At 46.5% G+C, this 68,710-nt stretch overlaps 4 protein-coding genes, 5 non-coding genes and 1 pseudogene across 27 annotated transcripts in view; 1 reads left to right on the top strand and 9 right to left on the bottom strand.

The window, feature by feature from the left end:
* The window catches only part of Arl4d (ADP-ribosylation factor like GTPase 4D), a 10,804-nt gene extending 2,880 nt beyond the window's left edge, over positions 1–7,924 (bottom strand). For 3 of the 18 annotated variants that reach the window (XM_063269142.1, XM_063269146.1, XM_063269147.1), the window contains exons 1-5: positions 4,186–4,325; positions 4,017–4,082; positions 2,233–2,360; positions 471–581; positions 1–62 (exon numbers count right to left, since the gene is read on the bottom strand). The exon at positions 1–62 is cut by the window's left edge and continues 45 nt beyond it. The gene's annotated coding sequence lies outside the window, so the exon portion shown is untranslated. Of the gene's footprint in view, positions 63–470; positions 582–728; positions 966–2,232; positions 2,361–4,016; positions 4,326–7,224 lie in introns of those variants that run through there. The other 15 variants (XM_039086100.2, XM_039086103.2, XM_063269145.1 and 12 more) reach the window with 14 other exon arrangements.
* On the bottom strand, positions 6,989–7,179 carry LOC120095480 (U2 spliceosomal RNA). Its single transcript, XR_005490943.1, has one exon. It is a non-coding gene; the product is annotated as a U2 spliceosomal RNA (small nuclear RNA).
* Positions 7,925–15,246: 7,322 nt separating the features above from the next.
* On the top strand, positions 15,247–15,437 carry LOC120095479 (U2 spliceosomal RNA). Its single transcript, XR_005490942.1, has one exon. It is a non-coding gene; the product is annotated as a U2 spliceosomal RNA (small nuclear RNA).
* Positions 15,438–18,990: 3,553 nt separating this feature from the next.
* On the bottom strand, positions 18,991–19,181 carry LOC120095478 (U2 spliceosomal RNA). The gene has a single exon (XR_005490941.1). It is a non-coding gene; the product is annotated as a U2 spliceosomal RNA (small nuclear RNA).
* Positions 19,182–26,926: 7,745 nt separating this feature from the next.
* Rdm1 (RAD52 motif containing 1) lies at positions 26,927–37,878 on the bottom strand. 2 transcript variants are annotated; one of them, NM_001105842.1, is made up of 7 exons: positions 36,959–37,090; positions 36,540–36,719; positions 35,327–35,449; positions 34,738–34,897; positions 32,184–32,282; positions 31,186–31,271; positions 26,927–27,270 (listed from the first exon to the last, which is right to left on the bottom strand). In NM_001105842.1, the coding sequence occupies exons 1-7, from the start codon at positions 37,052–37,054 to the stop codon at positions 27,169–27,171; spliced, it is 846 nt and encodes a 281-aa protein (NP_001099312.1). In that variant the 5' UTR covers positions 37,055–37,090; the 3' UTR covers positions 26,927–27,168. The 2 variants fall into 2 exon arrangements, with proteins under 2 accessions (NP_001099312.1, XP_063124815.1); XM_063268745.1 differs by having other exon boundaries at positions 26,935–27,270; positions 36,540–36,703; positions 36,823–37,878.
* LOC120095477 (U2 spliceosomal RNA) lies at positions 37,668–37,858 on the bottom strand. The gene has a single exon (XR_005490940.1). It is a non-coding gene; the product is annotated as a U2 spliceosomal RNA (small nuclear RNA).
* A 12,305-nt stretch (positions 37,879–50,183) lies between the features above and the next one.
* Positions 50,184–66,112, bottom strand: LOC134480735 (uncharacterized; annotated as a pseudogene).
* LOC108352174 (leucine-rich repeat-containing protein 37A3-like) lies at positions 54,187–57,462 on the bottom strand. The gene is made up of 3 exons (XM_017597782.1): positions 57,411–57,462; positions 55,118–56,443; positions 54,187–54,573 (listed from the first exon to the last, which is right to left on the bottom strand). The coding sequence occupies exons 1-3, from the start codon at positions 57,460–57,462 to the stop codon at positions 54,542–54,544; spliced, it is 1,410 nt and encodes a 469-aa protein (XP_017453271.1). The 3' UTR covers positions 54,187–54,541.
* Positions 65,540–65,730, bottom strand: LOC120095476 (U2 spliceosomal RNA). The gene has a single exon (XR_005490939.1). It is a non-coding gene; the product is annotated as a U2 spliceosomal RNA (small nuclear RNA).
* A 777-nt stretch (positions 66,113–66,889) lies between the features above and the next one.
* LOC681314 (similar to BAX protein, cytoplasmic) lies at positions 66,890–67,712 on the bottom strand. The gene has a single exon (XM_039087749.2). It carries the CDS (start codon positions 67,672–67,674, stop codon positions 67,096–67,098), a length of 579 nt encoding a protein of 192 aa, XP_038943677.1. The 5' UTR covers positions 67,675–67,712; the 3' UTR covers positions 66,890–67,095.
* Positions 67,713–68,710: the final 998 nt, after the last annotated feature.

Here is a 68,710-nt window from a genome sequence, read left to right as displayed (position 1 = left end):
AGAGGGCGTCAGATCCCCTGGAACTGGAGTTACAGGTATTTGGGAGCTGCAGAACACGGGTGCTGGGAACCGAATTTGGAACCACTGCAGGAGCAGCAAGTCCTCCTAACCACTAAACCGTCTCTGTAGTCGCTTTTTTTTCCCCCTTTGGAGCCACTTGACTTTTTAAAATTGATTTATTTAATAATTATGAGTACGCTGCCGCTGACACACCAGAAGAGGGCATCAGATCCCATTTCAGATGGTTGTGAGCCACCATGTGGTTGCTGGGAATTGAACTCAGGACCTCTGGAAGAACAGTCAGAGTGCTCTTAACCACTGAGCCATCTCTCCAGCCCTGTAGCTGCTATTTTTATTAGTGCTTTTAAATTTATCTTTTTTTTTTTCTTTTCTATTTTTCGGAGCTGGGGACCGAACCCAGGGCCCACTGTGCTAAATCCCCAACCCCTTTTAAATTTATCTTTACTTACGTGTATACGTGTGTGTCAGTATATGCCCATGTTATCAGTAGAAGGTGTCAGATTCCCTGGAGCCAGAATTTGAGACTGGTGACTGCCTCACATGGGTGCTGGAAACTGATCCTGGAAGAGTAGTAAATGGCTCTTAACCACTGAGCCATTGCTTCAAGCATTTTGGGGGTGGGGGATGTCTTTCTGTTTGGTTGGTTTTTGTTTTTGTTTTTTTGAGACAGGGTCATTCTATATGGCCCTAGATATCCTGGAACTCACTATGTAGACTAGGCTGGCCTGGCACGCAAAAATCCACCTGCCTCTGTTTTTAAGATGAAAGGCATGAGCCACCATACCCAGCTCTGCTTGCTTGCTTGTTTGTCTTTTGAGATGGGAATCTCATTATGTAGCCCAGGCTAGCCTGGACACCCTAGCGATCTCTGGGCCTCGGCTTCCTGCATGATGAGTGCTGAGAACCCCATTACCTCACAATAGCATGCTACGGACTGTTGTCTCTCTCTTACAAGTAGAGAAAGCTGCAGAGGGTTAAAAGACTTATGATCACATTTAGGTTGTATGTGACTGAGCGAGATCTGTCTGAGTTCAGTGCCAGGATGCTCACCACTTGGCTGTACCTCTTCTCACGGGGGAAACTGTGGGGCTAGACAGCTTTGGTGGAAGTTCCTCCTCCATCAAGCCTGCTCAGACCAACAGCAGAGCTCCCAGGGCCTGTCTTGTTTAGATAGCTTCTAAAAGGCTAGGCACGGGGCTGGAGAGATGGCTCAGTGGTTAAGAGCACTGAATGCTCTTCCAGAAGTTCTGAGTTCAAATCCCAGCAACCACATGGTGGCTCACAACCTGTAATGAGATCTGTTTCCCTTTTCTGGTGTGTCTGAAGACAGCTACAGTGTACTTAATAAATAAATAAATCTTAAAAAAAAAAAAAGGGGGGGGGGGGCTGGGGATTTAGCTCAGTGGTAGAGTGCTTACCTAGGAAGCGCAAGGCCCTGGGTTCGGTCCCCAGCTCTGAAAAAAAAAGAACCAAAAAAAAAAAAAAAAAAAAAAAAAAAGGCTAGGCACAATGGCACATACCTAATCCTAGCACTCCTTACAGAAGCAGGGGGATGTCTGTTCTTTTTTTTTTTTTTTTTTTCCGGAGCTGGGGACCGAACCCAGGGCCTTGCGCTTCCTAGGCAAGCAAGCGCTCTACCACTGAGCTAAATCCCCAGCCCCGCAGGGGGATGTCTGAATTCAAGGCCAGCCTACTGTACCTAGTGAGTTCCATGACAGCCAGCTTTACACAGTGACAGCCAGTGTTACACTGTGTAAGAAGACACAATAAAATGGACTTTAAAAAAACAAAAGTTGGGTTGGAGAGATGGCTCAGCGGTTAAGAGCACTGATTGCTTTTCCAGAGGTCCTGAGTTCGATTCCCAGAAACCACATGGTGGCTCACGGCCATCTGTGATGGGGTCTGATGCCCTCTTCTGGTGTGTCTGAAGAGAGTGACAGTGGACTCATATACATAAAATCAATAAATCTTTAAAAAAAAAAAAGTTCAACCGGGCATAACCACAGAATGTAATCAATCCCAGGTACTCTGGACGAGGAGGCAGGAGACACTAAGTTCATAACCTCCCTAGGCTATATCCCTAGGCTGGTTCAAGTCCAGCGTGGGCACCCTAACATGACCCTATTTCAAAAATACAGGTGAACCAGGCAGGATGATGCAGCAGCAGAGCGTCTGCCCAGTGAGTTAGTAAACTGATCAACTAGAGCTCACCTGTCTGCACGAGCCAGAGTTCAGTGCTACAGCGGCCTCCAGCCTCAAAGGTCGCAGTCCGTAAGGAATGGCAGGCAGTGGCAGCTCAGGAAAATGCAGTGAGCTTTTTACAAATCATCAAATGGGGACTTCAGAGGGAAAGAATGTGTCAGTTAGAAGCTTCTGGAAAGGCTTCGAGAAATGTAGCACTTAGGCGTGGGGGGAGGGGGGGCGCATCGGGTTTAGCCCTTGCAGTTCCGGTTGTCCGTATGGGAGGAGATGTTACAAAAGGCAAGACGACCAAAAGAGCAACAGGATCACCCTTAGGAAAAGCTACGTGTAAAGAAGATTGGAGGGGTTGGGGATTTAGCTCAGCGGTAGAGCGCTTGCCTAGCGAGCGCAAGGCCCTGGGTTCGGTCCCCAGCTCCGGAAAAAAAAAAAAAAGAAGAGAAAAAAGAAAGGGCCAAGACCCCTGTCCAAGGCAGAAGGAAGGTGGTCATGTTACCCTAACGGAAGAAGATTGGAAAAGGAGGAGGGGAAGCCATTGCGGGACTGCAAGAGCCCAGCCCTTTCCTGCAGGGCACCTCCAACCAGCAAATGCTGATAAAGAAGCTTCCCCATGTTTCAGCATGCCACTTCTTTGTCCCCTCCCTACCACAAAATCAGTCACCTGGCTTGCCTAGCAGTCCAGGGAGCCTCCAAATCCCTAGAGAGCTTCTGAGATTAGTCTAGGACTGAGACCTTAGTAACTTTTTTACATCCCCGAAATGGGGATGATGGGACAGACTGGAATGGTGGCTAAGGCCCAGAGTTGGAGAAGAGCATAGTGAAGCTGGGAGAGGGGGTAGGCCAAAGACATAAGGAATATCACCCTGAGGAGTACCCTGCATGTTGGGCTCTAGTCTAAGAGCTTAACACGGTTTTCTTTCCTTTCTTTTTGTTTTTGTTTGTTTTTGTTTTCAAGACAGGGTTTCTCTGGGCTGAAGAGATGACTCAGGGATTAATAGCACTGACTGCTCTTCCTAGAGGTCATGAGTTCAAATCCCAGTAACCATGTGGGTGGCTCACAACCATCTGTAATGAGATCTGATGCCCTCTTCTGGTGTGTCTAAGATAGCAACAATGTATTCATATTCACTAAATAAGTAAATAAATCTTTAAAGAAGAAAAAAAAAAAAAAAGACCCTGGTTGTCATAGAACTCACTCTGTAGACCAGACTCAGAGATCTGCCTGCTTCTGCACAATTTTTTCTTTAAACTTCATAACTGAATCAGGCACAGTGGTGCCACCCTGTGGTCCCAGCACTGGGAGGTAACAAGTTCTAGGTCAGCCCAGTCTACTTGGTGAATTTCAGGGCAGTCAGTGTTACACAGTCAACGTTCTTTCAAAATGCAAAAGTAAAGAGTTTGTGGTGGTCCACACCTCTAATCTCAGCACTTGAGAAAGGGAGGCAAGAGAATCATTCATTTAATCAGGGCCATCCTCTGCTACATAGTAAGCTTGAGATGAACCTGAGCAAGTCTAAAACCGACACCAAATCACAAAGCCCATGACTGTAAGAGCAGTCAGTGCTCTTAACCACTGAGTCATCTCTTTGAAGACCCTGTGTCAAAAAGCAAGCAAACAAACAAACTAATAAGTAAGGATGAGAGGGAGGGCTGGAGAGAAAGGGGAGTTAGGCAGAAGTCACCAGCAGACTTAAACAAGAAACAAACAAAACACAACCAACCAAGATCTGGGTGAATTTTGTCTAAAAAGAATTTGAAGCACAGGAAGGCTACACGACTTATCCAAGGTCACTCACCCCGCCTCCAACTAGGAACTGGGCAAACATCCCTGGCTTTGAACAAAGGTTCTAAGGACTGTGAAACTGAAAAACAAACAAACAAAAGGCCCACAAGTTGTTAGGTGTCAGGTCATGTTTTTAACACTCCCTCCCCCATGGGATTCACACCCAAGATGGAAACTGTCACCTCTCTGATAAAGGAAATGAAACGGACTTTCTCACTCCACACCTCATCTTACATGTTTGCAGGGAAGGTGCAAATGGACAAACGGAAAGGAGACAAAGGCGGCAAAGGAGGGCCGGTGTTGGTATTCTGTTTAAGCTCCACCCCCACAGCTACCTAGCAGCAGCCAGGAATGCTCCGCCCCACAGTCGCCTGGCAACAGCCAGCTGTGCCTGACACTATAAAAGGGGCTGCTTGCCCTCTCCTCCTCCTCTTACTCTCTCTTACCCCTCTTGTTCTTTGTTCTTCTCTGTTCTTGCCCTCATTTCCCCCTCCACGTGCCCATGGCACGTTCTACTCTTCTCTCATTAAACCTCTCCACGTGGAATCATGGTGACTTAGTATCTTCTGTCCAGGAACAGACTGAGATTCGAAATCCTAACAGCCCGGTAGAATTTTTTTTTTTTCTTTTTGAGGGGTGTTTGTTTTTAGTTTGAGGGTGATGATAGTGCTCACGAAGGTTTTTTGAAAGAAGGGGCTTTGAAACAATATTTAAGTGACCAGTGTTAGGTAAGTGTCCCCACAGTAGGACAGATGAAACTAGGAGCCGCTGCTCTCCCTTTTCTGACTTCCCACTTGACTCGCATCAGAGTCCAGCTGTGTGGGCAGCACCCTGAAGTCCGGAGGGTGGGAGCCTGCTCTTCTCATCTGCAGCTACACTGAGCACAGCACTGTGTCTGGCTTCCTCTCTGACAGAAATCCTGTGAGGTGGAGTGGTTAAACACGCCGAGGGGAGCCCCTGACCACGGAGGCACACCTTTCTTATAAGTTCACCAGTCAGAAGGTCCTTAGACCTCGGTGCTTCCGTTCGTAATGGACTGTCCAAGACTGGACTTGAAATTCTGCATTTCATAGGCTTGAAGCCAGTCTGGGCTACATGATATCCTGACTAAAATATTGAAGGGAGGGGTGGGTATCAATGCGGTTTATTAGGTAAAGGCTCTGGCTCCACAGGTCTGACAACCTGAGTTCCATCCCCATAACCCACATAAAGGTGAAAGGAGAGAACAGACTCCAGACTCCACAAAGTTGTCTTCTGACCTCCACACTGTTGGAACACTCACACACACATTCACACATCGTTGTGCACACACATAAAAATGCATATAAAATAAGTAGGGTCAGACAGCTGGCTCAGTGGTTAAGAGTACCTGATGCTATTGCAAAATTGAGATTCAGTTTCCAGCACCTACACGGTGGCTCAATTTATAACAATTTATAACGCCAGTTCCAGGGGCCATGATGCTCTCTTCTGACCTCCTTGGCACACAAGGGGCAGAGACATACATTCAGGACAGATGAGATCATATGCATAAAGTAAAATAAACAGATCTTTATAAACATGAGTAAATAAAATATCGAGAGGGTTTTTTTTTTTTTTTTTTTTTTAATCTTGGGATTGGGGATTTGGCTCAGTGGTAGAGAATTTGCCTAGCAAGTGCAAGGCCCTGGGTTCGATCCCCAGCTCCGAAAAAAAAAATCTTTTAGTTATTCTCAGACAATTTCATATATACACTTTTTTTTTTTGGTTCTTTTTTTCAGAGCTGGGGACCGAACCCAGGGCCTTGCGCTTCCTAGGCAAGCGCTCTACCACTGAGCTAAATCCCCAACCCTCATATATGCACTTTTAAGAAAAGTTTTGCTTTTACTTTCTGAGTGTTGTCTGCATGTATGACTGTGTATCATGTGGGAGCCTGGAGGACAGAAGATCCCTAGAATTGGAGCTACAGATGGTTGTGGGCCACCATGTGGGCGCTGGGAATTGAATCTGGATCCTCTGGAAGAACAGCCAGAGTGCTCTGAAACTGTTAAACTGTCCTTCCATCCCTGAGTGTGGACTTTTGGGGGACAAGACAGAGGCCAGTAATGAGTTAATACCTTATACTACCTCAACACCCCAAAGTCTGTGTCTCAGAATGGGTGCTGGAGCAAAGCATTGAAAGGGCTCCTTTCTCCTACTAGGATACATCATCTATCTCTAAACCCCAACGAAGACCAGAGCCTAGAGTTGGAAATGAGCAGGTGCTGCCTCCTGGTGGACATATTTGTCACTGCTTGATTTTTCCTAAGAAGCGAAGATGATTTGGGTCCCTTTGATTCCTGCATTTTTCTGACAATATTTGTAGGGCTTCAGGTTGGGGCTGTACAATGTCTTCACTTTATTTTTCTTCCATTCTTCCTTTTTCTTTTTTGAGGAAAACGAGATTTAAATTAGAGCGTGGTACTGCACGCCTTTAAGCCCCAGTACTCCGGAGGAAGGAGCAGGCGGATCTAAGTTGAAGGGGGAGTAAGTTACAACCTAGCAAATTCCAGAAACAGCCAGGGGTACTCAGAAAACCTCGTCTCGAAAAGCCGAAAAGATATTAAAATGCCTATCTTGGAATTTGCTGTGAGGACCAGGCTAGACTCGATTCATTTCCCCTTTGGCTCTTGAGTACTGGAAACTAGGTGGCCTTTTAAGCGTGGTGTCTGGGGAAGTAGAAAAACCTGTCAAAAGTCACAAACCAGGCTGGAGAGAACAGCACAGCTCTTTCAGAGGTCCTGAATTCAAATCCCAACATTCACATGATGTCTATCTCACGACGATCTGTAACTAACGTGACCTCTTCTAATGTACCAAAATCAAAAAGAAGATAGCTAACACACAAAGCTAATGATAAGTCACGATACACACGTACTTAACAAAAACCAAGAGAATGAGAAAACAGCCAGTGAAGAAAGGAGCTAGCTCCAGTCTAATTTTAAAACTTTAGTTTTGAGTCCCCCGAGGGGGTGCACCGTTCCTGGAGGTACTGCAATACCAGGTCGATGCGTGGAGTGGACGGAGCAAGCTCCTATTCCAACTCCTAGTTCCAAAAATCCATTTAATATATTGTCCTCGGATAGAGGACGTATCAGATATTAAACTGATAAGAACAGATACTACACTTGATCTTAGCCAAAAGGCCGAGAAGCGATACCTGATCGGCCACACGCGCCCGCGACACTCACCAGCGCGCACACCTTCAACTCACGGTCACCGACGTTCGCGCGCCCGCAGACATGCGCCCGACACCTACACTCCTCTTCTACCCTCTCCACCAGTTTACGCCGGGAAAAGCCTGAGCGATCCAAGTAGGCCGACAAAGTTTTGTTGAGCTTTTCGCTCCCAGAGTTCCGCGGAGACCCGGCCGCGTCTTCATTTGCATGCTCCGCCCAGCGCACGCCAGCGACAGGAACGGCTTCGAGCCAGAGCAGCGAGCGCTTGGATTCTTCACAATACTTCAGATGAAAAATTGAGACCCACAAGGGGTCCTCACCCTCTTCCATTTTCCCTCCCTTTTTTTCTCTTTCTCAACCTTTTTAGCCGGGCCTAGGAGCCTTTATAAAGAGGTGAGAGAAACAGTCAATTTGGAGGGTTCCAGTGGCCACAACACAGTTCCCCGGTTGTGCAAGCGCTGATCAGGTCAAGGGGTGCACAGACCCTTGAAACTCTACCTTACTGTATTTGTTACGTATTCCTTTCTTTGGCTGTTAATTGTTGGCTTGAGATTGGGTCTCTTACTGTAGCCCAGGCTAGACTTGAACTTACTACAACCCCGTCTGTCTCCTTAGTACTAGGGTGACTTGTGACAGCCACGGCACAGTTTCGATCTCTCTGTGGTCCGCTGTTAAATCCTAGGAACCTGTAAGATCGAGCAGGAAGGCCAGGCCGGATTCCCACATCCAGGAAGAGCATCAACGATATTCATAGGAGGCTGCAGGGAGAAGGGGTTAAAAGCTGGAGATAAATCCTGAGTGTACAGTTGTGACATTTTCCAAGGAGATATGACAAAGGTCTAGTCGTATCACCCCCGAAAAGGCACCGATAACCAACAAAAGGGAGGATACCACAATCACTCCATTAGAGGACCAGTGAGCTTACCAGGTTACTTATAGCTAAAAAGAAGTGGGTTACTCCTGGGACCTTGGAAAATCCATAGGCAGTTGTCTTAGCAGAACATGTGTGAAGACTCGTGAAAGCAGTATGGGTCTGGAGTTATTCAGAGACTTGCCAGTCAGACCATGAATAAATTTTAGAACGTGGCTTTTATTTAGGTATGGGGGACCATGGCTACACCCTGTGAATGGACTCTGGGCAGCTCCAGTGTGGCGGGCATGGCTGTGGCAGGCCTTGCCTTTCTCCCTGATTCCCTCCGCCATGCTAAACCATTAAATTATGTCCCTATAGCTACCCACCAAAGTCTGTTCCCTTATTTGGCCACTTCCTCCTCCTGAGGCTGACCCCCAAGGTCCAGATATCAAAGTATTGAGCCCCAGCAATCAAAAGCCCCCTCTGGCTCACCTAATTAACACGCCCAATTAAAATTAAATACTTCATGCTAACATGGCGTTTCCCCTGCACCTTTATATAAACCACTATTTTCCTATGAGCCACGTGTGTCTCCTCTCTATCCAGAGGCAGGGACAAAAAAACCCTTCCTGTTCCCTTGTCCCCTTCTCCCTCACCTTCAATCTCGTCTTTGTTTTTTATTCCCGGCGGTTTGGCCCTGGGATTAAATAAGTCTCCTCTGTATGGAGAACTTGGACTTGGGGGTCCGGAGCGGATACAAATACACCTTGAACTGGAGAGCAGCCTGGAGTCAGGTTTACGTAGTCAAAGAACAAAGTTACATTCTGTCTGCTGCCAAATGGAAAGTTACCATCTTACCATCTTATCTTTTTTTTTTTTTCCGGAGCTGGGGACCGAACCCAGGGCCTTGCGCTTGCTAGGCAAGTGCTCTACCGCTGAGCTAAATCCCCAACCCCGGAAGGTTACCATCTTTTCTGCAAAGTCTTGGCTCTCTTCAGGAAAACAGGCTTTTGTCCCGAGTGACCTTTTATCTTTCATAAACAAGTTTTATTAAAACAAGACCAAGCAGTAACTAAACCAACCAAAAGCCCTTAATATTTGGACTTTCAGAGGCTGGAGAGGTGGCTCAGTGGTTAAGAGCACTGACTGCTCTTCCAGAGGTCCTGAGTTCAATTCCCAGCAACCACATGGTGGCTCACAACCATCTGTAATGGGATCTGATGCCCTCTTCTGCTGTACCTGAAGACAGCTACAGTGTGCTCACATATATAACATAAATATATCTTTTAAAAAAAAGTTTGGTTTTAAGGCATTTATTGTAACGGCAGAAAGTGGATGAATAAAATCGTACCCCCGCTTCTCAGGGTGGCCCTGAGATTCAATACCTTTTGCCAGGACGAGTGCCTGAGAAGGAAAGCTTGTTGGCTAAGCCTTCAGACCTCTATGTGCCTCATTATAATGGAGCTCTGTCTTGAGTCTATGTGATCTGTGGTCATGTCCTCTATACGTGAAGGGGCTTGGGACGTTGCCCTTACTTGACTGATGGCCACAAATCTATGAAGGGCTGCGGCTAGTGACAGGGCCTGTTCTCCTGGGAGTCAGGCAAAACGCCTGCCTACCGTCCCTTTCAGGGTCACCGGGATTTCAAGCCTTTCCTCAGCGGGAACCAGGGTGTCTTTCAGGGTACCATAGTCATGGGGATTGAGAGATGGTTTAGCAGATTAAGAGCACTCACTGACTGCTCTTCCAGAGGTTCTGAGTTCAATTCTCAGCAACCACATGGTGGCTCACAACCATCTGTAATGGGGTCTGATGCCCTCTTCTGGTGTGTCTGAAGAGAGCAACACTGTACTCATATACATAAAATAAATATATCTAAAAAGAAAAAAATTTTAAAAAAAGAACGTGTTTCGGATGTTTTAATCAACCCCATCAGTGGCAGAAAAAAATAAAATCAAGGAAGATGTCTCCCATTATCAGATCTGAAGATAGATCTTTTATGTTCACTTTTTTATTTAAAACTACACCATTCCTATCTGAGAAATAAACGGGGCTTGGTGGGACCCGTGATGGCAAATGTGGATATCTCAGTTGTCCTGACATTCCGACAGCCAAGTCATGCTGCGCTCAATGGAGCAGGTGCAGCTCAGCCTGAGTTTTGAGAGAAGGAAACTGGATGAAGGCTGTGAGATGGAGATTCACCAAGGCAGGGGGGTGAGGATGGAAGTCTGTGGGTGGGAGGCGTGTGGGAGGAGCCGGATTCAGGACAATGGAAAGCAGCAGCAGAGGTAGGAGAGGAGGCAGGGAGCTGAGGGCAGAGCAGGAACTAGATGGCAATGCCAGTAGGTGTGGAGTTCAGGTCTAGGTCTGAGCAAAGGGCTAGCTGGGGTAGGGTTAAGATCAGAGAGACGAGGGGCTGGAGAGATGGCTCAGGGGTTAAGAGCACCCGACTACTCTTCCAGAGGTCCTGAGTTCAATTCCCAGCAACCACATGGTGGCTCACAACCATCTGTAATGGGATCTGATGCCCTCTTCTGGTGTGTCTGAAGACAGCTACAGTGTACTTATATATAATAAATAAATCTTTAAAAAAAACATTTGGACTTCCAACTTTGGTCTGTAGATCTCTTGAGCACAGTAATTTCTTTTTTCTTTTTTTCTTTTTTTTTTTTTTTGGAGCTGGGGACCGAACCCAGGGCCTTGTGCTTGCTAGGCAAGCGCTCTACCACTGAGCTAAATCCCCAACCCCAGTAATTTCTTAAAGATATATCTATTTATGTTATGTATATGAATGCTCTGTCTGCATACACGCCTGCAGGCCAGAAGAGGGCATCAGATCCCATAGCAGATGGTTGTGAGCCACCTTGTGGTTGTAGGAATTGAACTCAGGTCCTCTGGAAGCACAGCCAGTGTCCTCTGAACTGCTGAGCCACTTCTCCAGTTCCAAGCACAGTAAACGTTAAGCTTTAAATGCTATTGGTGGCACACCTCTTTAATCCCAGGACTGGAGAGATAGAAGCAGGTGAATTTTTGTGAGTCCAAAGCCAGACCTACAAAGAGGATTCCAGGACAGTCAGGCTATACAGAGAAATCCTGTCCCTGAAAACCAAACCAACCAACCAAATGCTCCCACAAAACCTATAAAGTTAGCTCTCAATGTAACATATCATATATCTTCTGTGCTAACAGAAGAGCCTTTTCTGGCCAGAATTGTTACTGTTTATTTAAGAGTGTGTGTGTGTGGGGGGGGATGTGTATGTTTCAGAAATTTCCTGGGCCTTGCAAGTTTTACTTACTTCCTCACAATTAACAGGTTTCCATCCTGTCTCCAGGTGGTAGTGTTTCTGTTGAGAAGAAACCCCTACACCAAAGGGTTCTAGAGCAAGAAGACCAGATCCGGAAACCTTAGTAGAGACGTCATAAAGCCTCCTGGAAGTCACAAGAGGCTATGCAAGGCAAGACATTAAGAAACTGCTGGTTAGGGGCTGGAGAGATGGCTCAGCGGTTAAGAGCACTGACTTTTTTCCAGAGGTCCTGAGTTCAATTCCCAGCAACCACATGGTGGCTCACAACCATCTGTAATGGGATCCGATGCCCTCTTCTGGTGTGTCTGAAGACAGCGACAGTGTACCCACATACATGAAATAAATAAATAAATCTTTCAAAAAGGAAAAAGAAGTGCAGAGCAAGCAGCGTTCAAATCTATTAAAAATGATACAGACTTACCCTCTTTCTGGATGTCAGCCATCCAAGGGGTTCCCCTGGGGTTGGTGGGACTTCCATCCTCAGCCGCCAGGCCCAGAAGACCAACGAGACTGTTCTGTGAAGTGGGAACTTTGAAGGACTGGCGTACTTTGTCTAGGCAAAGCATGTCAGTCAAGTTCCCAGTGTCCTGTCTGTCCAGTTTGGGCAGTGTGCCCAGCGGCCAGCTTTGTCACATCTGAAGCAAACTCCAGGTAGAGGTCCTTCTGGGCCCATCGTTTCTTTGGAGGAAAGGTGCCACCTGGAGCCAATGTGTCCATTAGGAAAAGCTTTTTATTAGGTATTCTAAATGCCATACTCTGTAGATCTCTGCGGTGTCTGAGGAGCAGCTGTTTAAAGCTGATGTGTCCATTTAGGAAAAGCTTTTTGTTAAGTATTCTAAATGCCATACTCTGTAGATCTCTGCGGTGTCTGAGGAGCAGCTGTTTAAAGTCTGTCTAAATGGACAAATGTTTGCTTTTAGCTATTTCTTTAATTGTGAAAACGTATGAGGCTCAGAAAACCTTATTTTCGTCATTGATCATGACTGTAAGTAGAGTTAGGAACATGTTAAAGAATACGATTAATTATGAGGTAATTGATGATTAACATGTATGTTTTACTTATGTTCAACCGTCTATAAGTGTTTGCATGACAGGTTTAAGCTGAAGGCAGAGTCAGGACAGGAAGTGTTGAGGTGGGAAAATGGCAAGGACCTTGGATGAGGGAGCCGTTACCAGAAGGTCATTGTCTTAGTCAGGGTCTTACTGCTGTGAACAGACACCATGACCAATGCAAGTCTCATAAAGGACAACATTTAGTTGGGGCTGGCTTACAGGTTCAGAGGTTCAGTCCATTATCATCAAGGCGGGAGCACGGCAGCATCCAGGCAGGCATGGTGCAGGAGGGGCTGAGTTCTACATCTTCACCCGAAGGAAGCCAGGAACGGACTGAGCATTCTCAGACAGCTAGGAGAAGGGTCTCCAAGCCCACCACCACAGTGACACACTCCCTCCAATAAGGCCACACCTTCTAATGGTGCCACTCCCTGGCCAAGCATATGCAAACCATCATAAGTGCTGTTGTCCCTCACGAGGGTGGGGGAGGCATTACTAGGAAAAGGAGGTGGGGGCTGCTGGAACCTTGCCAGAGCTCAGGCAAATTGAAAAGAAGTGGGTGGGGGCGCAAGAATCAGAACTGTGGAGGACACCAGGAGCTAAAAATTGAATTCCAGGATTTGGAATAAGATCTGCAGACAAGTGATTCACACATACCCTGGGAGGGTCAGATTAACAGCTGGGTTTGGAGCAGCCATTGTGGCTGGAATAGGTGAGTAAGTCACAAAGAAGAGAGGAGCAGGCGGGGTTAAAGCAAGGACTGGGACTAGTGTTTGAGTTTTTGGAAGTAAGTAGGTCTGCCCACATAACCATCCCCGCTAATGGGGCCTGAGCTGTAGAATGTTGGGTACAGAGGGAGGGACGAGAGCGTGGTTCTAAAAAATCTGGACTTAAGGAAGTTCAAACCCCTTGCCCATATGCCAACAGAAGCTTCGAGAACTGAGAAGGCTAGGCTGATTCCATGACAGCCTTCTAATTGGTAGTTGAGGAGACTATGCCTAAGAACTGGGCAAGTCCAGTCAAACTCAGGGAAGTCACTGATTAGAAGAAACCCCAGGCTTCAGGCAGCCTGTCAGAAACTGCGTTGCTATCAGAAGCTGCCCCTCATTGACCTGAGGTAAGGACAATGGGTCAGCAGCAGTCTCTCCAGCCTATGTCTGCTTTTTGTTTGTTTTTTTGAGATAGTCTCATTAGGTGGCCCTAGGCTGGCCTACAACTAAGTATACAAGAATATGGGGGGGGGTTGGGGATTTAGCTCAGTGGTAGAGCGCTTGCCTAGGAAGCGCAAGGCCCTGGGTTCGGTCCCCAGCTCCGAAAAAAAGAACCAAAAAAAAAAAAAAAAAAAGAATATGGGTTACTCTGGCTTTAAACTTATAAGTTTCACCTGCCTCTGCCTCCTTAATACTGGCTTTTACAGGCTTGAGCCAACCCCTCAGCCCAGAGAGATTATTCTGTTTGGTTTTACATTTTTTAAAAATATTTATTTATTTATTTTATTTATATGACTACGCTGTAGCTGTCTTCAGACACACTTTAGAAGAGGGCCTCGGATCCCATTACAGATGGTTGTGAGACACCATGTGGTTGCTGGGAATTGAACTCAGGACCTCTGGAACAGCAGTCAATGCTTTTCCGCTGAGCCATCCCTCCAGCCTTTAAGTTTTTTTAATGTAAAGACTTATTTATTTATTATGTATATAGCATTCTGCCTGCATGTATGCCTACAGGCCAGAAGATCTCATTCGTTATAGATGGTTGTGAGCCACCATATATTTGCTGAGAACTGAACTGAGGACCTCTGGAAGAGTAGCCAGTGCTCTTAACCTCTGAGCCATCTCTCCAGCCCCATTTTTTTTTTTTCCCACGTGGAGAGGTTTAATGAGTGAAGAAGAGTAGAAGAGGGGAAGAACAAAGGCCGGCCCTGAGCACGTGGAAGGAAGGGGTGGGGAGAGAAGGGCCCCCTTTTTTTTTAATCTTTACTTTATTTCGATTTATTATTTTGTTTTGTTTTCGAAACAGGGTTTTCCCATGTATCCTTGGCTGTTCAGAAACTCGCTCTGTTGACTAGATTGGACTGGAACTCAAGAGTTCCTCCTCCAACGGTGTGCCTGCTTTTGCCTCCCCCGTGGTGCGATTGAAGAGATGCCCCACTAAGGCCCGGTTTACTGGCTTTTGGGTCAGGCTGAGGCAGGAGGATCACCGGCAATCGCACGTCAGTCAGTCTGGGCTTCCTGGGCGAGCGACTCCCAGGTGAAAACCGGAGGGACGAGGAAAAGAAAGAACGAAGGAGAAGGTCCGGGGGAGGACAAAAATCCCAGAGCATTTAACAGTTCTAGCAAAGGAGCTGCAATTCCAGAGGGCCCATCTCCCAAGGCTCGGTCCGCCTCTTCCCCGGGGCCTCGCCTCCTTCCTGGATCTCATCTCAGGAGAGACGCGAGGCCACTAGATGAAAGAGGGTGGCGGTGGTGTGTGGCGGGTGTTGTCAGTTCTGTGTCTGAAAGACTGTGAAGAAGAACGGAGCGGAACCGCGGGCCTCGGTCGGTCCAGCGTGGCTCTGGCGGGGCGGAGCAGCAGAGAGTCGGAGGGCGCGCTGGGCGGGGCATGCAGATGAGGACACGGCCAGGGCTCCGCGGAACTCTGGGAACGAAAAGCGCAACAAAACCTTCTCGGGCCCCTGGATGCCTCAGGCTTTCCCCGGTGTACAAATAGTCAGTGGGGAGGGGAGGAGAGGAGGCTCGGTGTCGGGCGCGTGTCTGCGGGCGCGCGAACGTCGGTGACCGTGAGTTAAAGGTGTGCGCGCTGGTGAGTGTCGCGGGCGCGTGTGGCCGATCAGGTATCGCTTCTCGGCCTTTTGGCTAAGATCAAGTGTAGTATCTGTTCTTATCAGTTTAATATCTGATACGTCCTCTATCCGAGGACAATATATTAAATGGATTTTTGGAACTAGGAGTTGGAATAGGAGCTTGCTCCGTCCACTCCACGCATCGACCTGGTATTGCAGTACCTCCAGGAACGGTGCACCCCCTCGGGGGACTTACACTGCTTGTCTGAAGAATAGACCTTCTTGAGTGATTTACTTCTCTTGTCTTTGCTCTCTTTAACTTCTCTACTTCAAGCAGCTCTGCTACACCTGTGATTCCGGGTTCTTCTATACAGCTCTTTTGGGGCTTTTCTTCTTCTAAGCTTCAGATATGTACTTTTAAGTTGTTAGTCCTTATGTAAGTTAGGACTTTGACCTTCATATAGTACACGGTCCACTCTGGTCAAGTTTAAGAACTTTAAAGTTTTTTTTTTTTTTTTTTTTCCTTTTTTCTTTTTTTCGGAGCTGGGGACCGAACCCAGGGCCTTGCGCTTGGTAGGCAAGTGCTGTACAGCTGAGCTAAATCCCCAACCCCTAAAGTTTTTTTGTAAAACAGTTTTTTGCTGGGCAATCAAAGCTCTTGTATGCAGATTCTCTTGTATAAGTTCTTGTTGGCAAGTTTTGTATTTTCTCTTAGGTGATGTCTGTCTTCCAGAAGTGTCTCCACCAGTAGGTTTTCGCGAGCCTGGACTTTGTTTGAAAGGCCTGCTCCAGCACTGTCTGCCTCATTTCTTGAGTTCTTTGTCTTTAACCCTCTGTAATAAACATTTTTCTCTCATTCTGCTTAACTGAGCCTTTTCTTTTTTTAAAAAAGATTTATTTATTTATTATATATATAAGTACACTGTAGCTGTCTTCAGATACACCAGAAGAGGGCATCGGATCATCTGTAAAGATGGTTGTGAGCCACCATGTGGTTGCTGGGAATTGAACTCATGACCTCTGAAAGAGCAGTCGGGTGCTCTTAACTGCTGAGCCATCTCTCCAGCCCCCGAGCCTTTTCTTTTATGATACAGCTATCTTTTTTTTTTTAAGATTTATTAATTTATTACATGAGTACACTGTAGCTGTCTTCAGATACACCAGAAGAGGGCATCGGATCTCTTTACAGATGGTTGTGAGCCACCATGTGGTTGCTGGGAATTGAACTCAGGACCTCTGAAAGAGCAGTCGAGTGCTCTTAACTGCTGAGCCATCTCTCCAGCCCCCGAGCCTTTTCTTTTATGATACAGCTATCTTTTTTTTTTTAAGATTTATTAATTTATTATATGAGTACACTGTAGCTGTCTTCAGATACACCAGAAGAGGGCATCGGATCTCTTTACAGATGGTTGTGAGCCACCATGTGGTTGCTGGGAATTGAACTCAGGACCTCTGGAAGAGCAGTCGGGTGCTCTTAACCACTGAGCCATCTCTCCAACCCGATACAGCTATCTTTTTAATCCTAGTTTTCCATTACTGGTTTTATTTCATGAACGATTAGACTCCTGTTCATAAAGTCTTTATGCCTCTATTTTGAGATGTTTACTTTTTTTCCTAGACAACCTCAGTTTTACGTCTTAACTTGAGGTAATTTGCAGGTCACTTTTGTGTAGGGTAAGAGGTAAGAAGCTACTTTCATTTTACATGGGGATAATCCCATTTTTCCATTTCTCCAATATACCTTTTTGGTACCTTTATCAGGTGGCTACAATTGGTGTGGCCTTTGTATCGTGCTCAATTATTGGACTCATTGGTGTACTTTTTTTCTGTTTTGTGGCTATGCCATAAAACTGCCTGTATGGGGCTGGAGGGATGGCTCAGTGGTTAAGAGCACCGACTGCTCTTCCAGAGGTCCTGAGTTCAAATCCCAGCAACCACATGGTGGCTCACAACCATCTGTAATGAGATCTGATTCCTCTTCTGGTGTGTCAGAAGACAGCTACAGTGTACTCATATACAAAATAAATAAATAAATCTTTAAAAAAAAAAAAACTGCCTGTATGGATAGTGGTAGAGCGCTTGCCTAGCAATCGCAAGGCCCTGGGTTCGGTCCCCAGCTCCGAAAAAAACAAAACAAACAAACAAACAAAAAAAAAACTGAAAAAACTGCCTGTAAGTTGAAATCATGTATGACTGTAACTTTAGCAATATTCTTTCTGATCAGGATTGCTTTTCTTTCCTGGATCTTTTAAGACAGACTTAAATTTCACCCTCCTATCGTATCTGTGAGGAGAGTCACTAGAATTTCCATTGGGATTGCATTGAATCTGTAAATTGCTCTGGGTAAGATGGTCGTTTTCTCAACGTTATTCTTTTGAGCTAGGTGACAGGCAGTCAGAAAATTTCTATCTTCTAGTGTCTTCCTCAATTTCTTTAATGAGTTTTTGTTTTGTTTTATGAGTCAGGGGCTATGTGTCTCTGGCTGTTCTAGAATGAACTACGTAAACCAGCCTGGCTTGGAACTCAGAGATCTGTCTGCTTTCCTAGAGCAGGTAAAGGTTAAAGGCTTAAATTTTCTTCTTTCAAAGGCATTTTAATTCTAAGAGCATTTTTGTTCTGTTTTGGCTTATGTAGATGGGATCGCGCCTGTTTTGTTTTTGTGTGTCCTGTTTGGCTTTTTTTGTTTCGAGACAGGGTTTTTCTGTTTAGTTCTGGATGTCTTGTAACTCCTCACTCCATAGACCAGGCCTGCCCACAAATCAGAGAGTCCTGCCTGTCTCTGCCTCCGTTGCTGGACTTAAAAGTGTCACCACCGCCCAGCTATTGTTAAGTTTTTATTCTGCCGGGCTGTTGAAACTGTTTTGAGTTCTTAAGTTTTGACAGACTGTAGAATTGTCATGGAGCCCTTATTATGTTGAAAGACCTATTTCTTCTATTTCCTGAATTTTAAAATCTCTCTCTCTCTCTCTCTCTCTCTCTCTCTCTCTCTCTCTCTCTCTCTCTCTCTGTGTGTGTGTGTGTGTGTGTGTGTGTGTGTGTGTGTGTGTAGTTTGTATGTATTACACACCTGAGAATAAATTTGCAATATGAGTGCTGGCAGACTCCAGTCTCTAGAATACTAGAATAAAGTCAATTTCTTGATGGTAAGGTTTTGGTTTTAGTTGGTTAAGAGTCTGTCTTACTACTGCTGGAAACCAGCTCCAGCAGGAGCAGGTCAGGGGATCAGAGGAGGACTTGTGGCACGATAAGAAGACAAACAATGTTTGAAGAATGATCTGGTTTTTCTCTTCTTTCATCTTATTTTTTTCATTCATTCAGAACAAAAAGTCTATCAGATGCCTAAACAAATCTCAGAAGCTTCAGCCAGTTTGGAAATTTAGACGGTCTCATTATATAGCTCTGGCTGGCCCTAGAAGCCTCTACCTCTGAAGGCCTGGTTTTAGGGCGTGTTCGAATCTGCCTGATGTTTCCCTTTGGTTTTGGTTTTCCAAGTTGGGTTTCTGGGTGACTCTGCCTCCCTCTAGGATTAAAGTGTCAGGCTACATGGTTTTTATTGCCTATTTTCTGCTGACCAGAGTGGACCGTGTGAAGGTCAAAGTCCTAACTTACATAACAACTTAAAAGTACATATCTGAAGCTTAGAAGAAGAAAAGCCCCAAAAGAGCTGTATAGAAGAACCCGGAATCACAGGTGTAGCAGAGCTGCTTGAAGTAGAGAAGTTAAAGAGAGCAAAGACGACAAGAGAAGTAAATCACTCAAGAAGGTCTATTCTTCAGACAAGCAGTGTAAGTCCCCCGAGGGGGTGCACCGTTCCTGGAGGTACTGCAATACCAGGTCGATGCGTGGAGTGGACGGAGCAAGCTCCTATTCCAACTCCTAGTTCCAAAAATCCATTTAATATATTGTCCTCGGATAGAGGACGTATCAGATATTAAACTGATAAGAACAGATACTACACTTGATCTTAGCCAAAAGGCCGAGAAGCGATACCTGATCGGCCACACGCGCCCGCGACACTCACCAGCGCGCACACCTTTTACTCACGGTCACCGACGTTCGCGCGCCCGCAGACACGCGCCCGACACCGAGCCTCCTCTCCTCCCCTCCCCACTGACTATTTGTACACCGGGGAAAGCCTGAGGCATCCAGGGGCCCGAGAAGGTTTTGTTGCGCTTTTCGTTCCCAGAGTTCCGCGGAGCCCTGGCCGTGTCCTCATCTGCATGCCCCGCCCAGCGCGCCCTCCGACTCTCTGCTGCTCCGCCCCGCCAGAGCCACGCTGGACCGACCGAGGCCCGCGGTTCCGCTCCGTTCTTCTTCACAGTCTTTCAGACACAGAACTGACAACACCCGCCACACACCACCGCCACCCTCTTTCATCTAGTGGCCTCGCGTCTCTCCTGAGATGAGATCCAGGAAGGAGGCGAGGCCCCGGGGAAGAGGCGGACCGAGCCTTGGGAGATGGGCCCTCTGGAATTGCAGCTCCTTTGCTAGAACTGTTAAATGCTCTGGGATTTTTGTCCTCCCCCGGACCTTCTCCTTCGTTCTTTCTTTTCCTCGTCCCTCCGGTTTTCACCTGGGAGTCGCTCGCCCAGGAAGCCCAGACTGACTGACGTGCGATTGCCGGTGATCCTCCTGCCTCAGCCTGACCCAAAAGCCAGTAAACCGGGCCTTAGTGGGGCATCTCTTCAATCGCACCACGGGGGAGGCAAAAGCAGGCACACCTGCTGGAGGAGGAACTCTTGAGTTCCAGTCCAATCTAGTCAACAGAGCGAGTTTCTTTTTTCTTTTTTTTCTTTTTTCTATTTTTTTTTTCTATTTTTCGGAGCTGGGGACCAAACCCAGGGCCTTGCGCTTGCTAGGCAAGCGCTCTACCACTGAGCTAAATCCCCAACCCCCAGAGCGAGTTTCTGAACAGCCAAGGATACATGGGAAAACTCTGTTACGAAAACAAAACAAAACAATAAATCGAAATAAAGTAAAGATTTAAAAAAATGGGGCTGGGGTTGGGGATTTAGCTCAGTGGTAGAGCGCTTGCCTAGCAAGGGCAAGGCCCTGTGTTCGGTCCCCAGCTCCGAAAAATAGAAAGAAAAAAAAAAAAAAAGAAAGAAAGAAAAATAGAAAAGAAAAGAAAAGAAAAAATGGGGCTGGGGTTGGAGATTTAGCTCAGCGGTAGAGTGCTTGCCTAGCAAGCTCAAGGCCCTGGGTTCAGTCCCCAGCTCCGAAAAAAAGAAAAGAAAAAAAAAAAAAAAAAAGGAGGCAGAGGCAGGTGAAACTTATAAGTAGCTCAAAGCCAGAGTAATCCACATACTTGTATTCTTAGCTCTAGGCCAGCCTAGGGCTACCTCATGAGACTACCTCAAAAAACAAACAAAAACCACAGACCTGGGCTGGAGAGATGCCTCAGTGGTTAACAGCACTGACTGCTTCTCCAGAGGTCCTGAGTCCAACTCCCAGCAACCACATGGTGGCACACAACCATCTGTAATGGGATCTGATGCCATCCATCTTCTGGTCTGTCTGAAGACAGCTATAGTGTACTTATATAAATAAAATAAAGTTTAAAAACCCAAACAAACAAACACTTAAGGCTGAGCATAATAGCACACACCTGTTAACTACACTCAACCGTCTGGGGGTCTAGGCCTGCCTGTGTTCTGCAGTAAAACGCTATTGCTACCATAAAGGAAAAGGCACACCCTATAAGACAGGCTTTGGGTTTCCAGCTGGAACAGATGTTCACTTTCCCGTGTAAAGGGAATTAACGTATCCCACCGACTTTCCCTTGGCCTTCATTCTCCACATAAGAGCGCTCACCTTCAGCCACCATGCACATACATACACAGTCATAATAAACAAAGCTTCTTTTTTAAAATAGGACCTAGCTGGGCAAACTGGCTCAAACCACACAGGAGGCAGAGACAGGTAGATCTCGGAGATGTAGGCCAGCAGGTCTCCATAGCGAGTTCTGGCCTATCCAGGTATTCACACAGAGTCAAAATAAAAAGATGAAATAAAAAACTTACAAACCAGCACATGCTGGCGAGAAGACAGACAGAAGGTGGTTCTTTTTTTTTTTTTTTTTTTTTGGTTCTTTTTTTTTTTTTCGGAGCTGGGGATCGAACCCAGGGCCTTGCGCTTCCTAGGTAAGCGCTCTACCACTGAGCTAAATCCCCAGCCCCCAGAAGGTGGTTCTTATACAGTGAAGCTGGAATACAAACCAGTTCTAGCCACCATGGAATCAGTACTGAGGTTTATTCAAGCTAATAATAGCTCTTCCACATAGACCAGCTATACTGGTATTTACCCAAAGGACTCCAGGTCAACACTTCAGAGACACTGACATACATACTGTACATAAAATAAATAAATTTTAGGAAAAAAAAGATTTACTCATTATACATAAGTGCACTGTAGCTGTCTTCAGACACACCAGAAGAGGGCATCAGATCCCATTACAGATGGTTGTGAGCCACCATGTGGTTGCTGGGAATTGAACTCAGGACCTCTGGAAGAGGAGTCAGTACCCTTTCCTGCTGAGCCATTTCTCCTGCCCAACATTAGTGTTTCTCGCGGCCCATGCACAACAGCTAGGTTATGGATCTATCCTCAGTGTTCCAAACCAGGAACGGATGAAGAAAATTCTTTGTATCTACAGTGCAACTGCTTTCAGCCATAATAACTTAGCTGTTTGCAACAGAAGTTACACTAGGAGAATGTAGCCATTCCCACAAATACTTCACATAGATACACAAATAAACACCTATGTAAGACATAACAGTAGAACATGAGCTGGGACAGAGATGACAAAAGGGACCGTGGGGAAATTAGAGACAGAATTTATGTTAAACAGGAAATGAGCCCAAACGTGCAGAAAGGCTTAATTACATATTAGGGTAGTGGTGGTCCCCAACTTCCCTAATGCTGCGACTCTTTAATACAGCTCTTCGTGTTGTACTCATCCCCAACCATGAAGTTATTTTTGTTGCTACTTTACAATTGAAATTTTGCTACTGTTATGAATCATAACGTAAACAACTCTGCTAGGACCCTGATAATAAGCAGGATGGTCTAGGTAACCCCTGGGAAAAGGTAACTCTACTGTAAGAGGTCACAACCCATAGGTTGAGAACCAGGGTATTAGGGAGAGCTAGATGTGGTGGTTGCTCCGGGACAAAGCTTATCCTGAGGAAAAGCAACACACAGGTCCTCTCATGCCAGGTAGGGAACTCACAACAGACCAAACTACAGACACTGCCAAAGATCAGCCTAGTAAACCATGAGTTTTACTGGGGTTACTTACAGGAGAAGAAATGACTCAAAGATAGCCTCATTTTCAAGGACCACCCCAGCATAGGTGACAGCTCACAAAGCTGAGAACCTGGAGCACACTGCACAGCCTGCAGGCAGCTCAACAGGTTAGAGAGAGTCCTTTTCAGATGCCTCAGTTGGAATAAATCTCCTCTAAGCAGCTCTTCTGGTTTGAGAGTCTTCCTAGTTTTCTAAGAGTTTTCTTTGTAGCTCAGCTTTTGTTTACTCTATCAGGGAGGAGCCTAGTGAAGCTGATTAGTTTCAGGAACTTCCTGAAGCTATTTTGAGTTGTTTACCTTCCTGCTTAAGGAGTTTCCTGCAAGATTCAAGTTTTAATCTGGAAAGGAACTGTTCTGAACAGCAGAGTACTTGTGCAATCCCAGCACTTGGGAGATGGAGGCAGAAAAATTGTGAATTTTAGGGCCAGTCTGGGCAGCACAGTAAGTTTTCAGGACATATTGAGCTGGAGTTCAGGTTTACAGGACTGGGGGATAGGGGTGGGACTGAATATGAAACTGGGATATTCAGTTCAGTCTTTTTTGGGTCTTTTGTAGTTCAGAGATTCACCAGTCTGACCATGAGTATATTTTAATAAAGAAGAGACTTTTACTCAGAAACTGGCAGCAGGACTACACCAGGGACTCCAGATTCCCAAATATAGCACAGAGCCACATGGGTTTATAAAGGCAAAGAACAAAGTTACATGCAGTCTGTTTTGCAAGCATGTTTCACAGGTATCCTGGTGGTCTTTTTTAGTTTTGTTTAAGACGGGGCTTCTTTGTGCAGCCCTGGCTGTCCTGAAAGTTGCTCTGTAGACCAGGCTAGCCTCAAACTCAGAGGTCCACCTGCCTCTGTCTCTTGAGTGCTGGGACTAAAGGTGTGTCTCATCCCTACCCAGCACAAAACCAACCCTTAACAGTCTTTAACCTTTGGAAGTCCAATTTTGCTTTATGATTCTCTTTAAGCACGGTAACTATAAACTTTTTTAAAAGGTTTTTTAAAAAGATTTATTCATTTATTATATATAAGTACACTGTAGCTGTCTTCAGACACACCAGAAGAGGGCATTGGATCTCTTTACAGATGGTTGCAAGCCACCATGTGGTTGCTGGGAATTGAACTCAGGACCTCTGGAAGAGTAGTCGGGTGCTCTTATCCGCTGAGCCATCTCTCCAGCCCCTAAACTTTTTTTTTTTTTTTTTTTTTGGTTTTTTTCGGAGCTGGGGACCGAACCCAGGGCCTTGCGCTTCCTAGGTAAGCGCTCTACCACTGAGCTAAATCCCCAGCCCCTAAACTTTTTTTTTTAATTAAAAGAAAATTCTTAGGTGCACTGGTGTGTGTGTGTGTGTGTGTGTGTGTGTGTGTGTGTGTGTTTGTGTATGAGGGTGTCAGGTCCCCTAGAACTGGAGTTACAGACAGTTGTGAGCTGCCATGTGGATGTTGGGAATTGAACCAGTGTTCTCTGGAAAGGCAGACAGTGCTCTTAACCAGTGAGCCATCTCCCCAGCCTTAATTTAAACTTTTAGAGAAGTTATAAAGCATTTACCTGTTTTGTGAAAAGTCCAAGATGGGATCTTGTGAATGAAAATTCCCAAAAAGAAGCTGTGTCTGGCTGTGAACATAACCGCCGGATGGAGTCTGTCTACAGTCTTATAAACACTGAATATTTCAGTACTGTGGAGAGGTGGGAATTTTGTAGGTTCAGAGGGTAATGACTTTATCTTGGGCGAGTTTTAGCCTTCTGGAGGCAGCCATCTTGTGCCTCACGCGGTATCTGAACTAACACTTTGAGCGCGAGAATAAATAAAAACGTCTTAGAAGAACACAAGCTTCCATCAACCCAAGAGCTAAAATTGTCAGCAGATGTATCTTGGCCCATTAAACAGAACCTCCTATCTCAATCTATCTGCCTCTCTGCTATACTCATCAATGCATTTTAAAATTACCATGATTTAGGTAGGGCCCTGATGGCACATGCCTTTCGTTTCAACATTCAGGAAGAAGAAGCAAGAGGATGTCTCTTGAGTTTAAGGCCAGACTGGTCTACAGAGCTTATTCCAAGACAGCCAGGGCTACCCAAAGGAAAAGCCCTCTCTTGGGCTGGAGAGATGGCTCAGTGGTTAAGAGCACTGACTGCTCTTCCAAAGAACCTGAGTTCAATTCCCAGCAACCACATGGTGGCTCACAACCATCTGTAATGGGATCTGAAGTTCTCTTCTGGTGGGTCTCAAAACAGCTACAGTGTAGCAACATGAAATAAAAGTCTTTAAAGAAAAAGCTATCTCAGGGGTTGGGGATTTAACTCAGTGGTAGAGCACTTTGCGCAAGGTCCTGGGTTCGGTCCCCAGCTCCGGAGGGGGAAAAAAAAAAAAAAAGAAAGCAGTCTGAACAAGCCATCGGGAGCAAGCCAGTAAAATCAACCATTTCTAGTGGAGAGTGTGTCAGCAGGCGATAGAGGGGTCTCGTGGGGACCAGGGACGTCTAGTGGGTGAGACCCAATCAGAGTGGTCCTGCAAACCTTCCAGAGGAGGCAGCCTAGATCTGGTGAGCTTGAAGCCAGGCTCTTTCCCTAGTCTCCAGAGCTTTTACCCTTATAATAACCACCTTTGTTTCTATTTCTAAAACGGAAAGAAAGAATGAATTTGAGACCAGCTTTGGCTGTTATGGGTCTAGTTCAGAGATTCACCAGTCTGACCATGAGTAAAATTTAACAGAGAGGTTTTTTTTTTTTTTTTTAAGATTTTATTTTATGTCTGTGAGTACACTGTAGCCGTCTTCAGACACACCACAAGAGGGCATCAGATCCCATTACAGATGGTTGTGAGCCACCATGTGGGTTACTGGGAATCGAACTCAGGACCTCTGGAAGAGCAGTCAGTGCTCTTAACCACTGAGCCATCTCTCCAGCCCAACAGAGAGGTTTTTATTCGTATATTGGTGCCAGGTCTCCGAAATGTGACTCCACCCACAGCCGGCAGGGGTTTATAAAGACAAAGAACACAAAGTTACATTCTGACTGCGGTGCCTGGAGGAGGTCATCCTGAGGAGGTCATCCTGAGGAAAAACAAGCTTTTGTTTAAGGAATCAGAAACAGCAGTTGTCCTTAGGACCTATGACCTTGCATAAACAACAGAGCTTGTCGGGAAGAAGGCTACAAGAGAATGGTTTCCTAAAACATGTGTGTTTGGGTTGGGGATTTAGCTCAGCGGTAGAGCACTTGCCTAGCAAGTGCAAGGCCCTGGGGTTCGATCCCCAGCTCCGGAAAAAAAAAAAAAAAAAGAAAGAAAAAAGAAAAAAAAAAAAAGGAAAAAACGTGTGTTTGCGGGGAAGAGAGCTGGGGGGACGGGGGGGGGGTTGGGTCTGGAAAGCAAGCTCAGCAGTTAGAAGCACTTGCTGCCATGTTAGACAACCAGAGTTGGGGTCCCCTTAGGTCAGCTGGCTCACAACTGTTTGTAAATCCGGCTCAGGCCCCTGATGCCGACTTCCGGCTCCATGGACATCCTCACACATAAAACACATTTTTGAACAGCAGTGCTGATTTTTGTTGTTTGGGTTTTTTTTAAGATTTATTTTATTTTATGGATGTAAGTGCTTTGCCTGCATGTATGTCTGTTTGCCACCATGCATGGAAGTGGGGAGCCTCCATGTGGGTGCTGAGAATCGAACACGGGTCCTCTGAAAGAACGAGTGCTCTTAACCACTAAGCCAGCTCTCCAGGCCACAAGCAGCACTGTTGATACTCACCTTGAGTCCACTGGTTTAGAGTTCGACCTCAGCAGTTATCAGTGCTAAGCTAGATCCTTCGGATACCAGACGACACAACAACCTTAGCTTCTCCTGAACTCTGGTTAGCTACCTAGAGGGGGGGCAAGTGTTTTACATGGCTGGTTATCTTAGTCGATCTAGACCAACAGTTGGATCCTTGGAGTGGAGAAGAGGAGGGCAGCGCCATATTTTGATGGCCCTCCAGCACTGGAACCACCTTTGGGACCCTCAGGAGCTGAGTCAGTTATGGGACACATTCTGAGGTGGAACAGCCAACTGACCCGATTCAGGGTGCAGCTCCCCAGAGGAACTGGTATCCAGGATTAAAAGCAAACTGTCATGAACTCTTTAGACGGGGCGAACACCTAGGAGAGAGGAGTGGACCCTAGATACTCAAAAGAGTGGGGCAGTCAAAGTCAAAAACCAACTCTGATTGACACGTGTACATGTGTGTGTATGTATGTATATGTGCGCGTGCGCACACACATACTGAATAACATAAAACACAGCCAGGTGCTATTTCTCCTTAGGGAAATCCACCTTCTCCTTGGGGCTCACAGGACAAAGTGGATTAGGCTGGACCTTCAAGACACAGTCCCACTAGTAGACTGTAAACCTTCCTGAAGCTCCCTGAAGTCAGGGACCCAGACCACACACTATAAGACACCTTTGTTAGGCAGCCTTTATTATGTGGGACAGAGCTCCTTTCTGTATGGGGAACTTTTTCCCCCCGAAGTGACAGGGCTCAAGCCTCCATTAGACCTCTCCCAAGGCGTCCTCCTACACAGCCTAGCAAGATCCAGGCCTCACACTTGGGTCTTCAGGGATGCCAGCAACCCACTGACTGGAAATGGATAACGTCTGTCAGAGTCAAATGGCAGGTCCCGGCACAGTCAGAGCGGCTAGTGCAGTCCACACAGCTTCAGGTCTTCCTCCTCCAGGCTGAAGTCCGAGAGACATTCTTCTTCCCTTTGGCTGGACTGACTGGAGGGAAAGCAGCCCACCTGCAAGGTTAAGGCCATTCAGGATGGCAACACAGGCTGTGGTTGCTCCAGTGTCGCTGTCCCGCTAGCCCCTCGCCATCAGGTATGGAGTTTCCTCAGTCGCAGCTGTGAACTGGGGAAACACCTGCACCCCACCTTCACTCACAAGCACAGCGACCGCCTCACAAGAGATTCTGCTCACACACTGGCACGGAGAAGCTAACTAGCTGACCTCCTTCAGAACCGATTTTATAATCTGTATTGTGATTTGCAGGAAAAAAAAAAGCCTTCCTTCATCTTGGGGCTGTACGGATGGCTCAGCAGTCAGGAGCAGGTACTGTCTGTCCTTCCAGAGGATCTGAGTTCAGTTCCCAGGACCCACCTGTAACTCTAGCTTCAATGGATCAGATGCCTCTGGCTTCCTAGAACATCTCCACTCCTGTGCACACATCCTAGTGTCCTGACATGACTGGACACATGGTGGTGATTTGAAAATGGGGGTTGGGGATTTAGCTCAGTGGTAGAGCGCTTGCCTAGGAAGCGCAAGGCCCTGGGTTCGGTCCCCAGCTCCGAGAAAAAAAAAAAAAACCCAAAAAAAAAAAAAAAAAAAGAACCAAAAAGAAAAAAGAAAATGGGGCTGGAGAGATGGCTCAGTGGTTAAGAGCACCCGACTGCTCTTCCAGAGGTCATGAGTTCAATTCCCAGCAACCACATGGTGGCTTGCAACCATCTGTAAAGAGATCCGATGCCTTCTTCTGGTGTATCTGAAGACAGATACAGTGTACTTATATATAATAAATAAATAAATCTTTAAAGAAAAAAGAAAATGGGACTTAATCGAATAGTCCCCTCGTGAATCTACAGCTGACTTGCTTCCTCTCATATTCAGAGAGCTGGACTTGTATCTGTTTTTAATTACATATAACTTACCTTATGTCCACTGGTGTTTGCCTGTATGTATGTCTGTGTGAGGGCGTAGGCAGCCCTGGAACTGGAGTTACAAATGGGAGTGAGCAGCCAGTTGGGTGCTGGGAATTGAACCCGAGTCCTCTGGAAAAGCAGCCAATGCTCTTAACCACTGAGCCATCTCTCCAGCCCCAAGCTGGACTTGTTTCAGAGACAGAGTCTCACTATGTAGTCCTGGCTGGTTTGGGACTCGTTCTGTAGACTAGACTGGCCTCAAACTCACAGAGATCCTCCTGCCTCTGCCTCCCGAGTATTGAAACTGAAGGTATTCAGTTCCACCACACAGGGCAAAAGCAGGACTTCTTTTTTTTTTTTTTTAGATTTATTCATTTATTATTATATATAAGTACACTGTAGCTGTCTTCAGACACACCAGAAGAGGGCATTGGATCTCTTTACAGATGGTTGTGAGCCAACATGTGGTTGCTGGGATTTGAACTCAGGACCTCTGGAAGAGCAGTCGGGTGCTCTTAACCGCTGAGCCATCTCTCCAGACACGGGACTTCTTGAAAGTATGGAAAATACTAGGTAGTGTGTGTGCCTAGTTTCTTAGTCACTGTTCTACTGCTGTGAAGAGACACCATGATAGCTCTTAGAAAAATAGGCCTTTAACCATGGCCTGCTTACAGTTTTAGAGAGCTAATTCATCATCATGACAGGGATCTCGGTGGCACACAAGGCAGGCTTGGCACTAGAGAAGTAGCCAAGGGCTACCCCTGATGCACTCACAGGCAGGCAGAATGAGACACTGGGCCTGCTGTAGGCTTTTGTAGCTCCAAGTCCAGCCCAAGTAACACTCTTTCTCCATACGGGTTAGGGGACTAAGCGGGTAAATATAGCCTGTGGGGGCCATTCTCATCCCAACTACCACCCAGTGTGCATGAGGCACTAAACCCTGTTTGGCAGTACATAGCTGTAAGCCGCTTCTGAAGGGGAGAGCATGGGAACCAAAGTTCAAGGCCAGCCTAGGCTACTTAAGACCCTGCCTCGAAAAACACAACACGGTTGGGCACAGTAGCACACACTTTTTACCCCAGCACCAGGAGCAGAGGCAGAGGGATCTCTGTGAGTTTGAGGCTAACGTGGTCTGCATAGTGAATTCCAGGACAGTCATAGCTACATAGTGAGACTCTGTCTCAGAAAAAATACATAACAAACAAAAACAAGCAAACAAACAAAAATATCCTGAAATTGAGATGCTATCGGCCATAATTAGTAGAAAACCTTACTAGCATGGCTCTACTGCCCACCTCACAAAGATTCACAAAACCTGTCAAAAATCCATAGAATATGGCCGGCCATCAGTGTCAGTGGGTAAAGGAGCTTCCCACACAAGACCGGCAGGTGCAGACAGAGGAATACAAGTAAAAAAGCTACAGGGAAAAATGACTCCACATGTTCAACATATACATACATATGCACACACATGCACACACATGCACACACGCATGCACGTACACAGAGGGGTGCTAGACAAAAGAAAAGTGGACAGCACAGCCCAAGGCCTACTAGCCTCACTGTAATGCAGCCTGCTCTAACCTCTCTGGAGTGGTGCTACCCTGCTGAACAAGCTTCTGTTTACAATGTATCTCAGCTGAATTCCTTCAGGCAAGAAGCCCAGAAACATTTACCCAGGACCTCTGTTTAGGCTGAACTAAAACACTGCTTTTCTGGGGATGAACTTTACTTTTTGAGATGGTGACCACTCTTATCTTTCCAAACTAAACCAATTCAAACCTCTGGGGTGTGTTAAGTAATCAAAAAATCCCCAAGTGACATTCCTATGACACAGTACGTATCTTGGCCCCACCTTTTCAATAGTGACTGTTTTCTTGAAATGGCTTTGGCAACTTATTCTCTGATTAAAGCCTTTCATGGGCTGGAGAGATGGCTCAGGGGTTAAGAGCACTGGCTGCTCTTCCAGAGGTCCTGAGTTCAATTCCCAACAACCACATGGTGGCTCACAACCATCTGTAGTGGGGATCTGATGCCCTCTTCTAGTATGTCTGTTTCTTTTCTTTTTTTTTTTTTTTTTTTCCGGAGCTGGGGACCAAACCCAGGGCCTTGCGCTTGCTAGGCAAGCGCTCTACCACTGAGCTAAATCCCCAACTTCTAGTATGTCTGATGACAGGAACAGTGTACTCACATACATAAAATAAATAAATGTTTGTTTTTTGTTTTTTGTTTTTTTTTTCCGGAGCTGGGGACCGAACCCAGGGCCTTGCGCTTCCTAGGCAAGCGCTCTACCACTGAGCTAAATCCCCAACCCCAATGTTTGTTTTTTTTAAAAAGAAAACCTTTCATATAACTGATTTATAGGAAGGTCTTTGGCAAAATTGCCTTCTGGAGAGAAGGGAGAATGCAGGGTTTAGATAATACACTGTTGTATCAGAAAGAGATAGCTTCTCTGATCCTAGGACATCAGAGAACTACTGCCCAGTTCCTTGTACTCTCAGGATCCTTTGAGGAAGTTCTAGAAAGATCTCTGTGCAGGCAGCCTTCAGTAAGGCTTCAGGAACCTCCCACCCATCTCGAGGCCATAGTCATATCCACACTCTCAGAACTTCAGCTCTCTCCAAACTCCAAACAAGGGGACAGAGGCCAGGGCCAGGAGTTCAGGAAAAGCTCCCCAAATGGTCTGTACTTCAAAACACTTCCAAGTCTGTATTTCCTTTTTTTCTTTTTCTTTTTAATGTTATTTAATGTATGAATGGTCTGCTGCAAGTACACACACATGCCAGAGGAGGGCATGAGGTCCTGATAGATGGTTGTGAGTCACCATGTGGTTGCTGGGAATTGAACTCAGGACCTCGGGAAGAGCAGCCAGTGCTCTTAAACCACTGAGGCATCTCACCAACCCAAATCTGAAGTTCCTTAAGAATGCTACACAGTGCAGTCTTCCAGATCCTGCTGGCTGCTTTGGTCTAGGCTATCTCAGTTACGGAAACCTAGGCATTGGTCACCACGTACCTGGATTAAATTCTGCAGTTCTTCTTCACTTCTGGCATCGAGATCCTCTTCTGTGGGTCTGTACTCCACCGCGATCCGGCCACTTTCTGAGAGAAAGAGGAGAAACTCAGAGTTGTTCACATTCTCAGATTTCCTATATCTGACGGTCACACCCAAAGACCGCTATTTCTAAAACCTAAAGAAGAGACAGTTCGAGAAACGTCACAGCCCACAATGCAGTTATTAGAGAGTACATGAGCAGGGTCAGACATGGTGGTGCACCCAGGAGACACAGGCAGGAGCGTCTCTGTGAGTTCGAGGCTGGCCTGGTCTACATAGTAAGCTACAGGGCCCGGCCTCAAAGAAAAGTATGAAACAGCAAATATGTTTAGTTCAGACAATTTTGGTATCTTAGAGGCAGGATTAAGGTGATAACAAGAAATTGGATATTTCAAAAAATGTTCAAATGGCTGAAGACCAAGGTGTCAGCGGTAGGAAAAGTGAATTCAAACCAGGAATGAGCACCAGATTAGAAGCAAGAGGAAAACAGTCTTCCTTCCTTCCTTCCTTCCTTCCTTCCTTTCTTTCTTTTCCTCCCCGCCCCCTTCTCTTTCTTTTTCTTTAAGATAGGGTGTCTTTGTGTAGCCCTGGCTATCCTGGAACTCACTCTGAATACCTGGCTGGAACTGATCTCAGTGATCCTCCTGCCTCTGCTTCCCCAGTGCTAAGCTTAAAGTCATGCACTACCACCGGCTGGCACAATTAATATTTTTAAAATATTTACTTGTTTATTTAATATATATGAATGTCTATCTTCGTGCACACCAGAAGAGGGCATCAGATCTCATTACAGATGGTTGGGAGCCACCATGTGGTTGCTGGGAATTGAACTCAGGACCTCTGGAAGAGCAGTCAGTGCTCTTAACTGCTGAGCCATCTCTCCAGCCCCACAATTAATATTTTAAAATAACTTTCTGCTCACTGAGACCCAAGCGCAAAGGACACTCAGGAACACTCACCTAGAACCACGATGGTCAGCTTCTGGAAGGCGTCTGATAAAGCCGCCTGGAAGGCGAGCTTCTGCGCTGTCTTCCTCTTCGTAAGAAACGATGGCTGCCCTGGTCCAATCAAACAGAGAGATTGCAGATACCTGACTGGGGGCTGAGGAGGGGCTCAGGGTCTGCTGTGGAAGCGTTGGAATACAGTGCCTGCACAACAGCGTGAGCATCCCTGTCAGCAGCCCCAGCCGAGAGTCAGGTTGAGACTGTGGGGCTGTTATCTTCTAGTTGGCCAGAAGGAGGCAAGGTTCAGCTTCAGGGAGAGACCCTGAAGTGAATAAACAGTAATAGAGGGAGATACCCAATACCCTCTTCTGGCTTCTTGCCTGGCACGCGCACACACACACACACACTCTCTTACATATCCTACACACAAATATACCATACACACAAAATAAAAACTAGTAACTATAAGGTCCCACACCTCACCCGGGCAGCATGTTAGAGCTGACCCTTCTGATGGGCTTGTGAGGGAGCTGGCTCTGAAGGTGTGAGCATAGGAGAGCTGGCCCCTCAACCTGTCTGTGTGGGCAAAGGAGAGATGCTTTCTCCCACCCTCACCCCTTGCTACCCATGTCATGTGGGAGAGCTGGCCTGGGGTCATGATGGTGGAAGAGCTGACCCAGCCCCTCACCCGCTCCTCTTGCTCAGAAGAGCGGGGCCCCCGTACCTTGGCTTGGCAGCACAGTAGAGCTGACCCCAGTGGCTGGCACGGGTGAGGATGAACCAGCACCAAGGGCAGGAGAGCAGAGCTGGCTGACTCTGCCCCTTGCTGGCCACACCAGTGATGTGGGTGCAGAAGAGCTGTCGGGCTGACCAACTCAGATACCTCTCAGGCCCAAATCCGAGGCTTTGAATTGGCTCATTTCAATAGCTACCTCATCTATCAACTGCTGGAGCACTTGAAGGGGCCTGTTTTACAGATCCAAAGCTGCACAATCTCCATGACACTGCATAACAGGGTGTCCGAGAGGAGTCCCAGTGAGGTTCAGCACTGATGGTATAGCAGAAGCCAGGGGCCTCAAACCAGACCAATGACTCGTTGCAATGAGCATTTGCAAGCAAAGAAGAGTAGACTAAAGGGTGTACGGTGGGACACACTGTGACACCCTACAGCTTCCACTATGAGGTGTTTTTTCCCTCTGTTGGAGGAGAGATTGCAAGGGTGGAGGACAGGTATGAGGAGGGTGGAATTAGGGTTTATGATGTGAAATTTATAGAGAACCAATAAAAGTTAAAAAAAAAATAAGTAAAGGGGCTGGAGAGATGGCTCAGCGGTTAAGAGCACTGGCTGCTCTTCCTGAGGTCCTGAGTTCAAATTCCAGCAACCACATGGTGGCTCACAACCATCTGTAATGGGATCTGGTGCCCTCTTCTGGTGTGTCTGAAGAGAACTGCAGAGTACTCACAAACGTGAAATAAATAAATCTTTTAAAAGGTAAGTAAATATTTACAGGGATAACAACTGACCTCTGTTTTAGAAGGAAGCACGCTTGTGGGTCATCCGTAGACAGTTGAGAAGCTAACAGAATGCAGGGCACCAGGAGCTGGCTGCAAGGCCCTGCTGAAGGTCCAGCATAACCGGACCCATTATTTTTATAGGGTCTAAGTTCCTGCTATAGTAACCATGGGATTCGAGGGAGGAACAACGGGTACAAGTCTCATCTGACTGCCAATTTCAAATTGACAGGCAGAAGCTATTGCCCCCTGCGGACGACCTGCCGTGGCTCGAGGCTAGAATCATACCGAGCAAGGTTAGTGATGGAACACGGCTGGACGGGGAACAGGGTCTGGTGTTGAACCCACAATGGCATTATCAATTCAGCAGCCTCCGGAGCCTACTCCACCCTGCCACTGACACCCTTGCCTCAGACTTGGACTCCCCCTGCTAAGGACCATGGAGTCTAGGGAAAAAATAACCTCAACATGAACTGGAATACCTTTTCCCAATGGCCCTCCCACCTGCTCAAGGCATTCCATTAGCAGACAAAGGATTGAGCGTCTGCCTATACAAAAGTTTATGGCACTGTTTAGATAACGATAAATGAGGAGTCTGTGTGTCTGCTCCTCAGTGCACACATGGGAGGCGTCAGTGCCAACTGCATTTGCAGACAGGTGTTTCAGCCGCCTGAACTGGGTGCTGGATGGAATTCAGGTGCTTCATAACCAAAGTACGTACGGGCTTACATACTGAGCCATTTCTCCCGTCCTAGAGTAGGGTTTTGCTGAGATAATCAAGTCCTTGACCAAACACTAGAGACACAGGATTTCCGGCCTTCCCTAAGCCTCTGGGCAGGAGAGCAGTTCTGTTATGAATGTAAAGAGTTTGTCAGGCGTACGCTTAAGGTGAAAGGCTCTATTACAAGACATAGCAATTCTGCCTAAGACTTCAGTAGCTTAGTCACGGAAAGGCCAGGCTATTAGCTGACGAGTGAAGAGAAGGAAGAAAAGACAGAAGGACCGATAGACAGGTGACATATCCACTCCTGATGCCCTCCCTGAGCCAAGGACAGACCTTCCTCCAGCTGAGGCAGAGGCTCCTCAGAGATGCCAACTCCAGGACTCGTGCACCCGTAGGCCGGCAGCACCACCTCTACAGCACAGAAGAACTGGGGGTTCCGCTTCTGCATGGGCACAGCGAGAGCTGCATCCTCCAATCCAGAGAGCTCCTGCAGCTGGGAGGGGTTGGAGTCAAGTCCTAGGATTACCTTATCTGTGAGAACCAAGCTCTCCACTACCCAGCCCTGGCCAGCCCCAGCCTGCCTGAGAATTTCAATGGAGAAAGAAAAAACTAACCCCAAACACCTGCTAAGAGCCGGAGCATCCAATAGCTTCGAAAGCAAGTCAGATTTGTAAAGGAATGCTACTTCAGGCACTCATGCCTTAGTAAACACACAAACACTGGAGAAACAACGGACTCCATCCACCAGTGAACTGGGATGAGTATTCCTAACTCTCAAGGCTGGAGCAGGTCTAACACATCTTATCCACACCACAGCTGGCCCCTGACGTGTCTTCCTGACAGCCCTGTTCAATCCTCCCTGAAGTCTAGGATTATATTGTGCAAGGGAGAGTGTGGTTAGTCAAAAATGTGAAAGGTTTACCTTGACGATCCTTTTTGACCATCCATTGAAGCCAAAGTAGTAATTTGCCAGTTCCTGGCACCGTGAGCTATTCAAGGCAAAAGCCTGATGTTGCAGTGCCTTATGTCTGGTGCCAAGACGAACCTGCAGTCCAGACAGAGAAAAAAAGAAGCAGAACAATTGGTAAAGGACTTGAGTAGCATGCATGAAAATTTAAATTCAATCCCAAGACAGGGTAAGCAGGGTGTGGGAACTGTTGTCCCAGCAGTCAGGTGGAAGCAGGAAGATCAGAAGTTCAAGGTCAGGCTGGGGAGATAGATGGCTCAGTGGTTAAGAGAACTGGCTGCTCTTCCAGAGGTCTTGAGTTCAAATCCCAGCAACCACATGGTGGCTCACAACCATCTGTAATGAGATCTGATGCCTTCTTCCGGTGTGTCAGAAGACAGCTACAGTGTACAAATTTTATATAATAAACAAATCTTTAAAAAGAAAAGAGGAAAAAGGTCTTGAATCCTGTATGGAAGTAGAGATAGTACACTTGGGGTCACTACTGAGGGAGTTCTCAGATTCAATCAAAGTTCGATGGAGGAGAAAGGCAGTAAGGCCAAGAATAAGCAGAGGTCGGCAGCAAGTAGGCATATCATATCAAAAGCAGTCAATCGGGTTGGGGATTTAGCTCAGTGGTAGAGCGCTTGCCTAGGAAGCGCAAGGCCCTGGGTTCGGTCCCCAGCTCCGGAAAAAAAAAAAAAAAAAAGAACCAAAAGCAGTCAATCAGAAATGGAAAGGGCAGGTGGTGGAATTGAGAAACAGTGAGATGATGTCCTGAGGCCCCGGGGTTTGATGTTAATATGGAATGAAGGCTACAATGTATTAAAAGGTGCTTTCTCCACCTCTGGGGCCTGAAGGAAGTTCAGTTTTATAATGATGACAATAAGGCATCCATTTTATGTTAAAACTGGCAGTTTGTCAAACGCACACATTTTAAATCCAAATAAAATAGAAAACGCCTATGAATATTTCTCAAAATGTAAAGTCAAATATGACTTGGGATTTCATTGGAACACTTGGGTTTGGCCACAGTTATTCTCATGATGAATCTTTTATCACCTAACCACCCCAGTTGGAGTTTCTTCACCTAGAAGTGCCTAGGGCCAGAACCAGGGAGTCACATAAACTCTAGCTTAACTCACTGCAGAACCTGGAACTTTATTCTGAACCCTGCATTTGCACACACCTTCACTGGTGATGTCTGAAAAAGGGGCTTTCCGTCGCATGCCTTTTGGGCTCTCTGTGCGTCCCTCGAGGAGTAAAACTTGACGATGGCGTAGAAACCAGGACCGGCCACTGCAGCATTCGGGAAGACTCGGACTGAATACAGAAGGCCAAACTGGGAGAACACTGTGAACAGAGAATGCTGTGGGAGGCCCACGAGTGAGCGCTGATCCCCCTGCCCCACGTCAAACCCAAATACCGCCCTTCTCCACTGGGAGCACTCCTCCCTTCAACGCAGGGCTTACTCTTAGGACCAGACAAGCGCCGGTGGCTAAGGGTGCCCCGCAGGCTCCCGGTCCTCTGTGCCCCTCCCTCCACAGGGGCCCGCGGCTCCTGTGCCCCGGTTATCCCTGCCCCCTCTCCCTCCGCGAGGACCCTCACACTTAAGGCCTCGGCTGGGGGACCAGCGCTCAACTCCCACACCAACAAAACTTTGTCGCTCTGGGTGGGAACTACGAAAGAGATTAACTCCGCCATGGTAAAATCACTGCGCCTGCGCAAGCAACTACCGCGAAATTTAAATCCTGGGAACAGGGGGCAGGACCAAGCAAGTAAAGGGCGGAGCCAAACCACCACGACTTCCCATAAAGCAGGTTTTTACATTTTTCTTCTTTTTCTTTTTTCTTTCTTTCTTTCTTTTTTTTTTTTTTTTGTTCTTTTTTTCGGAGCTGGGGACCGAACCCAGGGCCTTGCGCTTCCTAGGCAAGCGCTCTACCACTGAACTAAATCCCCAACCCCGGTTTTTACATTTTCCTACCGGACAAATTAAATCTGCACAAGCTCAGAGCGATCCCGTGACAGCGACAAAGCTTCACGAAAATAAGTACGTAAATCTGCACACACTCAGAGCGTTCTTGTGACTGTGGCATGGCTTCAAAACTGTCGCTCACACATTTGGAATAAACTTAGAAGCTACCTATATCACTTACGAAGACTGGGCACTCAACTCCTCTTACTTGTAAGTTATCCCATGAATCTCCAAACTAAAAGGAACACAATTTGTTGTAAGTAACCTGACCTGTTTGGAGAGTTAGCAAAAAACCGTAAATTAAGACAAGCTTCTAACTTCCAACAGTTTATTATTCCCCCGAGGGGGTGCACCGTTCCTGGAGGTACTGCAATACCAGGTCGATGCGTGGAGTGGACGGAGCAAGCTCCTATTCCAACTCCTAGTTCCAAAAATCCATTTAATATATTGTCCTCGGATAGAGGACGTATCAGATATTAAACTGATAAGAACAGATACTACACTTGATCTTAGCCAAAAGGCCGAGAAGCGATGCCTAGCCGGCCACACGCGCCCGCGACACTCACCAGCGCGCACACCTTAAACTCAGGGTCACCAACGTTCGCGCACCCACAAACTCGCGCTCGACACTGATCCTCCTCTTCTCCTCTCTCCACTGACCATTTGTACACCAGGGCAAGCCTGAGGGCTCCAATGAGGCCGAGAACTTTTGGGTGCGCTTTTATTTTTCAGCTCCCAGAGTTCCGTAGAGCGTCATTTGCATGCCCCGCCCTAGCGCTCCGGAGTACGGAATTTGGACTGCTTTTTTTTCTCTTCAAGGCTGTAAAGCGCTGCCTGGCCTCTGAGCGGAATATTGGTGTCTCTCTGTGGTTCTTCTTCGCGGTCTTCCAGACAAGGAATTGACCACATCCACCACAAGAAGGTTCTTGGAAAGATCCTTGAGGAAAGGGGCCTTTCGACTTTCTGCTTAACTTACTGGCTTACGGTGGATTCCACTAGGCTCCTCCCAGGGACCTAGCAATGGCTTATCCTGCATCCAGGTTCTTAAGGTGTGGTTAAAAAAAAAAAAAAAAAAAAAAAAAAAAGACTGCCCCACCACTCCAGCTCTCTTTCTGTTCCCATGTGTTCCCAGCCGTCTCCCCTCTCCCCCCCCCCCCCCGTTCTATCCTTCTCTGTCCCCTGCTTTCTCCGCCCTCATGGCTCTGCACCTATTCATCTGCTTCTACCCCTTCTTCAGCCCTCACTCCCCTCCCTTCCCCCAAATAAATTCCCCTATACCAGATCTGTTTCATGATGTAATTTCTCAAGGGGACACTTTGGCATGCACGGGCCAGCCAGGAACTCTCTCACCATATTATATATTTCATAATATGCATTATCTAAAAGCATCTCACTGTTTCTGTTTTGAGGCAGGGTCGTCTCATTCTGTAGATTGGGAGAGGGCCCAGGTTTGATTCTCAGCACCTAATGGTGGCTCACAGCTATCTGTAACCTCAGTTCCACGGGAACCAACAGGCACACCCGAGCCATACATACTTACATGCACGTGGGAAAAATATTCATACACATAAGTAAATGTAAGAAAAAAAGGGGGTTGGGGATTTAGCTCAGTGGTAGAGCGCTTGCCTAGCAAGCGCAAGGCCCTGGGTTCGGTCCTCAGCTCCGGGGGGGGGGGGGGGAGGCACAAGAAGTAAATAAAATTTACAAAGCTTAGGAACTAAAAACTTCGGAAACCTATAGGAGTCATAAGGCCCTTCCCCCAACCTTATGTGAGCAGTAACCACTATTCAGCCGAGGAGACTCTCCCAGTTAGCACAGCTGCCTGTGAGTTATTTCAGAGAGCTCCAAGAACGCAGGTACCATGAAGCTGGGCTTTTTGGCCATGTATCATGTTCTTATAAGTAACTTCCTTGCCCCTGTAAGTAACCCCAATAAACATACACTAGGCCTGAGTGGAATCATTTCTTCAGTATGTCGTCAATGCTTTTTCTGGGATGAAAGTGAGCTTCGTTCACATCTCCCCAGAGAATGTCACACACTACTGATGAGACAGGCTGACTCCATGACAGGCTTCAAATTGTCAGTCTAGGAGACTAGGCCTATGAACTGGGTAAGTCCAGGCAAGTCAGTTACTAGAAAAAAATCCAGGCTTCAGGCAGCTAGTCAGAAACTGCCCTGCCATCAGAAGTTGCCCAGCCACCTGGCCTGAAGTAAGGACAATGGGTCAGCAAGTTTCCAGACCTCCCCAGTAACAGTTTCCAGCTCCCAGTCCCCCTCCTCCATAATGGAATGTCCCTGCAGATGGACTAAGATAAAGGTCACCTACCCTGGAATTCCCTAACCTGCTTTAAATCTGACTTGCAAGCTCACTTGGTTGTCTCTCTATCGTGGTAATGGGGAGATCCCAGCACGTTGAACTTCTGCAGAATAAAACACTCTTTGCGTTTACGTACTCTTTGAGTCAGGGTGTCATTCTTTGGTGAATCACGAACCTTACTCTACTCTCTTAAGTGCAGAGACATCTTTACAACTGAGAAAGGAATCGACACCCAAGAGGGACTGTGAGCCAGGAACTAGATCCAGGGCCTGAATGGACCAGCCTCCCTGGAGAAAGGGAGATGGGAAAAACGAAAGGAAGGATGGGAGATTAGTTGGCCAAGTAAGACCTCACTGAAATACTCAGGCAGCCCCCATGGGGTGGTAGGTGTATATGGAGGTGATCGATACCATTCTCCTGGGAAGGCTTGGATCTGAGGGGGTAGCAGTGTAGTGGGTAAGAGTTAACCAGAGTCAAGGTGTACTGGGATAGCAGAGCTGTTCAAACTTGCAAAAATGGGGGCTGTGGGTTCTAGAGAGAGAAGAATAGAGGGTACTTACCTCTAAAGGTCCTGGCCAAATGTACTGAAGGACACGGTTGCCACACACTGAGCTGGAGAGTGACAAGTTTGCAGAGAGGTGTGTGCCCTGTTCTTAGATCAGCTTGGGGGTCACAAGCTAGAAATAGGTGTCAGACAGCCACAGTCAAATGACAGCTAAGCAGTTTTGGGCAGTGTGCTGGACTAAGAACTGTCCACATGGGGCTGGGGATTTAGCTCAGTGGCAGAGCGCTTACCTAGGAAGCGAAAGGCCCTGGGTTCGGTCCCCAGCTCCGGGAAAAAAAAAAAAAAAGAACTGTCCACAGAAGTGGGGACACCTTTTTTCCTGTTAGTGGTCGGTAGGAATTGAAGCCAAGTGCATTCTAGGCAGATACTCTACCATGGATTTTTTTTTTTTTCAGGCATTTCTTAATATTTAAGACGGGGCCTTGCTAAGTTACCTAGGCCTTGAAACTGTGATCCTCCTGCCCAAGTTTCCAAATGACCTGGAATTACATCCATGGGCCACTGTGCCCTGCTGAGAACTTCTTACAATTCATTAACAACATGTAGCCAGAGACTACCAGGAACCCACCAGCAAATCTGGCTTTGCCTTGGGAAGCCTTGGTGAGATCGTGTCAGGAATGGGTTTGGATGTAGGCTTGTGGCTGGTGCTATGAGCAGGACAGAGGAAAGAAAGGCTGTAGGGATAAGGTTTTTGTGCACTATGTAAAGTTTATCCTTGTGCTATCCAAATGCTGATTTCTCTGCCCTCGTATCTTATTTCAACCCAGATGCAGCACTGTAAAACTTAGGTTTAGAACCTCCTGTCTCAAGTTTGTATAAACAATTTTTACCATTTATTCTCTGCCTTGTCAATAAATCCTGATCACCCAATGGTTGTGCAGAATAAAGAGCAGGACATCTGCAACCAGAGGAAGGAGGGAGAGAGGGAGATTCAGATCAGCCAAAAGGAAAGGAGAATTGGAGCTGTGAAGTAGGAGTCAGAAGAGCCAGATCAATAACAATATACAAGTATCATGGAATGGGGCACGGAAAGTAAAAGATCATTTAACTGTTCAGCTGTTGAGGTGCAGTTTTGGTTTTATTTTTGTTTTTTTTTTTTTTTTTCTTTTTTTCGGAGCTGGGGACCGAACCCAGGGCCTTGCGCTTCCTATGCAAGCGCTCTACCACTGAGCTAAATCCCCAACCCCTTTGAGGTGCACTTTTTTTTTTAAAAGATTTATTTATTATATATATAAGTACACTGTAGCTGTCTTCAGATACACCAGAAGAGGGCATCGGATCTCTTTACAGATGGTTGTGAGCCACCATGTGGTTGCTGGGAATTGAACTCATGACCTCTGGAAGAGGAGTCGGGTGCTCTTAACTGCTGAGCCATCTCTCCAGCCCTGAGGTGCACTTTTAAGTAAATATTGTTTCTCTGTGTGGTTACTGGGAACTAGCACAGGGTAAAAAAAAAAAAAAAAAAAAAAAAAAAACCTACAGCTTGGATGGTTTTTTTTTTTTTTTTTGGTTCTTTTTTTCGGAGCTGGGGACCAAACCCAGGGCCTTGCGCTTCCTATGCAAGCGCTCTACCACTGAGCTAAATCCCCAACCCCCAGCTTGGATGGTTTAATTCACTGTCTACATTTGTATTATGAGTAATTCATTTACACAAGGCTTTCCTTTGAACAGGGTAGTCTTGAGAGGTAGGGTTTCTATGTCCCTGTAAGTGTCTGATTAGGTAACATTGGAGTCCTCATGTGGAGGAGGGGAGAGGAGAGCAAGGCCAAGGTCATCAAAATGGCTGCACTCGGGCTGGAGAGATGGCTCAGCGGTTAAGAGCACCCGACTGCTCTTCCAGAGGTCATGAGTTCAATTCCCAGCAACCACATGGTGGCTCACAACCATCTGTAAAGAGATCTGATGCCCTCTTCTGGTGTATCTGAAGACAGCTACAGTGTACTTATATATAATAAATAAATCTAAAATAAAAAAAAAATGGCTGCACTCATTGGTATCGCTAGCAGGATGACTAGATATTGTGGTTTGAATAGGATTGACCCCCATAGACTTGTGGGTTTGAATGCCTGGCCCACAAGGAGTTACACTATTAGGAGATGTGTCCTTGTAACAATAGGTGTGACCTTATTGGAGGAAATGTGTCACTGTAGGTATGGGCTTTTGCCAGAGCCCACCTGCAGGAGTCGAACACTCTCTGAGGGGAGAGCGAGGGTGATTATAGGAAAGGTAGAAAAAAGATGCAAAGTGAAGAATTAGATTTGGGAGAGCTGCAGGTCAGTACCATGTCAGCCTCGAGTTTGTTTTTCTTAACCTTCTTAATACTTCACAGCACCGTGGAAAGCAATGCCACAAGCTAAGAGAAACAATTGCTGAAATATACACATAAGGCATCTGTCCTCCAAAAGCCTCCCTGTTCCTTCCACCAAGGTCAATAGAATCTTCAGTTCCGAGGGCTGGAGAGATGGCTCAGCGGTTAAGAGCACTGACTGTGGGGTTAGGGATTTAGCTCAGTGGTAGAGCGCTTGCCTAGCAAGCGCAAGGCCCTGGGTTCGGTCCCCAGCTCCGAAAAAAAGAAAAGAAAGAAAAAAAAAAAAAAGAGCACTGACTGCTCTTCCAGAGGTCCTGAGTTCAATTTCCAGCAACCACATGGTGGCTCACAACCATCTATAATGGGATCTGATGCCCCATTCTGGTGTGTCTGAAGACATCAATGGTGTACTCACATACATAAAATAAATTAATTAATTAAAAATAAAAGAATCTTCAGCTCCTATTCTTGAGCCTCAAGTGCACCTCCTCTTATCATTCCATGCTTCAGCAGGTCAGAAAATCTGCCAAGAGACCCTGGCCTACCTTGACTCTGCCTGGCTGGTCTCTCTCTCTCTCTCTCTCTGCTTCAGAGAAAGAGGCAAACATTTCACGACATCTTCCCCTTTTTTTATTTTATACAAGACAAAGCTGTCTCAGCTATTCGTGCAGAAAGACTGTGCCTGTCTTAGGTGTCCCCTCAAGAAGCATGGACATTACCAGTCATGGGTACATGAATTCTAACATTCATGCCCTGTCTCCAGTTGATCCCCCTCTGAGAGACACTTACCCATCTTTGATTATCAGCTTCTGCACTAGGGGAATGTAACCCATTAGGTTACAGTTTTGAGGCATAGATGATGGAGATCTGTATGGATGTTTAAAAAGGAATGGGGGCACACAACCATAAGTGGTAACAGGCATAGCCCTATAACCATAAGAGTGTGCCCAAGGCAAGTATTGAAAAAGTCAAATGAGTAACTGAAGACAAGGAAGGCAAGCTCCCTCTTAACCGCTCTAACCATTCGGAGGTAGCTTTTGCAACATTGATTTGCAGGGGTTTAGCATCTCTTAGACAAATCATTAACATATTGAGCAATGTGAACAGATTGAGACAACACAACTGTGACAGTAGCAGCAGTGACTGCAATAGATACTATAGCAGAATCTCAGCAATGATCAATCCAATCGGTCTCTTAGTTCTACTCAAAACTTTTTGAATCTTATCCAAAACGCACAGGCCTCTATCTGAATACCAAAGTTCTGCAACATTAACAGGAAGTGTAGCAAACAAAGGTGGATGAGTTACCATAACAGAATTCCTTGTACAATGTCAGATACACAATTAGTCGAATTATAGTCATAGCAAGTTACATTGAATCTGGACCTATAAAATTACTAACAGTGCAATTGTCACAGGTTACATTAAACAGATCTCTAGACATAGAAACATTCACTTGCCCAATCATCAATTCATGAGCCAAGGATAGAAAAGCCATTACAAAACCTGACGAAGGACGTGGGGTTGTTTTCAGAGTTTGCCCGGAGGTGGTTCCTTTTTTGACCTAGCACTTCAGCCTGTAGAGTAGGACAATGGATGTCCTATCTCTCTTCTGTACCTGCTTCTTGCTGACGTTAGGACATTGCAAAGGGACCCAGCAAGACTGAAAAGCTAGTCAAAGGCTGGGCAATGGGGCATTTATCCAAAGCATCTGATTAGCTGATCCAGATGAAAGACAGGAAGCAATCACATAGGCTGGACTGGTTAACATCAACTGTCAGCAAGTCCAGAGTTCAGCAGCTCCACAGTTGATCTGTGGATAGAGTCTGTCAGCCAGGTGAAAATCTGCTGAGAAAAATACAGACTAGGAACAGACATTAAAATTGTCTAGCAATTGGGGACAGTAAGAAACCCCAAGACCAAGAGGAAAAACCTCATTTTCAAGAACAGGCAGGTGGGGGTTGGGGATTTAGCTCAGTGATAGAGCGCTTGCCTAGCATGTGCAAGGCCCTGGGTTCGGTCCCCAGCTCCAGAAAAAAAAAAAAAAAAAAAAAAAAAGAACAGGCAGGTGCACTTATCTGGAGTCCATTTGATCTGTGACTGGTGGGTCTTAGGACTCGTGATTCCCTGAAGCTTATGTGAACTTTAGTTTATATAAGGATGAATATTAGTAGTTACCACTGTATTGAAATCCATATTTTAGGAATATAGTTAACAGGTGTCTATGAGACAACAGGAGTAGACTCATGGCTTTGAGACCTGGTTAAATCTATAGGTTTGGGTTAGAAGACACAGAACACATTTTCTTTCCAATCCAGAGGGTTAGATGCACAGATTGAACAGAGATGTCTTTAATATGATCAGAAGCATCTTTAAGTTAATATTCAGAAGACAACCGTGATGGTTTGCATATTCTTGGCCCAGGGAGTGGCACTGTTAGAAGGTGTGGCCTTGTTAGAGGAAGCGTGTCACTGTGGGGGTGGGCTTGGAGACCCTCCTCCTAGCTTCCTGGGGATGCTCAGTCTGTTCCTGGCTTCCTTCGGGTGAAGATGTAGACCTTGCTCCTCCAGCACCATGCCTGCCTGGATGCTGCCGTGCTCCCGGCTTGATGATAATGGACTGAACCTCTGAACCTGTAAGCCAGCCCCAATTAAATGCTGTCCTTTATGAGACTTGCATTGGTCATGGTGTCTGTTCACAGCAGTAAGACCCTGACTAAGACAACAACCCAAGGGAAGTTGAATTCTCAAGCTTGTGATTGAATTGGAAACTGCCAGTGTTCCATTAGCTTACCAGAACTCCAATGATCAATGTTAAAATTCTGACCTTTGAAATAACAAGAGCATGCGACTATGAAACATTTCCTTTCCTTTTTCTTTTTCTTTTTGACTTTCTCTTTTCCTGAGCTCTCTTATCTGTGTTTCCCTATGTCTGTTACTCCCAAGGAATTCTCGCTGCACTTTTACCTTTTCTGAACACTCACTTTCCCCACGGTGACCACCACTTGACCCCAAGACTCGCAGAGCTCCATTGTTTGGGTGACACCTATACCAGCCCCTCCTTGAGTCTGCCTGGCAGGTAGAGATTTCTTTGTTTGTTTGTTTTTTATCTTTCTGCTCAGAGAAACAGGCAAATGGCTTCCCTGACAGGCTTTGAGCACCCCTGCTGCTCAGGCTCTGCCCAGGACAGAAGAGAGCAGCCTCCTTCAGAGGAGCCTGTAGAGGATAGTCTCAGGATGTAGAACTCTTGGCTCCTCCAATACCACGTCTGTCTGCACACTGCCATCCTTCCTGCTATGATGATAATGGGCTGAACTGAACCTGTAAACCAGCTCTTCCAGAGGTCCTGAGTTCAATCCCCAGCAACCACATGGTGGCTCACAACCATCTGTAATGGGATCTGATGCCCTCTTCTGGTGTGCCTGAAGACAGCTACAGTGTGCTCACATACATAACATAAATATATCTTTTAAAAGTTTGGTTTTAAGGCGTTTATTGTCAGGGCAGAAAGTGGATGAATAAAATCGTGCCCCGCTTCTCAGGGTGGCCCTGAGATTCAATACCTTTTGCCAGGACGAGTGTCTGAGAAGGAAAGCTTGTTGGCTAAGCCTTCAGACCTCTATGTGCCTCATTATAATGGAGGTCTGTCTTGAGTCTATGTGATCTGTGGTCATGTCCTCTACATGTGAAGGGGCTTGGGACGTTGCCCTTACTTGACTGATGGCCACAAATCTATGAAGGGCCACGGCTAGTGACAGGGCCTGTTCTCCTGGGAGTCAGGCAAAACGCCTGCCTACCGTCCCTTTCAGGGTCACCGGGATTTCAAGCCTTTCCTCAGTGGGAACCAGGGTGTCTTTCAGGGTACCATAGTCATGGGGATTGAGAGATGGTTTAGCAGATTAAGAGCACTCACTGACTGCTCTTCCAGAGGTCCTGAGTTCAATTCTCAGCAACCACATGTTGGCTCACGACCATCTGTAATGGGGTCTGATGCCCTCTTCTGGTGTGTCTGAAGAGAGCAACACTGTACTCATATACATAAAATAAATATATCTAAAAAGAAAAAAACATTTTAACATTTTAAAAAAAGAACGTGTTTCGGATGTTTTAATCAACCCCATCAGTGGCAGAAAAAAATAAAATCAAGGAAGATGTCTCCCATTATCAGATCTGAAGATAGATCTTTTATGTTCACTTTTTTATTTAAAACTACACCATTCCTATCTGAGAAATAAACGGGGCCTGGTGGGACCCGTGATGGCAAATGTGGATATCTCAGTTGTCCTGACATTCTGCCAGCTAAGTCATGCTGCGCTCAATGGAGCAGGTGCAGCTCAGCCTGAGTTTTGAGAGAAGGAAACTGGATAAAGGCTTCAAGATGGAGATTCACCAAGGCAGGGGGGTGAGGATGGAAGTCTGTGGGTGGGAGGCAGATGGGAGGAACCAGATTCAGGACAATGGAAAGCAGCAGCAGAGGTAGGAGAGGAGGCAGGGAACCGAGGGCAGAGCAGGAACTAGATGGCAATGCCAGTAGGTGTGGAGCTCAGGTCTAGGTCTGAGCAAAGGGCTAGCTGGGGTAGGGTTAAGATCAGAGAGACGAGGGGCTGGAGAGATGGCTCAGGGGTTAAGAGCACCGACTGCTCTTCCAGAGGTCCTGAGTTCAATTCCCAGCAACCACATGGTGGTCACAACCATCTGTAAAGAGATCCAACGCCCTCTTCTGGTGCATCTGAAGACAGCTACAGTGTACTTACATATAATAAATGGATAAATCTTAAAAAAAAAAAAAAAAAAAAAGATCAGAGAGACGAACTTCAGATGGATTTTCCCAGTGGCTGTGGAAAGGCCAGGAGGTTATGTTGAAATGACACTGAATTCAGAACTAATGTAACTAATGTTCAAGGAAGTGGTGTGTGTGTGTGTGTGTGTGTGTGTGTGTGTGTGAGAGACAAGGACAAAGATAGGCATGCAGCTGCAAGGGAGAAGGGGGGTGTTAGGGCTCACCAGGAGAGGGAAATGGGGTGTTAAGAGACAGACCTCTGAGGAGGGGAGAATAGGGCCCCCAAAGCTGCAGTAGAGTTGGACAGTTTGTGAAAATAGAGGGAATCAGAACCCCAGCAGAGCTAGAACTGAGGCTTCTGAAGGTACCCAGTGAGCCCATCAGAAAGATGGACTCAGACAGATGGACTCATCCATCCTCCTGTAATCTGTCTTCCACTGGCTTCTTATGAGCCTTTTGCCTGCCGGTTCTAGGGCTGAAGTATCTTGTGGGATGCTCAGGCCCCGTCCTTCCCCAGGAAGGTGTGGCCACCACCTTGAGCCTCCGGCAGCACTCTGGCACACTGTGCAGGCTCCCGAGTGCCAGCAGTAGTTGAAGGGCATGCCACGTGTCGTGTGTGTGGAAAGCAGATGGCAATTTTTACAAGTTTCTCCCTCCACTATGTGAGTCTCTCATTGAACTCAAGTCTCCAGGCTTGGTGGTAAGCACCTTTACTGACTGATCCATCTCACTGCCCCACATAGGCATCTCTTATAGGCACATTAGAGACAGCAATTCTCATTTCTAAAATAGAAGTACTACGGGGTTGGGGATTTAGCTCAGTGGTAGAGCGCTTGCCTAGCAAGCACAAGGCCCTGGGTTCGGTCTCCAGCTCCAAAAAAAAAAGAAAAAAAGAAAAAAAATAGAAGTACTACACACTTTATAAAGTATATCCTCTGCCCACCTATGACTTTTCTACCTCATGTCCCTCCTTGTAGTGTATAATTAAAAAACAATCCACGTTCATGCCAGCTTCGAGCTGGCAACAGGGTCTCATTGCCCCTCCCCCATTGGGAGCTACAAGCTGGTGTCTTCCCAGGTTCCCCCGGTTGACTTGACACTGAACTGCTCCACACTCCCAAGACATCCATCCCGTGGCTAGCCTGCTGAGACTGGCCACTGCTGGCTCTAAACCCCTAGCCCCATAAAACGAAAACTCCAGAGGCTTATAATTTATCAGTCAGATTTTTTTTAAAGATTTTATTTTATGTATATGAATACACTGTCTCTTCAGACACACCAGAAGAGGGCATCAGATCCCATTACAGATGGTTGTGAGCCACCATGTGGTTGCTGGGATTTGAACTCAGGACCTCTGGAAGAGCAGTCAGTGCTCTTAACCGCTGAGCCATCTCTCCAGCCTATCAGCCAGATTTATAATAGTAAATCTTCAACCCCCAAAATGCCCACACAAAGAATTCAAAACTCGCTTGATATAAATACAAGCTACTCTGGATGGGACAAACATACCCTATGTTACTCTATTGTTCTATGATATCCATAGCTACCTGTGGTTCTTTAGGCCACGTGGGTCTGGTTTGTCTTCTTCATCTTCTGTCTCTTCTCCATTTGTCTTCCCATCTCTCTGACCCCTCTCTAAAACTTTCAGCCCGGGTTGGGGATTTAGCTCAGTGGTAGAGCGCTTGCCTAGGAAGCGCAAGGCCCTGGGTTCGGTCCCCAGCTCCAAAAAAAAAAAAAAAAAAAAAAAAAAAAAAAACCAAAAATAAAAAATAAAAAAAATAAAAAATAAAACTTTCAGCCCGTTTTCCATTGCCCAATCAGATTCTAGCCTTATATTTCACCTGACCTCACCTGCGTACAAAGAGCAATTCACACCTCCTCACCTGCCTTTTTCCATACACTGGTCAGGGTCTAGAATGCGTGCAGCTAGAGATAGAAACACAGACACAGGCATTACATAAGCACACAATTATGCATGGTTTTCCACCTCGAAGGGTGAGGTTTCGTACCTAGGACAGTACTCGGTATGTGCCTGGCCTCTGATCAGCATTTGCTGAATGAATGAATGCATGAATGAATGAATTGAATGAATGCCATATGACTCAATGTGTACACGGCAGGCAACCCTCCCTGCTGCCGCTCCCCAAGGCTTTGGCATCCACCGACTGGCTATTTGCAGGCTGTCTTCTCTCTAATCTAGTAGCATCCCCAAGAAGGGCACGTTCTAGGTTGTAGGGTCAAAGGATGAGGCCAATGGAGAGACATTTCTCTGTCAGATGAGGAGCAACTGTCCACTCAGCAATCCGCTCTGGACTATACAGTGCAGAAACCATCCCTTGGAAGTCTTGCAGCTGCTTTGGACAGAACAGGAAGAAGACAGAGCTGGGGTTGGGCAAAGCTGGAGGAGGCTGAGGAGAACCCATGTGACCCAAAGCAGAGGGAAGAGCTCTCGGGAAAGTCTCTTACATTGTCCCTCTAGCACTTCCCTTGCCTCTGGTCATCCGTGGGTCTATATTTTATAAAGCAGAACAAGCCAATGTGAGTTTCCTATTGGTCTGTTAGGGTGAACACCCTACCAAGGCAGAACCTGAGTTTTGGGAATTGGGGGTGGGGGTGGGGGGTGTCTCGGCTCCACAGAGCAGTGGGCTGAGTGATTCAGTACCACAGTGACCGACTCAGCTGAAGGAAGGCGGCGCTCTGAGGGCAAAAAACCTAGTTGGCCGGAAATGCCAGGCTCTTGATGAACCAGAGAAGTCAGGCGCTGAGACAGTGGCATTTTAGGTAAAAAAGTCTTCAATGTTTGAAGGTGACATGTCCTCCGCTTTCCAGACGATACTTGTGTTGAGCAGATGAAAAGATATTTGATCACCAGGGCTGAGAATCCTGTATTTGAAAAGAAAAAAAAAATTGCTTGTTGCCAAGACAGGATGGAGTCAGTATCGCTTTAGGACTTGAAGAGGCTGGCTCTACCTGGGACCTCTGTGAGAGCTTCACTAAGCTCCTTGGAAGACATGCCAAGCCTAGGCCGGTTCTTGAAATGCCCAGTTAAACTTGTCTTTCCTAGATTTTGCTAGGAATTTTACATCACCCCAGTCACTTCTGCATTGTTGGGAAATCTCATCCCGGATGGAAGGGTCCTGGTTTTGCAGCTTCTGGGTCACATTTTTCTTTTGTTAGCATTAAGAGGCCCCAGCACCTCCCTTAGCGTTTTCTCTGCATCCTATATAACAAGGCAACTTGTCTCAACAGTGGCCACTTTACCCAGAAGACAGAAGAGGAAATATGAGTTCTCGTCTACTCTGCCTTCTCAGTCCTAGCACGAAGCCTCAAGCTTATTTCTGTAAGTTCTGTAAGCACCTCCTCTGTAGATACGGAAAGGAAGCTCCCCGAGTGGTGGGGGGCAAACACAGGCACAAGACAATTACTGATCGTGTAACTCTCCCAAGGTGCATCTCGGGCTTCATCGAAATGACACCCAGAGCTTTTTAGTCCATAACCACAATGAATAAAATCATTCCAGAATTTACAAGGCTCCTCGTGGCAGAACATGGCAGCCTCTTTTAAGCATCGGTCAGAATCATGAACGTTTCTAAAGAGTGGGTTTCCTCAGCTTTGATTTCCCACGGGACAGAGGTAAGTTTTTGCCGAGGCGAGCTTTTGCCGAGGCGAGCTTTTGCGAAGAGCACAGCACTGCACTGGCTTAAACAGTCTTTGTGCTTCTAACTCCAGCAGCTGTGTCTCCTAAAACAAACAAACCGGTCTAGGTGAGGTCTTTTTGGTTTCTGACCTCAGAGAGAAAATTTTACAGATGGAAACGTCTCGTCGGGGGTTGGGGATTTAGCTCAGCGGTAGAGCGCTTGCCTATCGAGCGCAACGCCCTGGGTTCGGTCCCCAGCTCCGGAAAAAAAAGAAAAAAGAAACGGACTGTTTCCACTGAGAGGAGTCCGCTGCCCTGTATTCCTCTGCAAAGGAGGCTTCTGGGTTAGATTTCCCCACTAACTTCCAGAGCCTTGATGTCCTGCTGCCTTAGCTCCATAGGGCGTGGGCTCCAGAGTTGCCTTTATCAGTGCCCTCCAGTGGTGGCTGGGTACTGGGTTTTCTTCAGATAGTTCAGTCTCTTCTCTGGTGTACCATTTCTGGATGTTTCATGGCCACCTCAGGTCTCTATTCATCTTTTTTTTTTCTCTGCATTCTCAAGCCTCTGCCTGGGCTATGTGACAAAACTGTATACATCTCAGCAGTCAATCATGCCTGCAGGCTGAAGGCGCCATACAATTCCCAAAGATGGGGGGATCCGAGTGGTTCTTCGTGTTTATAGGGATGGGGAAGCAGGCGACACCTACCTGCAGCACTAAGAAAGTGGCTGGTGACGTCTCATGAGGCTGTGAAGCCCATCTTTCCCATGATCTCCCCAGTTGCTGAGTCAGCAAAGGTTCTGCTCTGTAGCCCTCCTGGCCGCATTCTCCTGCTTCCTGCTAAGTCTGTTGGTACCTGCAGTTTCCTCCTGCATGACCTCTACTCTGGGCCCAGCATCAAAGGTCTGTCCCCCACCCAGCTGGGTCATGTCTTCTCACCGCTTAAACAGCAGTTTATACCACTGTTCGTATGCTTTCAACCCAAGACTGTCAAGCTTTAATGCAGACACATCTGGAAAGGCCGAGCTTCTCGGCTTTCACATGGTTCCCGCCTTCCTTTCATCCTATAAAACACCAACTTAATTCTCTGTCTCCAGGCATTCTCTTACACTGACTAAGCACAGAACCAAACCTCTTCTTGGTACACAGCCACTGTCACATCTGACACAGTCTTGCTCTGGATTTAGCCGTCTGTCTCTTCTCCCAATCCAGGGGTCCCTAGCTTCCTGAAATGCTGGTCTAGACTTTGGGAAGCTCAGGAGTACAAGCTCTGTTCTTGTCAGCTACTGTCTTTGTGGCCAGTGCTATTTGAGCAGAGTGGCTTGTGTCCTTGTCACAACATTGTAACCGAAGCGTCTAGTTCTGAGCCTGGTATAGGATTGACAGATACCAGCACAGACTGTGTTTATTATCTTCCCGAACCTGTAGCAGGGTGGTAAAATGGAGGGTGGCTTAAAAAGCTAAATCCTGGCCTGGAGAGATGGTTAAGAGCACTGACTGCTCTTCCAGAGGTCCCAAGTTCAATTCCCAGCATCGACATAGTCATTCACAACCATCTGTAATGGGATCCGATGCCCTCTCTGGTATGTCTGAGAACAGCAACAGTGTACTCATATACATAAAATTAAAAAAAAGCTAAGTCCTTGTTTGGATGCACGATCTAGGGCACTTGTGTAGGCTCTTCTCTGCCTACACGCCACCCACCACATTCCCCCGGCCAAGCTGTCAACAGTTAATTTTGAGACAAGGTCTTGCTCTCTTGTCTAGGAAGCCCTGGAACTCACTGTGCACTCCACACTGAAGATATTAAACTTGTAGTGATTTATCTTCAGAGTTCCAAATGCCAGCCTTACAGTCGTGAGGATGACAACTGTAGTCAGCTCTGCATCCACTGTTTGGCTAAGTGGCACAAGAGGTTAGAGGCCCAACACAGGGCTTGGTAACGAGCCCACTGTCCCTAAGGGGCAGGGGCGTGGCTCCTGCTGCTTCCCAGGGTGGCTCCCACTGTTTTCCATGTCTATTCGTGCCTTATGCCTGTGCTTTACGTTGCCCCTCTGATGTCACTGCGGGGAGAAACACCTGGCCACAGTGCTCAGAAAGGAGCTTTGGGAGGTGTCCCCTGCACAGCCAACTGACCATCCAGGTGAGGACTAGCGGGCCCGTCACTCCGCTTGGAACCATAGCAGCCATGCTGGCCTGTGCTTCCCCAGGCACACGACTCCTCTGGGGCCCAAGGCCACTGGCTATCGGTGACTGGCATCAGTCCTTACATCACCAGATGGCAGCATTTTTGTGATTAGCAGGCACATCGTCTGCTCTTGCATGTTTTCTTTTATTTACAAAAGGCTTGTAAATGATCACAAATCTATTAAAAGTAATTTATTCCTAATTTTCATGTGACAGAGGAAGAAAAACTTACTCTGGCTGGGTGTGGTGGCGCATGCCTTTTAGCTCCAGCACTTAGGAGGCAGAAGCAGGCAGATCTCTGGGAGTTCGAGGCCAGCTTGGTGTACAATGTGAATTCCAGGACAGCCTGGGCAGTGACACAGAGAAACTCTTTCTTGAAAAACAAAACAGGGCTAGAGAGATAGCTCTTCCAGAGATCCTGAGTTCAATTCCCAGCAACCTGGTGGCTCACAACCATCTGTAAAGGGATCTGATGCCCTCTTCTGGCCTGTATGTGAAGACAGCTACAGTGTGCTCATGTAAAAAAATCTTTAAAAACAAAACAACAAAAACCTTACTCTGTTGGTTAAAGCAGGATGGGATCACTCCACCACGACAGCTCTCTCTTCCCATTGAGGGGCTGCCTCTCTTAGAGCCTCAGCTGGCTTTTCACGAGCAATGTTAGTCTTCTAACAGACTGAACAAACTTGTCCTGTGCGCCTCATTTTAGCTGGGAAGGTTTAATTCCACCAGCGATTTCCCCTGTATCCTCATTGGAAATCTCCTCTCCAGAGGACTCCTTGTCCTGTAAGTCCTGAGCCATGTTTTTCTCATGTGTGGCTCCTCGTGTGCAAATCCCCAAGCCACAGTGGCCACTCAAGTCAGGAAAGCTCTATCTAGAAAACAGAAGGGGAGTCCTGAATTCTGCTTCACCCTGCTTTCTCAGCCTCTGCTGGGTTTCATACCTATTTGTTGCAGTCTGAGCTTCTGTAGAAATGCTACCACTAGGACAAAGATTCGCAGCCTGTGGGTCACATATCTGACATCCTGCACACCAGGTGTGACCGTTGTGATTCATAACAGTAGCCAAGTTAGTTATGAGGTAGCAATATAATAAGGATATGGTTGGGGAGTCACCACAGCATGAGAACTGTATTAAAGGGTCACTCTAGAAGGTGAAAAACACTGTTCTAGAAGGTTCTGAAAGATGATGTAATCCTGACAAAGAATTCTCCAGAGAATTCAAGTCTCCTGAAGATGAAAAGGCCCCTCCTGACGGGGACTTCTGAGACTTCTCGATGCAGAGGATGCTGACCTTTTTGGAAACATCATTTGAAAGTGTGAATTTTTCTTTCTGGAAATTTCTTCCTGGAATCGTCCTTACTCCAGTGAGACAGGAAGTGTTAGTTAAAATGGTCACTGCTACAGTCATAGATGAGCTTGTTTTTAACACTGTATCCTGGAACTTCTTTTGTGAGCTACAAAGTAAAAGGACACATTTTATTCAGCAACAAAGATGTGAAGGATAGAAAGTAATTACTCGGGCTGGAGAGGTCTGTCCTCTAGGGCTTGAGTTGTAAGGAGAGGTGGAGGGCTGAAGAGATGGCTCAGTGGTTAAGAGCACTAACTGCTCTTCAAGAGGTCCTGAGTTCAAATTCCAGCGACCACATGGTGGCTCACAACCATCTGGTGTGTCTGAAGACAGCTACACTGTACTTATATATAATACATCTTTAAAAGAAAAAGAAGAGGGCTGGAGAGATGGCTCAGCAGTTAAGAGCACCTGACTACTCTTCCAGAGGTCCTGAGTTCAATTCCCAGCAACCACATGGTGGCTCACAACCATCTGTAATGGGATCTGATGTCCTCTTCTGGTGTGTCTGAAGACAGCTACAGTGTACTTATATAATAAATAAATCTTAAAAAAAAGAAAAAGAAGAAAGAAAGCAATTACTCCTTCTTAAGCCAGACATGTTAGCTCATGGGGAGACTGGGGCCTGGTGTCCCCGGCACTGAGTGCACCTGACTTGGTTCCAGACCCTTGCGCTTCTGTGCTCTCATTGATGTAGGTCTCGGTTTTCCACTGGTCTGTATCCCAGTCGGTCCTGGACAACTTGAAATCTTGCTGTTCACTGAGAAGCTTCATCAGGAGGCCTGTTCTGGAGATGAGCTTGCCACAGGCCAGTTGCACATGAGTGTCAGAGCAGTCCATCTTCAAAGTCCTGATAACGTGAGAGATGAGCCTTCTCACATCGTTGTTAGGGATGAGGGGCCGCAGCTGCTGGTTTAGATGGGATTCAAACTGTTCTCCTGGTGACATGAGCGATGGGTGAGCAGCTTCTGTGGAAGGAACATGCGTATCAGACCCCACAGTGAAGTCTGACTGTGGCTTGCTGGTTTGCTGAACGGTTGGAACTAAGTTGGATGTAGACACAATAGAACCTGTAGTAGGTTTCTCACGAGGTTTATTTTCTGATATAATTTTTGCAGGCACAGTGACGGTTAGTTTGAGAATATTTTCTTTAACATTATCTGTTGCCGCCTGATTTTCTTCCAGAGGTATTTCTGTAGAAGGCTGTGAAGCCGTATATGATTCTGAAAAGGGCCTTTCTGGGTAACTCAGGTTGCCTAAAGATGACAAGACCCCTTGTGCAGGGGAATTTACCAGGCTCCTCACTGCAGACGATGCTGCCACCGGCCTCTTTGCAATCAACTGGAAATGAGATTTTTTCTTCCTAAGGTTTCCACGTCTCTCTTCAGGTTGTAAATTTGGGTTAGAACCCTTTGCTCTCTTCACATTAGCATTTGCACTTTCTAAAACAAAAATGGTGTCAGACAAGTCTTTCCGTCTGTCTAGAAACTCGGGTAGCGATTTTGGAACCGGAGCCGTGTCCACCAGGGCCGGTCCTAGGGAGGAAGAGAGTTCCTTCCCATGATCCTTTGGGAGTAAGGGCTCTGAAGGGAAGGAATTTTCCACTAACGCCCTGGGCTTCTGCTCCAGCTTGTGCTCCAGCTCCATTGAGGCTGGGCTCCCGAGCTGCCTGTCCGTGGTGCTGTTCTCCACAGGCGTCTGGGCGCTTTGCTTGCTCCACAGACTCTTGACTCTCGCCTCCTTGAAGTGCCTCTTCCTTAAGCTTCCTGTCCCCTCGGGGGCCCTGCTCATGCTGAGGAGCCGTCTCTCTGCCTTCTCGATCTCTGCAAGACTGTCTTCCTCTGCCCGGGCAGGTTCCCATCTCTTTTCAAATATTCCTCGTTTGAATTTGGGACCTAAACGGCGTGACGGCTGCACAAGCATGGCGGTTTTCTCTTTCTCTCGAACCTCATCAATTTCTGCATCTAGCAGATTTTCTGCAAAAGTAGAGTTCACTTTTGTAGCTCAAGTTATCAGGAGGGTGGAGGACTCATCATTTTGCAAAGAGCCCAGGCTATTATCTACATCTTGTACATTAGAATAATCAGTGGCATTAACATTACATCTTCCGGGCTGGAGAGATGGCTCAGCGGTTAAGAGCACCCGACTGCTCTTCCAGAGGTCCTGAGTTCAATTCCCAGCAACCACATGGTGGCTCACAACCATCTGTAAAGAGATCCGATGCCCTCTGTATCTGAAGACAGCTACAGTGTACTTATATATATAATAAATAAAATAAATCTTAAAAAAACAAACAAAAAAAAATTACATCTTCCAGCTTCCCTCTGAGAAATACAGCGATAAGTAACTTAAAGTACCAGTAACAACACTTTCATCATAAAGTCGAGCTGCTCTCTGATGAATCCTGAACAGCTAAGATCATTATTTTTTCCCTAATATCTCCTTTCCAATCTAGTAGTGAGCTCGGTGCTGGTGCTCTCCTTCCAGGCCTGCAACAGCAGGGATCCTCCTGGGTTCCCTACAGACGCCTCTTTAACTGTCAAGGAAAAGGAGAATGATTTTGGTAAGAGAACACCAGCCACCCTACTGCAGACCATAGCCATACATCCTAGTCAAATAAATTAGGGGCCAGCAATACTGGTGTGCCCTTTGTACAAGAAAGTAAACCTAAACTTAATCCTGTGAAGTGGTGGCAAGAGAGAAAGTGTCACTGGCTAGATAGCTGCCTACTCAGAATGTTACAGTGTGTACACAGGAAGTCCCCTGAGCACAGTGAATTGCCCCGTCCTTCTGGAGCTGGAGGAGAAATGTTCACCCACATCTGCAGATCTCTCTGAGAAGAGACCCTCCTCACACCCACACTGTCCCCTGTCACACACAGTGGATGGAGCTCCCTCCACTCCAGGTGTGCAGGGCAAGGTCACAGGCGGGGGGGGGGGGTACCTCTCACCCTCAGCAGGACAAAGTCCTTTACCTCCACCCAGTGTCTTCCCATGTAGTCCTAGCACCTGGGAAACTCTGATCTGATTAATCCTAGGCTCCCTAACAGAGAGCTCTTCACAGAAAACAACAACAACAACAAAAACCATACCATAGCCTCATTGGTCTTCCCTTAAATATTGTCAGGGATCTGTGATGTAGGTGAAGACACACTTCATTTAGCGTCATTTAGCTGGTGCTCACCTGAAATCCTAAAAATACAGAAGGTAGGGTGTGGGGGGTGCTCTGGAGAGACAGGGGCTGGTGCAGACCACAAAACCAGATACTTACAAAATGGTGAATGGTGAAGCATCCCTTGCAGGTACGGGGCTGTGGCTGTGGCTCAACCAAGCCTCTGCATTGGGCTGAGAATACAAGTTAGTGTCTCCTCTTAGGGCCTCAGAACAACGCTGGAGTCTCTGGGCTGGACAAACTTCAGCCTTCACGTGGGTCCTGCCGTCAAGTTCCAGTGAACTGTGACTTCGTTGAGATTTGGTTGTGGAGCCTGAATGTGGTTTGGGTGTGGAAATGACACCTGGGAATCTCTTCAAGAGTAGCTCTAGTCCTACTTAGGGCTGCAAGAATTTTAGGCCTCTATAAGCAGGCTCTGAAGCCATGGTGAGTCCTGGTCCCAGTTTCAAATGTGAAGGATGATGTAGAAAAGTGAGATTGGCCTTGGACTGATATTGGAAAGGTTGCTTCGTAACCTGACGGAGGTTGACCTACAGTCTTAGGTGGTTCTGGAGGCTGCATGGGTCAGGCCCTCTATCCTCCTTAGAGAGCTCTGGAGGCTAAGCTGGGGTTAGCTGTAGCATTTAGAAATGGCTCCACCTTCCTCAGTGAAGGCTGAGATGGGGACATTTTCTGAGCCAGAATGGCTCTGCCCCCATGGTGAACAAATTTTAGTGAACCTTAGAGGCTGAGGAGAATGTCTGACTGAGTGGAGAAACTTCGCTGTGCTGATGATAGATCGTCTTCCTTGATGAGCTGAAACAAGTCTGAACTCTTTCCCAGGCCCTGGGGATGTTGTGAGCTCCAGGTCCAGGTGCTTAGCTGTGGTTTTAGGAAACTTTCAGCACTAACTTTGGAAGATCCCAGTCAGACTTTGGACATGACGTGGAGGAACAGGAGTCGGTCTTCTTTTATTCTTCTTTTTGTTTTGTTTGTTTGTTTTTTGACACGGGGTTTCTCTGTGTTTCTCCCTGAAACTTTCACTCTGTAGACCAGACTGGCTTCAAACTTAGACTCCCCTGCCTCTGCCTCCTGAGTGCTGGGATTAAAGGCTCGCACCGCCATACCCTGTTCCACATCTGAAGGTTTAATAGTCACTCTGGACAACCTTAAATGTTGACCTTGGCTGTGACCTTGAGGGGAAAAAAAGTCACTTCAAGATGCTCTCTGGAGACTCCACTCATTTTTCCGGGTGGATTAGGGAAGGTTTAAGCTCCTCAGCAAATTCTGAGGTTTCAGCTGGAACTACCAGCTAGCAGCCTTTGCCTGGGAAACTCAAGGGGCTGGGCTGGCTATTCCCCCCCTCCCTTAGAAAGAAGGTTCAGCCCCCTCAACATACACTGGAGGTTACACTGGGGACTCCTGCTGGACCAGATTAGATTCAACATTCTTGGTAGGCTCTAAGATAAACACCACATCCACAGGCTTCACTGTAATGTGGGGCAAGTTATGATGGTGAACATTTTTTTTAAAGATTTTATTTATTATATATAAGTACACTGTAGCTGTCTTCAGACACACCAGAAGAGGGCATCAGATCTCATTACAGATGGCTGTGGTTGCTGGGATTTGAACTCAGGACCTGTGGAAGAGCAGTCAGTGCCCTTAACCACTGAGCCATCTCTCCAGCCTATACAGAGTGTAATTCTTTTTTTTTTTTTTTCCTTTTCTTTTTCGGAGCTGGGGACCGAACCCAGGGCCTTGGGCTTGCTAGGCAAGCACTCTACCACTGAGCTAAATCCCCAACCCCCAGGGTGTAATTCTTGACCCAGAGGCTGAAGTCTTGCTGGATTTTCAGTTTACTGTTGAACTATAGAATCTTGCTGTATTTCCTGGGCGCTTTGCAGGTCAGATGGGGCTCCCAGCTCTCATCAAGCAGTGAGTAGTAGAAAGCTGTGTTTCCACAGATAGCCATGTAGCTGCAGCCTGGGCCCCTTGTTGAGATGGTGGATTCTCTGGAGGCTGGGCGGGAGCCTGCTGCTGACTTGGAGTAGGCTGAGCTTCCTTGCCTGCCTCTGACCTTACCATAACCTTGACATATGCAGGCTGCACTGTCATAAACATACCAATGGCACCTACCTCATAAATATTCATGTTCGTGCTTGGAGCTGTGAAGCGGGTGGTAGATCCCCTGGAACTGGAGTTACCGCCTGCAAGAGCAACAAAGACCCTTAAGCCCTGAGCCATCTCCCCAGCCCCATAAAAACGTAAGATTCTACAATTCGAGGAGGTATCTCTCAACGGGTAACAAACTGCTCCCTTCTATTGGAGCTCGACTTGGGACACTTCCAACAGCTGCTTCTCCTCCAACCTCCGCAAATTATGGACAACTCACCCACCTCCTGCGCCGCGCCGCGCATTTTTTCTGGTTGATACTTTTCAATGCAGCCTGGTGGATAAGCACATCTAATTTGGTCTCGTTTGCACTTGCGAATCTTGGCATTGAAACGTTGGAGTGTCCAGGACTTTCGACCTGGGGTTTGCTGGAGGCCAGTGAAGGGCGGCTCTGCAGACTGTGTCTACCCAGCGCTGTTCCTCCTCGCTCCTCAGTGGCGGTGGTGGTGGTGGCGGCGGTGGCCGTGTGGTGGCTGTGAGGTGGCGGTTTATAACGGCTAGGCTAGCGGTTAGCAAGTCCCGAGGAGGCAGGAGGCAAGGAAGCACGCGGGATGTGGGATGCTTTGGCTCAGGCCTGCACACTCGGTGGGCGGGGTCTCTCCTCTCTCATTCCATCCCCCCACTTTACCGCTTCCTCTCCCCTTTCCCCATCCCATTAGTTCCCCTTCTTACCCTTCTCCTTTCTTTTCTGTACAGTCTCAGGAAGTAGTGAGTCCTGGAATTTAGACATGGAATTACGTAGACCACAGAGATCGGCCTACCTCTGAAGATGTGCACCACTACATCTGGCTCCTGGGAATCTGGCTCCCGGATTTTACTTTCTTATTTTTTTTTTAAGATTTATTTATTATATTCCACAATCTTTTTTTAATTATTTATTTATTATATATAAGCACACTGTAGCTGTCTTCAGACACACCAGAAGAGGACATCAGATCTCATTACAGATGGTTGTGAGCCATCATGTGGTTGCTGCGATTTGAACTCAGGATCTCTAGAAGAGCAGTCAGTGCTCTTAATCACTGAGCCATTTCTCCAGCCCACCCACCCCCACAACCTTTTTTTAATTTTAATTTTGAAGGGTGAAGGAGGGAACAGGATCTTGTGTAGCCCAAGGCTGTCTAAACTTTCTATGTAGCCAAGGAAGACCTTGAATTCCTGATCTTCTTGCCAACACTCTCCCACCTAGGCCCATATTGCAAGTCTGTGACACTACACTGTTTCATGGGATGCTGGGACTAAATCCAGGGCTTTGTGCATGCTAGGAAAACACTCTAGCAACCGAGCCACACTCAGCCCTTCTGAAACTTCTTCTTCTTCTTTTTTTTTAATTACAAACCACACAAAACACTGGAGGGAAATTATGAATTCTACTATCCAAGCACCTGAGCGCTCATTGTCCACTGTTTGCCCCCTGCTGGTGAACACTGATGGCAAAAGCAAACTGAAGGAAACTGAAGAGAAAGCACAGGGGGGCTTTCAGCCTTCCCATCTCGTGGATCCTGCTCAGGACCCAAGGAACATATGAGAAGAACCAGACTTCCCAAATTATAATACATTCTCTATGAATTTACATAGAACTAAAACTACTGAATGCTTGGTTCCATTCATATGGTTTCGTTCTTTCTTTCTTTTAATGATACAACTTTCTTTTTTGTTTTTTTTTTTAAGATTTATTTATTTAGTATACTAGTACACTGTAGCTGTCTTCAGACACACCAGAAGAGGGCATCGGATCCCATTACAGTTGGTTGTGAGCCACCATGTGGTTGCTGGGAATTGAACTCAGGACCTCTGGAAGAGCAGTCAGTGCTCTTAACCACTGAGCCATCCCTCCAGCCCATGATACAACTTTCTTGTACTTTACACACATTATTGTGAGCAATTCTTCTTCTTCTTCTTCTTCTTCTTCTTCTTCTTCTTCTTCTTCTTCTTCTTCTTCTTCTTCTTTTCTCTTTCTTCTTTTTCTTCTTCTCTTTTTTCTTCATTTTGTTTGTCTGTTTGTTTGTTTGAGACTGGGTTTCTCTGTGTAGCCCCTGGCTGGCCTGGAATTCATAGAGATCCGCCTCCCTCTGCCTTCCGAGTGCCAAGAGGAGAAAGGTGTGCGCCACCACTGCCCAGGTACTATGGGCTTTTTTCTCTTCTTCCTCCCCCTCCCTCCTCCTCTTTTTTTTCCTCCTCCTTTTCTTGAGACATGGTTTCTCTTTGTGTAGCCCTGGCCTCAAACTCCCAGAAACCTGCCTGCTTCTGCCTCCTAAATTACTGGAATTAAAGACTCGGCCACTATTTCCCAACTCAAGCCCAGTTTTGGTTGTTTGTCTGTCTGCTGATTATAGATATCAGAGTCCTGATTATTTCTTGACTGAGTAAATCAAGTAAATCAATTCTTCCAAATGAATGGAAGAATTAACAGGACTGGAGAGATGGCCTGGTGCCTTTCTTTGAAAAAAAAATGAGTACCTGAATTTGGATCCCCAGCACCCACTAAAAGTTGGCCATGACATCGTGAATCTGTAACACCACCATTCAGGGTGGCGACAGTTGGACCCTGAGGACTCACCTGTACAGACGATTAAGTCAGAGCAGCCAGTCATGGCTTCTGTGGTCCTGATCAATCAGTCTTGGGGTTGTACATTCAATAAACTACTCTCTTTGACTGAAATCGACATTTGTATGGCTTGTGTGGTGATTCCTGAGCCTCAACAAAAAAGTGCTCAAGGTATGGATTGGGAATGTCAAAGGGACACAAGAACCAGCTCAAAGAGGCACCAAAGAGTCAAATCTGTAACAGTGTTTTTCTTTCTTTCTTTTTCTTTTTTTTTTAAGATTTATTTATTTATTTAGTATACTAGTACACTGTAGCTGTCTTCAGACACACCAGAAGAGGGCATCGAATCCCATTACAGTTGGTTGTGAGCCACCATGTGGTTGCTGGGATTTGAACTCAGGAACTCTGGGAGAGCAGTCAGTGCTCTTAACCGCCGAACCATCTCTCCAGCCCAACAGTGTTTTTCATAATGGCTTTATTGAGATATGATGCATAATATATAATTTATACTCCATATAACTAATTCGCTTAAAATTTGAAGTCCAGGCTGGGCATAGTGGCACACACCAGTAATCCCAGCACTTGAAAAGCTGAAGCAGGAGAATCACAAGTTCAAGGGTAGCTTGGGCTAAACAGTGAGTCCCTGTCTCAAGTAATACAAATAAATTTGAGAGTAAAGTATAAAATCCAATAGTTTTTAGTATGGTCACAGAATTCTGCAATTCTTACCATAATCTAATTTGTTTATTTGGGGCTTTTTTTTTTTTTTTAAGATTTATTTATTTTATGTATGTGAGTAAACTGTAGTTGTCTTCAGACACACCAGAAGAGGGCATCTGATCCTGTTACAGATGGTTGTGAGCCACAATTGTGGTTGCTGGGAATTAAACTCAGGACTTCTGGAAGAACAATCAGTGTTCTCAACCGCTGAGCCATCTCCCCAGCCCTATTTTTGGCTTTCTGAGACCGAGTTTCTCTGTGTAGCTCTAGAAGTCCTGGAACTCTCTGTAGACCAGGCTGGCCTCAAACTCAGAGATCTTCCTGCCTCTGCCTCCTGAGTGCTGAAACTGAAGACTTGGGTCACCACTGCCTAGCACCACTTAAGTCTTATGAATTATTTTGGCCTGGGATAGGCATCCTGAGTCTAAAAAGGAGCTGAAAAGATCATCTGTAAAGAGGTCATGAGTTCAATTCCCAGCAACCACATGGTGGCTCACAACCATCTGTAAAGAGATCTGATGCCCTCTTCTGGTGTATCTGAAGACAGCTACAGTGTACTTATATATAATAAATAAATAAATCTTTAAAAAAAAAGATCATCTGTAAAATAGCTGGATTGTGTCCTATCAAAATGCTTAATTTGTGAGAGCAGTTGGGGGCTGGTCTTATCACATGGTTATGTTTCCCCTTATGTGGTACTGAGAACAAAGGCCAGGGTTCTTTCACCTGCCCCTCAGCATTTACAGGGACAGACAGAGAGACCCTGGAAGGTCTGGCTTGACCCTTTAAGTCACTAAGGGTGCTCTTAGGTTAACAATGGTTCCAGTATGTGGCCCTCTTCAGCGCCCAAGCCTACCTTTTTGGCCTTAGTTCCTAGCCAGCCCAAGGTCTTCCATGATGATCTACAGGACAAGTTACCATACACTCTCTGGCCCCAAATCACTCTCTGACTAATGGTCCTCCTCCCTCTTGAGAAGGCTGGTGTTCTCGGTCATTCCAGTCTTCTGGAACCCTGGTTTTGTGCCATCACCCATCTCCTGGAAGTATGCTTATTTGAACTGTGCAATCTGTCCAAACTTTAGAAATATCACATGGTTCCAGAAGGCAAGGTGTCCTTGTAAGATCTGGGCAGGATGGGGTTCTTCTGTTTGCTAACTCCCTTTCTGGAAACTTGACCTCTTGGGGGTAACTCTGAAAGACACTCCTTGTGCTCACAATGACCTGCCCTTGGGCTGCAGTTGTCTATGCCCCAATTGTATTCTGAGGAACACTGTGGATCAACAGAGCTTTGTACATGCCAGATGCCTGTATTTAGATGGGGACGCAGCCCACGTTTGGGGTAAAGTGTCCATGAATAGCCAACAGTCTGAGTGGGTTCAGCTCCTTTCTAGGGTGCCCCACTCCAATACCCTTCATTTCTGTGGTTCATTAGATGGATCCACTCCTCCCCTCAGACAGGGTTCTTTGTGTATAGTAGAGCGGGCCTCAAACTCAAACATCTATCTGCCTCTGCCTCTCGAGTGCTGAGATTAAAGGCTTATGCCCTCTCGCCCAGGTGTAAGTATCCCTTCTAGCTTTTGCCAAAAGTTGAAAAGTAGTTTTTTCTTAAAACCAGTGTTAAAATTCCCTAAGGGGATGCACCATTCCTGGAAAAATGGAAACCCGTTGGGGTTTGGTTGGGGTCAAGAAGCATTTTTCCGGGGCTGGAGAGATGGCTCAGTGGTTAAGAGTGCTGACTGCTCTTCCAGAGGTCCTGAATTCAAATCCCAGCAACCACATGGTAGCTCACAACCATCTGTAATGGGATCTGATGCCCTCTTCTGGTGTGTCTGAAGATAGCTACAGTGTACTTATATATAATAAATAAATAAACCTTTAAACAAACAAAAAAAGCATTTTTCCCTTAGGATACAATGTGTACACTATGATAAAGAATCTAAGGCTTGAGATTTAATTTTCCACTACACATAACATTAATATCACAGACTAGTGCTTTATGGCAAACCACATTTTGCTTTCATAGTACAAAACAAAAAACAAGACAAAACGAAACAAAACAAAAACCCTACAAACCTGACTGACGGTACTGACAAATAAAACTTCAAACGTTTGTCTGTTTCCTACCTACCATTGTTGCTAAAAGACAATTACAGGAAAAGCAGTAACAATCTCTCGACTAGAAGAACGTACAGAAGGATAAATAAAGATAATTAGGGGCTGGAGAGATGGCTCAGCGGTTAAGAGCACCGACTGCTCTTCCAAAGGTCCTGAGTTCAATTCCCAGCAACCACATGGTGGCTCACAACCACCTATGGGATCTGGTGTGTACTTGTATACATAAATTAAATAAATAAATCTTTAAAAAAAAAAGATAATTAGAAGAGATAACTTAAAGTTAAGGCCAAAAAGCAGGAGGAAGGTCAGGAAATAGAGACGTAAAGGCAGACTCTCATCTTAAAACCAGTGTTAAAACCCCCCGAGGGGGTGCACCGTTCCTGGAGGTACTGCAATACCAGGTCGATGCGTGGAGTGGACGGAGCAAGCTCCTATTCCAACTCCTAGTTCCAAAAATCCATTTAATATATTGTCCTCGGATAGAGGACGTATCAGATATTAAACTGATAAGAACAGATACTACACTTGATCTTAGCCAAAAGGCCGAGAAGCGATACCACCGATCGGTACTATGGTAGTGTGATCCTCTCAGTGTCCCACTTTAACTCGTGGTGAGCGTTGGCGCAATTTCTGTCTCATATGCTGTGCCCCCCACCTTTCCAAGAAAATTACGGGACTCTGCTACAACCGTCTAACGCCTTCAGGTTTCACACGCGTGTGGGACCCCTGCATTTCTTCCCCTCAGAAGCATGGTCTCCATCTAATTTGCATGCTCCGCCCAGTCGTGGGCGTAGCCACTGACAGTCAACTCCACCGTAGCCGCCCTAAATGAGCAGCAGTAGAGTTCCTCTTTTGTTATAGGTGAAGAACAAGCAGAAGACGACTTAATGGGCTTCTTGGAATCCGGTGTTCCTTCCACCTTTCTCGAAGACAACATGGTTGACACACAATACACACAAGAAAAGCTAGTTAGTTAAGTAGTTAATTTATAGGGAGGTATTTTTTAGCCCTGCCTGACTTTAAACTTGGAATTTTAACTTGGAATTTATTATTATTAAATATCGTTGTTAAATATCGGCCCGCGCCCGACCGGGTAGAGCACACCAAACCAACACGGTTCCACGTGGAGAGATTTAATGATAGAACGAGACAAGGGGAAGGGGCGAGAGAAAGAAGAGAAAGAGAGGAGGAGGGCAGAAGTCTGCCTTTTATTTGGAATGTGATATATCTACTCCCAGGTGGAGGTGAGAATTGAGCCAAAAGGTCTTCTGGGAATGTATGGCCGTTACCATGGCAACAGTGACAAAAGAAAAAGGTGTCGCTGTTGAAGTGAAGGCAATTCCTGATAGCAACAGAATTCTCTTCCCTTTGCCTCCTGCTCCAATGCCTGGCTTCTAAAAGCTTTTCATATGTTGAGAATCTTTTCTGTGATGTGAGTTGGGTTCTTTTGTCTTCCTTCTTTTCTTTTTTCTTTTTCTTTTTGATACAGTGTTTTGGAACTCAATATGTAGTTTGAGTTATGGGGCATTCACCAGAGAAGACTGCTTGAACATCGGTTTATGCCAATAGAAAGTCTTTTTTTTTTTTTAAAGATTTATTTATTTATCTTCGGACACCCCAGAAGAGGGCTTCGGATCCTATTACAGATGGTTGTGAGCCACCATGTAGTTGGTGGGATTTGAACTCAGGACCTCTGGAAGAGCAGTCAATGCTCTTTTTATTTTTATTTATTTTTATTTTTATTTATTTATTTTTTTTCAAAATGGATCTGAGGTTTATTGACGCCTCCCCCAGGCCACCATTCCCACCCCTCCCAATAATTACAAAAGTAAGAAAAATGCCTTTCCCCGTCCCCCATTCATCCCAGGAAAAATGTCATAATTTATGAAGAAAAGACACAGTCCAAGGCAGCAGGAGGCCTCAGCCCATCTTCTTCCAGATGGTGAGTGAGACGGTGAGGACTCCAGCCACAAAGATGGTCACTGTCTGCCGTGTGGGGTTCCCGAAGTAGGAGAGGAGGCCATCCCAGCCACCCTGGTTTTGGATCCAGACAAGCAGCCGCTCCCGGAGGAAGTCCAGTGTCCAGCCCATGATGGTTCTGATCAGCTCGGGCACTTTAGTGCACAGGGCCTTGTGCACCAGTTTGCTAGCGAAGTAGAAAAGGGCGACCACCCGGCCCCAGTTGAAGTTGCCGTCTGCAAACATGTCAGCTGCCACACGGAAGAAGACCTCTCGGGGGGAGTCTGTATCCACATCAGCAACCATCCTCTGCAGCACCATGTTGTTGTCCAGTTCATCTCTAATTCGCCTGAGACACTCGATCAGCTTCTTGGTGGATGCATCCTGGGGCGGCTGCTCCAAGGTCAGCTCAGGTGTCTCCCCAGCCATCCTCTCTGCTCGATCCTGGATGAAACCCTGTAACAAAAAGGCCCCTGTCTTCATGAACTGTTCAGAGCTGGTGGGCCCGCCGCCTCCGAGCTGATCCCCGGACCCGTCCATCACTGCCGCTGCCTCTCGCCGGGGCAGTCAATGCTCTTAACCACTGAGCCATCTCTCCAGCCCAGAAAGTCTTTATTAAGCAGTCCAGCAACTACACAGGGTGTTCAGGATCCCAGTGTAGCCCCCAGTCTTTCTCAGGGTGTGCTTTTAAGCACAAAGGTCATGTTCTGGGTTGGCATACTTCGGTTAACAAGAACAGTTAGTCAGAAGCAAAACTACAGACGCCACAACGCAAGCTTAGTACGTTTAGAGAATACAGACTTTGACAGACTAGGCCTTTGTTTTAGTTTAGGCAATTGATGCTGTCTATGTGCTGAGTTTTACAGACTGAACGGTACATTTATCATGTAGTCAGTCTGGGGGCCTTCTAAGGTCTGGTGCCCTGTTATAGTCCATACTGGCTTTAAACTTGAAATCCTCCTGCCTCAGCATCCCGAGTGCTGGCATTACAAGCGTGAGCCTTTACTCCCTGATTTTGTTTTGTTTTGTTTTGTTTTGTTTTGTTTTTTTTTTTTTGGTTCTTTTTTTTTTCGGAGCTGGGGATCGAACCCAGGGCCTTGCGCTTCCTAGGCAAGCGCTCTACTTGTTTTGTTTTTTAAGGCAAGATTTCTCTGTGTAGCCCTGGCTGTCCTGGAACTCAGAGACCCATCTGCATCTGTCTCCAAATGCTAGGATTAACAAGTGTGTCACCATGCCAGCCTCTGGATGTGTTTTGTCTTTATCTCTCTGTGTGTCATTTGTTTTGGGTAGTTTGTCTGTTTGTTGCCTCTGTCTGCCTCTCTCTGTATCTCTCTGTCTGTCTCTATCTCTGTCTCTCACTCTGTGTGTGTGTGTGTGTGTGTGTGTGTGTGAGAGAGAGAGAGAGAGAGAGAGAGAGAGAGAGAGAGAGAGAGAGAGAGACTGAGAATACAATCTACCACTCAGCATTAGTCTGTCTAACGTCTCTGTCTTAACTTCATTGAAAGTCACAGGCATCACTATTGGTCAGACCCACATGATTCTTGTGAACCTCAGGATAGACCCCAAATTTCAAGAG

This window comes from Rattus norvegicus, chromosome 10 (genome assembly GCF_036323735.1).
Source record: "Rattus norvegicus strain BN/NHsdMcwi chromosome 10, GRCr8, whole genome shotgun sequence".
NCBI lineage: Eukaryota > Metazoa > Chordata > Mammalia > Rodentia > Muridae > Rattus > Rattus norvegicus.
This window is presented reverse-complemented; position numbering and strand designations above follow the sequence as displayed.

Bases quoted from the DNA above. Each gene is read 5' to 3' on its own strand.
- Rdm1 (XM_063268745.1), bottom strand. From the start codon at position 37,054: ATGGCGGAGTTAATCTCTTTCGTAGTTCCCACCCAGAGCGACAAAGTT. The intron at 35,450-36,539 runs GTGTGTGCAAAT...TCTGGACTGCAG, and splicing joins TTCAGACATCACCAGTGAAG to GTTCGTCTTGGCACCAGACA. The intron at 34,898-35,326 runs GTAAACCTTTCA...AACCCCTCCCAG, and splicing joins GGTCAAAAAGGATCGTCAAG to CTGCAGGAGCTCTCTGGATT.
- LOC108352174 (XM_017597782.1), bottom strand. From the start codon at position 57,462: ATGGGAAGACACTGGGTGGAGGTAAAGGACTTTGTCCTGCTGAGGGTG. The intron at 56,444-57,410 runs GTACCCCCCCCC...CTACTTTTGCAG, and splicing joins TGTCCTGCTGAGGGTGAGAG to AAAATCTGCTAGATGCAGAA. The intron at 54,574-55,117 runs GTGCACTCAGTG...TTTACTTTGTAG, and splicing joins AGGGTCTGGAACCAAGTCAG to CTCACAAAAGAAGTTCCAGG.
- LOC681314 (XM_039087749.2), bottom strand. From the start codon at position 67,674: ATGGACGGGTCCGGGGATCAGCTCGGAGGCGGCGGGCCCACCAGCTCT.